This window comes from Phyllostomus discolor, chromosome 2 (assembly GCF_004126475.2).
Source record: "Phyllostomus discolor isolate MPI-MPIP mPhyDis1 chromosome 2, mPhyDis1.pri.v3, whole genome shotgun sequence".
Lineage (NCBI taxonomy): Eukaryota > Metazoa > Chordata > Mammalia > Chiroptera > Phyllostomidae > Phyllostomus > Phyllostomus discolor.
This window is the reverse complement of record NC_040904.2, coordinates 110,964,714-111,036,802: the sequence shown is the minus strand read 5'-3', so window position 1 is coordinate 111,036,802 and position 72,089 is coordinate 110,964,714. Positions and strand designations below refer to the sequence as shown.

Genomic DNA, 72,089 nt, shown 5'->3' with positions numbered 1-72,089 from the left:
TGTCTTTGATCTGAGGTGACTGTGTGCTATCTTTGAAGTTAGTTCCCCAAGCCTGGGGCTGGGCTCCCCTTTCCTTTACATCACTGCAGGTAGCTCAGGGATCCTGCAAATGTAGAGATGTCTCCGTGAGGGACACCGAGCTCTAAGGGTCCCTCATTACCATATCTGTTATGATTGGGGTCAGTAATTGTACAGCACAAGAGGACAAGAGTGGCTCAAAAGCTACTTTCTGCCCCTTCTGTGTGTGTTTTCCAAGCCACTCCCACCACATGCAGTGACAAGGACATGGAGCTTGACCGAGTGCAGGCATCAAACCTCTTCTACAGCCTCATGGCCTTTAGTTGAGAATTCTCAGACACACTTCAGCTCTGGTGCTTGCTATGTGGTCGGCCTGGGAACAGGGCCTTCCCATGACCTTCTCAGAACCCACTGTGTAGACCGATGCAGAGGGGGGCAAAAGGAGCCATCAGGAGATGCTGAGGGAGCACCCCTGCACCCCAGGGAGCTTCAGGAAATCCAAAGGGACAGGGCAAGATGCAGGGGCATTGCAGCCCAGGAGGCTTCACAGACCGGACTGCACTGGGCACCCTGCTGGCTTCTGTGAGGAGACAGGAGGATGGCTGGGGGTCCAGCATGGAAAGGAGCAGCTGTGGGACTCCAAGCCCTGTGAGGATGAGCAGGCATTTCCAGAGCCTGGGCCATGGCCACTGTAAACAGAGTGGAGGGAGGGGATAGTGAAGGAAGCATCTTCTTCCAGGTGGGGCTGTGAGAAGTGTTAGACACAGAGTTGACCAGAGACACCCTTCCCCTTTCTGCACCCCCCACCGCCCCCCATTAATTGGAGGGGAGCTGTGTAGTTTGAATACCATTGAGAGGGACCTAACTGGAACCAGTGTGCAGTCTGCACCCCTAAAGGCACCTCGAGGTCCCTTCCTTCGGGGCCTGATTCCTGAGCTTCCTGAGGCAAGGAGAATTTGTCATTATAAACAAAGCCTGCTTCCTCCCTTTTATGACATAGTTGACAGTATTAGTTTCCTCTGTGATTTCTTTTATTACCCTCAAATTTTATTAATCCTGTGGCTGCCAGGGATAACAATAAAATAATAACGGAGTGAACTACTGCTGGAAGGCCCGAGTGGATGAGTTAGATGGCGTCTCTCTGCTCCCTGGAGTAAGGGGGCTGCTGAGCACAAGTGCCGGTCTCATCAACACGTCAGCATGGCCTTGGAGATTGACAGTGATGGTCCATATCCTGTGGCAGGCAGGCCTAGCGCTGCAGGGCAGCAGGAGTCCAGAGCAGGCCCCTCCATGACCCACAGACTTCACGGTATAAGGGCTGCAATGCAGATGCAGCTGGGGGGGGGGGGACCTGCATCCCCTGAGAGGTCGTAGGTCCCCTGTCCTCGGAGAGGATCTGGACACATTCACCTGAGAAGGGGGCACGGCGCCTCACTGCAAGGTTCTTCCTGAGAGCCCACCTGAACCTGTCACCCTCCTCATATGGGTACAGAATGGTCTTGTCTTTAAATCCTCCCTCTCCCCACTGGCCACATTGTTGCCTGCCTGTGAGCCACCCTGTGTGGCCCTTCCAAGGGAAGATAGCAAGCAGCACATCCAGGAGACAGGCAGTTCTTCCTAGCAGTTGCAGCCCAAGAAGAGTCTATTGGTCTAGAGCTAGCTGCTGGGAACAGGGAAAGTGGCTGGCCCTCAGCTAGGGGTCCCAAAGTGGCCTTAGCTTTCTCTGTTTTTGTCCATTGCCTGCTCAGCTGATGGGTTTGAATAGGATACAGGACTCACACACCAGAAACATGTTACCGTGGCTCTAAATTTTGGCTTTACCTGTGGGCAGCTGTCACTGGACATCAGAAGGATACCCCTGTGGGATGCCATACAGCCTGGTTGCTTTTCAGAATGCTGAATTTTAACGTGGCCAGGTGGGGCTCCCCCTGTGCGATGGGCTGGCGCTTGGGGCACTGACAAGTTGGCGGAGCTCAGCTCTCACCTGTGAAGCATGTCCGTGTTTCCTTCTCTCTTCCTTGCACCGCTCTCTTCCTCCGACCCTCAGCTATCACCGGATGTTTGTAAAAAGAGGTACCCTTCCCACTAGAAACTTGATCCTTTTTCATTAGCAGAGAGTGAGGAGGTCCTCTGTGGAACTTGGCACAGGGTGGGAGCCCTGAACTATCACACTGCACATAGGGAACAGGCTGATTTTACAGAGGTGCTGGAGAGGAAGAGTCAGCCGGACCAGTGTGATGGAAATTGCTCTCCTTGTGGCCTGGGAGGGTGAGGGAGGTCAGAGAAAGAGATGGAGGTTCAGAGGAATGCCCAGGAGTGATCTGGCCCAGTAACACTGACGCCTCCTTCTTTCTCCAGGCCCCCAACACCCTCCCCACAGCACTGCATCCCAGCTGCCCCCCACGCACACTGTTTCTGCAGCCAGCCACATCTGTGGCTCACTTGGTGCGAGCAGTGCGAGTTTTAAGGGCCATCCCACTGCATTTCAGTAGCATGTCAGTCCTTTCTCTGCCAGCTTTTATACTCACTTTCATTAAAAGTCAATACTAGAGGCTGCAGATCTGCTTGGCAGTGCAGCAGTTGCCACAGAGTACGTTTTGAATTCTAACGACAAGAGTTGCGAGCTGGAGCAGCAGGCACCTGGGGCGCAGCCTTGCCACCTCGTTAGGATGACCAGCGGGGGCTAAGACAGAGTACACACTGCAGCCCTCCTCAGGGCTGAGCAGCGAACTGCCCGCAGACGCACAAATTCGAGCAGCTTCTAAGAGCTTATTACCTGTTAAGTCTAAAGAAGTCGATGTTTCCCGAATTCTTCATCCAGGAGTTTCAGAGAATGATATTATGAAAATCATCAAACTGAAACGAGACGGGCAGGTAAAAGCTGCAGATACTGCCATCAAGAGGAATGTCAAAAAGAGCTACAAACGACTGAGTAAGCAGAAACCAGAGGAAGAACTCAAGGATAAGAACCAGCTCTTAGAGGCCATCAACAAGCAGTTGCACCAGAAATTGACTGAAACTCAGGGAGAACTGAAGGACCTGACCCAAAAGGTAGAGCTGCTGGAGAAGTTTCAGGACAACTGTTTGGCAATTTTGGAGAGAAAGGGCCTTAATCCAGACAGTGAAACTGCCGAATCACAGGAAGAATCCAGCATGGACCACGCGGACTCCATGTTGCTGTTAGAAACTTTGCAAGGTGAACTGAAGCTTTTTAATGAAACAGCCAAAAAGCAGATGGAGGACTTACAGGCCTTAAAAGTAAAGTTGAAGATGAAAGAAGAAGAGAGGGCCCAGTTCCTGGAACAGCAGATCTTATGTAACAGTCAAGTAAATGATTTTACAACAGCCCTTGAGGAAATGGAGCACCTATTAGAAATGTGATAAAAAGCAAGTGGCCAGTTGGCTCTCTCTTGGGGATTAACTCTAAGAAGAAGCCACTGAGGACACCTGCTTCTTGGCCATGATCTTCCAGGACTCACCATCCCCAGAATGAAAACAGTTTCTGCAGTAGGAGTAACGACAGTTTATGCTGGAATGTCAGTCTCCTCTTTAAGCAAGTGTTCTAAGCTCAGATTGGTCAGCTCCCCGAAGCTGTCATATACATAGTTAAAGGTCTACAAGAGGGGTGCCTGGATGCTTGGATCAACTCCTAGACAACAAGGCAACAGACACACTGTTAGAATTAGGAGACTAAACCTGCCACAGCCAGAGAATCCAAAAGGTCCCATTCAGATGCACGGGAAGAAACGCTTAATTGTGCACTGGAACACAGGTGCTCCACAGGAGGTATCACTGATGAGCCATGCACTCCCCTTCTAATTTGGAGCATACTCGGTCCCCTCCTGGTTGGGCTCTGTACCTCATTGTAAAGTTACTAACTTAAAGTTACTTGAAAAGGCTTATTAGTAAATGGGATGAAGGTATTAGATCACAATAACACCTACCTGTAACAATACATGTTGGAGCTTTTAATCTAAAAAAAAAAAGTCAATACTATACAATACTATACATTCCCTTCTCACACTCACGGCTTACCTAACTCAGAGGGAAGAAGAACTTTACAGGTCCCCCGGCCCGGCCTCTGAGTCTGGACCAGTCTCCATCCCCCTGTGCACCGACAGAGATATGGACACGCATCTACTGAGAGCACGTGCACGTGTACTTTACTCACAGTGGCCCACGCCGTGAACAGCCCTCAGGTCCATCAACAATACAGTGGGTAAGTTGATGGTGATACCGTCAGCAGTGAAACACAATTCAGCAATGAGAATGAATGAACGACAACTAGGAGCCCCCGTGTGGTGAACCACGCATGCATCGTGTTGAACTGGGAAGGTAGACACAAAAGAGAGCTTGTGGTATGATTCACTTTACATAAAATTCAAAAACAGGCAAAACTCCTCTGTGGTATTTGAAATCAGGATGGTGTTACCCTTGGGCCCTGGAGGAGGCAGGTCATGTTCTGTTTTTTTCATCTGAGCACAGGCTACAGGCAGGCTCACCTGGTGGGCGTTCAACCAGTTGGTTTGTGTGCTTTTCTGTAGGTATGTCATATTTCAAGAAACGGTTTTCTGGAAATCACCAAGTTCACCCTGGATTTCGTGCCATTTTGGAAATTATTTCAACCAGGCCTGTTCTCTGAATGGCCTATGTCTTCAACTGTTCCCAAGGGCTGTTCTGTGACATGCACACAACTGCTGATGGCTTCCGTATCTCTGTTGTTATTTTACACAGTGTTTTGCCTGCTAAGTCTATTCCAAAGTGCTGTGCAGCAATATCGGCACCCTTAACAAGAAAGGCACTGATTTTCTCTTCTTCCTATCGCTTAGAGCCAAGGGGCGGGCAATAGACTACAAGAGGCTCATCCGGACAGCAGGTCAGGCTCTGTCCTGCCCACAGTGCTGTCTCAGCCATCTGAACAAACTGAGGTCATGGCTTCGGCCATGGCACTCAGACAGGCTCTCAGTGACCCCCAGGCATACCTTAGTCACTGTCCATCACACCACATTTGTAAAGTGGGGACTTCTCCAGGGAGACAGGGTTTCCAAGATGTCATGACTCACCACATAGTTTTCATGGGTGTGGGTGTGACCCCAGCAGTATGGCCTCTAAGGAAGACAAGAAGATAAAGGAACAAGAAAGAGGAGGAAAGAGATGGGGAAAATGGGCCATCAGTAGGAGGAAGTCCATGAGGAAAGGACAGACAGGTCCTACCCAAGGAAGCCTAGAGAGACCCCTCCCCTAGCCTTCCACTCCCTTGGGCTCTCTGCTGCCCCCTGCTGCCACCACTTTCCAAGCCGGTGATGAGTGCTCCAGGAGCTGGTCACCCTGAGCTGGGACCAACAGCCGCCTCCCTCTCTTGAGGCTCTCACTGCCTCCACCTGTCCTGAGCACGCGGGATGGGGCTTCAAGACAGCTGCATGGCTTTACTTTCTTTGGCTTCTCACTCTTGGCATATTCTTCTGAAAAACCAAACTCTAAACGGTTGATTTCCTCTAAAAATGTGAGTCTTTCATCACCTGCCTCCCCAGCTGATGTGCAGTTCGCACTGGCGCATGGCTTTTCCTCTTTTCCCGGGAGGTATGATTGGGGTTGTGCGTGAGGTGCTGACGAGTTGGCGGAACTCAGCTCTCAGCCATCACCCCTTCATTTTCAAGCTGGACTTTCCTTTCCACATCATGGAGCTACCCAGCCTGACCTTAGCCCTGTCCTTCTCCAGGGTCAGAGGTCATGAGTTGAACCACATCTGTGTTTGGCGACTACTCCTGCCCACCGTTGGAGAACCGAGGCCAGGAGGAGCAGGCCCTTTGGGGACAGGTGGAGGCTCCAGTGGCTGAACGGAGAGCAGGTCTCCTGGTTTTCCCTTTCCTGCAGGTTTGCGCTGGAGCAAAGGATGAGGCAACGGAAGTGGAGGAATGGGACGAGAGACCCAGGTGAAGCCACGTTTCTGCACCTGCCTCACAAGGGGCGCTCGCTGGTTATGCATTAACAGGGACCCAGCCGCGTGGCCGGCCCAGGGCTGCAATCGAAAACCGAAAGGGCCTGTTTATAGCCAGCAGCCTCCCAATAAATTACCTTTCCTGCCAAAAATGTGCCTTTCCCCCCTTTTCTTGTCAGCCTTGTCACAAAGCTGAAATGACAGGTGAGCAAACAGTGGGCAAAGAGCTAGGAAAGGCTTGCAGCTCTCCAAGTCCACAAAGCTCCCCTCCACCTGACCTGAGTGCATTATCTGCTGGGAACAGTCTCTGCAGATTATGAAGCCTCGGAGCATGGCTGGGTGGGAGCTGTGAGCCCCAGAGGCCCAGGAGGGGGAGACAGAAGAGGGTACAGGGGTGGGGACAGTGGGAAGGAGAAATACACTTTATCTCCACAGGATGGGGCTTTTTGAGCTTATTGCACTTGATGTTGAGAAGCAATGGGGGAGCACCTGTCTCTAAAGGCCTCAGCAGGAGCCAGGTTGACAAGGGGAGTTGGAAGTCTGACTCTCTGCAGCTGCTGGGCATTTGCCATGAACACTGACCACCGGGGGCAGCTGAGAACCCACACTGCTCACAGCAGGGACTGGGCAAGGGCTCAGAAATGCCAAGGGCAGGGGAGGACCTGGAATACCCCCCTGGCCCACTGCAGCTTTCAAAATTCTGGTAGTGAGATGAAGGAAGAACATGTCAAATCCTAAGATAAAACCTCAGGAGTCCCTGGCAAGTTCAGAAACTCCAGAAGAACCCCTTTGGTTCTCAGGCCACGTATAGAGGGGGTCTGGCACAAATAATACCCCCTTTTTATTACAAAATCTTTTATTACAAAACTATAAGCATGTAACTTTGTAATATAACAATATTCCACTCAAGTACACCATATGACATTTTAGGTGAAGTGTTCAAATTAAAACTATAAATTACTATACCCATATTATTACCCTACCAACTACACCCAAACAGGCATTCCTTCTGCCGGACCCTGGATGTGCAAAAACCAGAGATTGAAATATGTCCATGTTTATCCCCAGAAAAAGCTTCTTTATTGCCTCTCCATGCACCCACTCTGCCCATCCCTCCATTCCTTTCCCTCTCCCTCCTTTCTGCCTTCCCTCTCTCCTCCTTCCCACGAGTATTTGTTAAGTGCTAACTGTATGAAGGAACAGTTGGAAAAACAGAGAAAAGCAAGTGTGCTCCCTGCTCTGGGCAGCTCCCCACGTGGTTGGGAGGAAGACAGACACGTGGGGCCACCCCGGCCTCGCAGGTGCCCGTGGGAGGTGGGGAAGGCACCCTCTGGGCAGGCACAGCCCGCGGGCAGCTGGGGAACCGATGACACCTTTGTACACACTAGAAAGGTGTCTTCCCTCTGGGCAGAAGCTACCCTGATCAGGCCACTGAGGTGGGCGAGCCAACCGTGTGCCGGTGGCTATGCAGCGAGGCCAGGGCACCCCCTCGGGACACAGAGAGAGCTGCTCCCCTGATGGTGGACCCTGACATGTCTGAAGGTGTCAACACCCAACATCCAAACATTCTTCTAAATTGTGACAAAATACCCATAACATAAAATGTACCATCTTAGTCACTTTTAAGTGTACTGTTGAGTAGCATTCACATTATTGTGAAAGCAATCTCCAGAAAACTCTTTTCATCTTGCAAAACTGAAAGTCTCTCCCCACTAACCAATACCTCTAATCACCCCTTCTCCCCCCATTCCTGGCAACCACCAGTCTACTCTCTGTTTCTATGAATTTGATTACTCTAGGCACCTCACATAAATGGAATCACACACAATTAGTCCCTCTGTGGCTGACTTATTTCACTTAGCACGATGTCCTTGAGGTTCATCTACATTGTAGCATGTCCGAATTTCCTTCCTTATTAAAGGCTGAATAACATCTAATTGTATGTATATACTGCATTTTGTTTATCCATTTACCCATGAATGAACATTTGGGCTGCTTCTTCCTTTTGGCCATTGTGAATAATGCTGCTGTAAACACGGGTGTACAGATACCCAACCTCCAAACTCTTAAACCATTTGGAAGCCCACAACATCTGCTGGGGTGATGGGTTCCCACGTGGTGTAGAAGGAAGGCGGGGGTGCCACACGGGCAGGAAGGTGGGCCCCAGACAGGAACGTCTGCTAGAAGATGGGAGACAGCGCGGAGGCGAAGGGTGGTCTGCCTGTGGCTGTCCTCAGCCCATCTGCACAGAGGAACGTGCCCTAACTTCATGGCGGTTGTTTTCACCTTGTCCTTAACCTGGGATCTGGGGTCATAGTTACCTCTAACTAGGGTGTCTCTGTCTTCCAGAAATGCCAACCTTCAAGGCAAAAACAGGCATCATATGGAATGTTTTGTACACATGAAAAAAAGCATGAAAATTACAAGCTATTTATTCCGAGCACTGAGAAGCAAAAATGCTGGCTACGTCCCAAAATAATACAGATGACAGCTAACAAACGTTGAGTGTTTCCAAATGCATCGCCTCATCTTCTCCTCACAGCAATCTAGTGAGGACCTTGGTTTTATCGTCTTAATATACAGATGAGAAAAGGGAGGCACAAAAAGGGTGCTCAAATCGGATGTGTAGTAAGTAAGCATGAGAGCTGGGCATGGAGCCTGGGCAGTCGACAGAGCGCCTGTGCTCTTGACCACTGCACTTCCCTACCTCTTGACTTGCAGAAAATGCTGGGGCAGCCTCCTGTGCAAGGGGAACCTGTGTGCCCATCCTACAGGGAGTTCCTCCTCATCGCTGTCTCCTGCACAGTCCTCCCTGAGAGGCTCAGATCCTCCTCTCCACAAGGCTGTGGCTTAGGCACCAGAGACCTGAGTCCTGGAGAGAGCCGTGGATGGGAGACAACACACCGTGATGGAGTTTCTGGGAAGACCCCTACAGCTGAATTCTCCATAAAAATCCAGCACTGGTCCCTTGGTCTAGACACATTTTGGGATATGCTGCATATGAACCTAAATAACATGGTTTATTCACTAAAGGGGTCCTCTGTCTTATAGGATGATGGGTTCAATTCTGCCTGTCTCATAGGGTTTTGGCTAAACCACTATTGATGAGTGCTGATGATCAGCACTCTGGGGCTTAGTATCCATTTACCGCTGAGCCCCGTCTCCACTTCTTCCACCAGCCTAGGCATCCTCATCTCCAGTGATTGGAACCCTGATGCCCACCAGAGCCCATGTGCCCATGGATCCCACCTGCTGAGTGTTGCTCTGGGCAACACTAACCAGGCACCACAGACGTGCAGAAGCTGATCCCAGGGGTGAGAGTGCCTCCAGATGCCCACCCTTTGGCCCTGGACGACTATGATTATCAGCTCCATGGTGCTCGGCACTGGGGCAGGTGCTTCCAAGGTTAGTCAAGGTGGCCTCCACCCTCCTGCACACAGAATATGGAAGGGAGACCACTGAGTGGACGCACAGAATGCCCACGGCTCAGGGGCCCACGTGTAAGGATGTGTGACGATTTCTTGTATGTTAAGCACTGAGATGAGTATGGACAATGAAGAGGGATGAGCTGAGCTTCCCAAGAGTTGTGCCCTGAGGAGGCCCATAAAGGGAAAAGCTCTCCCAGCTTGGGAACCTGGGAGAGGGAATCTTCTGGGCAGGGGGGTTGCTCAGCTTGGGGCTCTTCCATCAGCAGGTCCCCCTGAGGGTCCTCCTCCTCAGGTAATTGGTTTCTTTAATTGGGACAAAAGAGATGAAAGAGCTGGACATCCCCCCCCCCCCACCCAATTAACTCAATTATCCTTTGGCTCTGTAGCCTTTTATCTTCTTGAATACAAGGCACTAGGTGAAGACTTTCCTGAGGAATGTAAATTTGCTCCTGTTTCCCCTTCACTCCAGCGTGCTGTTCCTCTTCCCTGCAGTGCCTGTACATCACTCCTTCTGTCTCCCATTCACCTGTGGGTCACCCAGCATGCCTTCCTCTGCAGTCTGAGAGCAGGCATCTCTGCCTTGAGGCATGTTAGTGTTCCTCTGGAGACTTCCAGGCACACTGGAGGCTGGCTTTATTTCTTGATCCTTTGCCGATCTCCGGTTTAAGCAACTCAGCTCCTCTGACGCTTGCCCAGGACAGTCAACGAAGGAAATTCCTGGAGAGTGGGTCGATGGCTAGGACTTTTGTCTGCTGCTAAACTCAGAGGGCTCTAGCAATTTCCCCAGAAAATTAAACAGAAGTTAAAATAAACATTTCCAAAGTTAATAGTTTATGATGTGCTACTAAATTGCTACCCCTTCTTCTCTTTTCTCAACTCAATTATGGAGTAGTAGTTTACTTTGTGGCATCAAATGACTCACTATTTCTCCCAGATTGAATTTTTATTGTAACTCCGGTCTGCCCTTTGTCTTGCTGGGCCCTCTGTACCCATATCTGTGGAGAATTTCAGGAAGGGAAGAGGGGGAGATGGTTTCTGAATGTGGGCAACACTCCAAACAAGTTCTGCTAATCTCAGGGTCTGGTGAAACTCTTTGCTCAGAAACTTTATAGCCAGTGGGAATGGATGCTTTGTGTTTGCTCTTCAAATAAAGGAACCTTGGAGGCAGAGAAGGGCATTTTCCCTGGAGCTGCTGACTTTTGAAATCTTGAGCCCTCTTCCTTATCAGGCCAGTTTATTACTGGCTTCATAAATGTTTTATGAGGGAATGGTGAGGCCCTGCTGACTAGGGGTGGTGGCAGCTGTCTCCAACTTTCCACATTGTTGACCAGATCAAAGGACAGATTTACCACCTGATAAGATCGGGTGGATAAGATGGGGCAAGGAATCTGGAACCGACTTCTTGCCTCCAGCCCGAGGCAAACGTCAGGGCTTGCACCAGCGACTCGTTCTGCCCTTGCCTGGCCCCTTCCATTTCTTGCATCATTGGAAGAACCAGCTGAACCTCTCAAGAAATTCCTGTCCCTGAAAGCCAACTACTATTTCTCCTGAACAATTTCAGAATTGAAAAAGTGTGTCTCTCAATGGTTTAAATTACCTGAGCATGTCAGTACCCACTCTGTTCACACAAGTGACACTGACTGTACAGTCTGTACAGTGGAAACTAGAACAGATATGTGCGTGAAAGTAACTTATGGCCAAGGAAATCATCTCTAGAATGCTGACATTTTCAGGTAGAGAAAGCCCATTGACAGCATTCCCAGCTGTGGTTGACATTTTACTAAGTTGCCTCAACAATCTTTGAGAATATTTTTAAATGCGTCTTATTATTGTTGAAAATGGGAAACTTCTTTCTATCACTAGAAAAGTCTTTTCTTTTTAAAAGAAAGAGAAAAGAATTCTTTCGTGTGTCAAAAGGAGTTGACTTCTTTTTGACTTCACTGATTTTCCAGAAATATCCCTGCTACTCGTCTGCTCTGTAGCTCACCTGGCCCTCCGATCCTGGCTGCCCTGCAGATGTTGAGCCAGACAGGTAGTCCCTGAGGCCCCTGCCTACTTTGGGGAGGACTCTGAGGACATCAGGAGTGTTCTGGCAACTGTAAGCACACATCCAGGTGATTCATTACAGCTGCTGGAATCCGTTCTCAGCAAAATGTCAAGGGGCTGCCTTGCAGTCTGCGTAGTTCTAGAGGGTGTGGGGCACATCCCGAGAAATCTGGTGAAGACAACTCTGCTCACCTTGATTTCGTGTTTCTGCCACTCTCAGCTCCCTTCTCCCCTGAGCTTCCCCCTGAGCTCACTGATTTTTCTCTGCTGAGGTGGTCTTCCTCCCCCAGACCCCCTCCCCAGGCCTGTCAAGGGGAGCCAGGCAGGCTCATTTCTTCCTGCATTTCTCTTTCAAATGCACCGCCTGTGCATCCTGAGGCCTTTTGGAGAGCAAGCTGATGAACTACTCCCCATTAAGGTAAGATGCCAGACAGCTCTCTCATGTACTACATCTCCTCCCTTCCCTCGAATTTGCACATTTTCTGACCATTGCATGGCAGTGGTGGGATTTTCCTAGTCTGGGACCTCTCTGTGTGCCGCTAGCCCTGCATATTGATCCAGACCACTGTTCTAGGAAACTCAGTTGTCATCCAAGCCACCTCTTTGGCCTCACGTTCTAGCTCCTGGATCCAGGCATAGGCCACATAAACAGCGACAGCATAGGCTAGAAACACATCCGTTTCTCAGCTCTGGGCATGGCTGGGGCCAGGGCTCTGTTTTCCGAGTTGCACAGGGAGGACAAAAGCACACCGTGTTCCTCCGGGGCCATGTGAGATTGACACAGGGACTGAGGGACTAGCCTTGGGTTGGACCAGTCCTGGGAAGAGGGAGAAAAGAACACCTGAAAAGAATTTTGGAAAAATTAAAAAGGAGACTAGGTTTTAAAATACTTGTGTGAATGTTCAGAAGCAGCTGTTTGCCTGGATTAATAATGAATATTAATTCACTGTCATAGGGCAGCTTCTTCACCAGTTCCTCATTTAAAATTAATCCCCAAAATACGGAGCCCAGCCCTGCTGCCCCCAGTCTGTGGAGCAAAGGGAAGCCTCCAAGGACAGCTCTGGGGGTGAGGGGGTGGGGCAGCATGTCAGACACATGTATCTGTTGAAAGTGCAGATTCCCCGGGGGGCAGCAAGATAAGGTGAGCTTGTAATCTGTACCTGAGCCCCAGCCCCCCGATGCTTCTGATGCAGGATGTGGCCTGCACCTTGCAAAGGCTGACCTGCTGTGATGAAGAAGCCATGAGCCCGAAGGTAGGGGAGACATCTTCTAGTCTCTCACCTGCAATGCGACCTTGAACAAGTCATTTGGCCTTGCTGGGTTATAAGATCCTCCAGCCTCCACAGCCTCATACCCCCAACACCAGTTTCAAAATCCAGGGAATCTGGGTTACTAGGTACTTACTTGCTTGGTTCAGGTCTCGGGAACACCAAGCTCTGAAGAGTACTGTATCTTTCTACTTTGACTGGGAAGGCCGTGTTGGCCAAGAATGGCTCTGATCCTCCCAGATGGCTTCATACGCCGGGTGGATCCTTGGTTCCTGCAACGCCCAAGGCCAGTTAGCCACGCTGACTGAATTTCTGTTTTCCAAGCTGCCAGCCCCTCACCCCCCACCCCACACCTTCATGGACAGCTCTGTGTGGTTAACGACATGGCCAGCTCTGTCATTTATTAGCCATGTGACCTTGAGCAAGTCCCTTAGCTTCTCCTAGTCTGAGTTTTTCCGTCACTACAATGGAGACAATAATCATAGTACCTCTCTTGTAGGAACTGAGGATGTTTTTATAAGAATGCACGTATATGAAATGTTTAGCCCAATGAGTGGCACACAATGAGTAATTGTTAGGTGTACTTATAATTATTGTGGTTGTTACAGCATGTAACATTTCCCAAAGAGCTTTCATATGTAGGGTCTGGCACAAATAACGCCCCTTCTTTTATTGCAAAATCATAAGCATGTAATTCTGTAACATAATAATATCACACTGAAGCACATCATATAACATTTTAGGTGAAATATTCAAATTAAAACTATAAATTATTACACCCATATTCTTACCCTACCAACCACACTCAAGCAGGTGTTACCTCTGCCAGGCCTAGTATACGTGTTTGTGTTATTTTCAAAATTCCATTGTGCAAATCAAAAAAGTGCAACTCAGAGGAGTGGCGACCATCACAGTGCGAATTTCTTTGGGTTCCAAGCCCGGGGCTGTGTCTGATTCACAAAACTAACATTTCATTTGTGCTGGTAAAGTATCCCATTCTGCAAGGATCATGTTCATGGTTGTAAAAGTGTTTTGCACCCACAGGGGCTCTCCAGAGCATTTATAGGAGAGTGGATGTAGTGACAGTAGGTGCTGGCGTCCTGTGTCTCCAAGTGAGGGGCTGCCTTCAGCAGGCTGGAGGGCAGAATTGCTACGTGCTGGGAGTATGTGGGGTCATCTCCTTCTGTCCCCTATCACTTTAGCCCTGGGTCCTAGGCCACCATTCCCTATTGGGGTCATGATATCGACAGAACCGTAGAACCAGGAATCCAGTGGCCGGGGAAAATGGGGGTCTGGAGTACAAATTCCAAGCCAGACTTTCTACACCGAGAAAGTCAAGGTCCAGAGCCTGGGGCCAGTGTTTTCACAGGGGCTGAGCTGCAGCCTGGGTCTGGTGATCAAAGTGTGCACGGGGCCTGGGATGAGATCGCCTGGAGAAAGTGGTGCCTTCCTCTAATGAGACAGAAGCAATGTGTTTGAGGCAGTGCAGGCTGGGCCATTCCCAGGGAGCCTCTGAGTGACACGGGGTCCTAGGTGGGTCCTACAGGCTGAGAGGTGGGCACAGGCCATCTCCCCTTTCCATCCAAGCAAGCCAGTCAGGAAGCACAAAAGATTTGATGCCCTGCTCTAGACAGAGAAAACCTAAACTGACCACACTCAAAGGTCATCAGGGAAGACTGATAGGCAGGGTAGCAGAAGGGAGTGGATTAGAAAGAAATGGAGCTACTGCGGTTAAGGCAACAGTTCCTTTTTGGGGTGTTGAGCTCCAAAGCACAGTATGGGCCCTAGATCCCTTCAATGTGGCCACATAGTTGGCTAGAGATGTTTCAGGAGGCAGTTCCACTCCTTCCTCCCATTCCCTGAAAAGTGTAGAGTGCAGATTCTTGCAAAGGCTTCTGAGAAATAGCCTCTTTGCAAGAGGCATGTGCACGTGACAAGAAGCGTGTGAGCTGAGCAGCACAGGATGTGGACAGGGCAGGCCTGGCTGCCAGAGTGGCTGCCAGAGGCCTCCCAGACCTGCTGTGCAGGCAGGGAGGGAGCTGTGGCTGCTGCCAGGCTGAGTGGGCTCCACCTGGGACCCTGTGGTCCCCGCTTTTTATGGTCAAGTTTGTGGAGGAGGCAGGGCTCAGGGTTGCAGCTGGGATCCGGGTGCTGAAGATGAAGAGACAACTTTTATTATCTGTGAAATTGTTTCCAAAACATTATCAACTCAGATTATTGGCCACACATTTTCACCTGAAATTAGAGAGTAATAGGCTTTTACGGGGCAGTAAAAAGCGTATTAGCTGGTTCTGGGGTTGTTTTGCCTCCCATTTACTCCACCTTTTTATCAATATTGCCATAATTTGACACTTGCGAATAGAGGAAGATTGTAAAGTGTTCACAGATCCCGTACACCGAACTAAATAAAGATTAGTATTACTACTAAGTTTAAGCCCTAGTAAAAGATAATTAAACTGATGGATGTGGCTGTAAATCTCCCTTTTATCAAGTGCTCGCTCTCATACGGGCGGTCTCAGCCTTATTATTTTACAGCATCATTAATGCTCTGGCAGAATCAGCCCTAGTGGATGCTGCTGCCTGCTGAGTGAGGAGAGAGAAGAGGCACCAAAAACACCCTGCCTGGGCTCTCCCCCTGCCCTTCTCGGCACAGCGCCCAGCTGTGACTCTGGTCCCCACACCTGGGCCACCTGCTGCAGGTCCAAGTAAACCAGGGGCGCCCTCCAGCCCACTGCCAGCCTGCTCCTCCGGCTCTTCAGCGGTGGGCCCTGGGGTCCTTTCTGGTCATTTCTGGTGCTTTTGAGTGCAAGACTTTTCTAGAATCTCCTTTGGGGCCTATGCTTCCTGCTGAGACAGAGTCACAGGTGGCCACACAATGCTGCTTCTGGGGAAAATAAAACTGCCATATCATGACTCAGCGGAGGTAGCTGAAACACAAGCACGTTGTTAATCGGGACCGTGCTGACAGGGGGGACCCCTGGATGGAGCCTGGATTGAAGTGGCTCAGTCCTCCAAGGAGATTCCCTTCCCAGATAGGTCATGGAAGGTTTTTCTGCCTTTGACAGGTGGGGGTGGCACGAAGGGTAAGCAGAGCAGTTGGCATGGGACGCTGGAGCCTCAGGGGCCGCCCCTCTCTAAGGATGTGCCTCTGGAGCCGCCGCACTAAGGAGTGACTGGTCGGGCCCCTCCATTCCCGCCTCTCCCTGCCCACACGTCCACCAGCTGATCCGAGCCTCGGCCAACAGCAAAACCAAAGCACCGAGGCCGGGTGGAGCCTGTGGGCATGGGGTCCTCTCTGGTCAGGGGCACAGCTCCCAAACACTGAGTGCATGTGTCTGCCAAAAGCTGCCTCATCTTCCATCTGGTCTTTACTCTCCAGGGCCACCGAGAAGAAGGGACTTCTTTCCACCAATCCATTTCCCTTCCATGGCAGAGCTGCCTCCCAGATTTCAGACCATTCTCAGGTAGGGTAGGGAGCAGGAGGGGTGGGCCCTGTGTCTCCGGCCTTACACTGGCCTGACTCTGGTCTGGCTGCCACCTCAGGGCTCCAGGTACCACCTGAGTCAGGTGGTGGCTTCTTTACGTGTTAGTCCTCCTGGATCTTCCAGGGGCCCCATCTGGCCTAGAGAAGGGATTCACTTAGATATTTTCAGTGCCTTTTGAATCCCAGTTAACCAGCTCCCCATTATTTATGGAACAGAGGGTCCGGGGACCCATGTTCTTCTCGTTACCTGCTCCTGACCTTGGCAGTGACCCTGAGTCACTGCATGTGGATCACTGGGATCAGGGCCTTCCGAATGGCCTGTTTGATGAGGCCAAGTCCTTAAGCTGCCAGGTGAGCCTTGCTCTTTGGCTGGCCTTGACTGCGAAAACTGGAACCCGGAGAACAAGGAAATAGGCCTACAGAGGAGTCATCTGGGAGAGACTGGATTTGTCCACAGCAGATAAACACATTTTTTTCCCCTTTTTATTGCCTAAAGCTAAGTGATATGTACCTTGGTTGGAATTAGCAGGCTGAAAGTTCAAGAGATAAGCAGCCTCTCCTGGAATGAGTGCTCAGCAGGCCCAGCAGTGAGGGCTTGTTTGGGAGGCCCCGTCACCTTTTGAACTTGGGGCCTGACCCCCCTGTGCTGTTTCACAACCTGCAGCAGAAGGGCGTCTGAGCAGAGTGGGCAGAGAGGAGCAGACCCGGGCCGCCCACCGGGCTGCACCTCAGCCAGCACGCGCTGGTGGTGTGAGCTGTCTTCCCGACGCCGAGGTGGGCGGAGCCCTCGAGAGGACGGCCGCAAGCATTCAGGGTCCAGTTGTGTGCCAGACCTCCAGGCTCCAGTGGTCCCCCCACGGGGGGGGGGCTCAGAGCCCAGGGGAGCTGACGGCAAACCCGTCAGCCCTGCCTCTGTGTAGGGTGCTGCCCGAGAAAAGTGGTCTCAGAATGAAGTCAGTCCAAACCCTTGAAACTTCATAGTGTGCTTGTTAAAAGTGCTGCTTCCTGGGGCCCCTCCTCAGGGCTGCTGTGCAGGGACATTTATACAAAGTTGGGGAACTCTTGGCCTAGGTCTTGATATCCAACCCTGGCTTCAGAGGTGAAAACATCACACTTACTATTTACTGAAAGGCTGATGAAAGCAAAAGAGCTTTATTTCTATAAACCAGCAAATGACTGTAGTTACAAAGGCATGGTCAGGGCCCAATGAGTGAACTGCCCAGCTATTCTCCCTGCTTTGGACATATGAGTGTTTGCTCTGACGTAAGCACACGGCAAAGAAAACAGTTCTTAGAAACAGACACGCAGTTGTGAGGTGTGTACCGCTTCACAGAGATCCTCGATGAGGAAGATGTCCAGGCACAGCTGACGTGGGAACCACGCTGAGGCCCAACGATGAAAGAACTAGTACAAGTAGCACAAAAAGAGTCTGTTCCCAAAATGTTATTATAAGAATTCTTTGTCTAGCTTTGAGTCTATCTTTTTACCACTTCCTTCTATCAGTGCTTGTGGAGTGCTCCTGTGCCCAGCCAGCGTTCTCCCGGCTCCCGGAACATATGGGACCCAGCGCTTGACCTCTCGGAGCCCCAGGGGAGTTGAAGAGGCCGGCAGGTGTGCACGGGTGCTGAACGTGGTGACTCAGAAAGCTCGGGGCCCTCGGCCGCCTTGTTTCTTCCAGTTCTGCTGTGGAGTGTATGCACGTGTGTGCATGTGTGTGTGTGTGTGCACATGCGTAGACAGCACTGACGCACATGCCCGTCAGACCTGCTCTCCAACCTGGTCAGGCCTCTGAACTCCCAGGCTCCTGGCCTGAAAGTTCTCACTTTAGGAAATTACAACCTTTAAGAGTTTAGCATCTAACAAACATTTTTTTTTCTCTCACAGGATATTTTTCAGTTAAATGAATATATGCCACGTTTGACATATATGTTCCTTACAAGTTTCGCTTTCGATCCAGGTGGGGGAAGGTGAGAAAGAAAAACAAAAAAGTAGAAAGAAAACAACAATAACAAACAAACCTTGGGTACTGTCACTCAGGTAAAACTCTGAGAAGATGCTGGCTGAGGTTGACTGTAATGCGCTTTCAGTGCCTGAGCTAATAAACCCAACTATCTTGAAGAGTAAACACCATATTGTTTTGCCAACTATTAGATTTTTACTACCTTCCAATAAAGCGAGCACGTTCTTCATTTCAAATAATATTCCACTCACCGTTTCCTAAAGATTAGCAATTGAAAGAGATGTCAACAAATTTCACTCGTCCAATTCAGTATAATAGCTTTTATAGCGCAGTATAAAGATACCAGAGGCAAAGGCTGCCACCACAATAGCCCGTTGCTCTTTATCTGTCAGTCCAGCCCCAATTTGACACTCGTCGGTGGAGGCTTGTAAAGAGCCCGCAGACCCCATAAAAGCTGGGGATACTGGCCTTGTTGCACAGCTCACTTCAGGCACAGTAAAGTGGTAATTTAATTAACTAATGGGCTGTAAGCATAAAGGGTTATCTCATTAGTCCTCTTCTCCTTCGCCTCCCGGCAATCCCAGGGCTGGTGTTTACTTACTAGCAATAGCCTGAGCTTGGACACGCGAAGAGCCTTTGGGGCAGGTGTCCCCTGGCCTCCAAGTAGCTCCTGCTTGGGGTGTTTCTGTCAAAGTGTGACATGACAGTTGTTCCTAGGAAAAACTACAACAGGTTATCATAACTAGTTTTTGAATAGATTCACAGAGGCTGCAACCAATTTCTTCTCAGGTATTTACTATACAAGGTCTAATCCAGAAAAAGTCCAGCCACTGTTAATACAAGAATGGTTTGCATGACACTGATGTAACCTGGCAGCCAAAGGGAATGGACTGGAGTGCACATGCATGAACAATGATGACTTCACTGCACAAGTCAGTGAGGGTGGTAGATGTTGAGTGAGCATGAGTACTGTGTGGCTGTCACATCCAAAATGACTGAGTGAGTAGAGCAACAAGTATGAATCAAATTTTGTGTTAAGCTTAAACATTCCTCCACAAAAACTATTTGGATGATTCAGAAGTTCGTAACTATAGGCAACTGCTAATTGGCAGCTTCATCATGACAACACACCCACTCATGCATCATGTCTTGTGTAGAGTTTTTTGATGAAACATCAAATCCCTGGGGTGACTCTGCCCCCCTATAGCCCAGATTTGGTGCCCTATGACTTCTGGCTTTTCCCCAAACCAAAGTCAATCACTTTTGAAAGGGAAGAGATTTCAGACCATAGATGAGATTCAGGAAAATGTGACGGGGTAGCTGTTAGCGACTAGGAGAACTGTGTGAGGTCCCAAGGTGTCTACTTTGAAGGGGACTGAGGCATCATTGTCCTGTGTACAATGTTTCTTGTATCTTCTTCAATAAATGTCTCTAATTTTCATATTATTTGGCTGGGTACCTTCTGGACAGACCTCATATGCTTATGTATGTACATGTGAAGGTGTGTGTATGTGTGTGTTCCTGTGTGCATGTGTCCATGATAGTGGATCCAGGAGGGACTTTTAACTCTCATATCAGCTTCACCTCTGACCTGGCTCATGTAGTGAAGGACAGGCCAGGGGGCCTGGCAGAGACCACTGTGGGTGGTGGGAGGCATTGGGGTCCCTCCCCCAGCTCCCACCATAGTCTTTTCAGAGTCCCATAGTCCCCATCACCCCTGAATTATTAGACATTTCTTTGAGCCTGTCCACTCATTTTACCATCCTGCAGGCCGCACCTGCCATTCTGAGGCCAAGCCCACCTGTTATCAGAGGGGAAGCTTAGGGAAAGGCAAGGATTCCTCACATAGCTCTTCATTCCTTGGATCCTTGCTCTGCGGTAATTGCAATCACAGCAGAGAAATGTCAACTTAACCCCAAGGCTAACCTCCCTTCCTTGGGGCCCCAGGAGGCCATGAGCCTGGAGGGTCAGCCTCTGGTTCTGGGTCTCAGAGACCACAGAGGGGCTCTCCTGAGCAGGCATCCTGTTCCCCTGCTGCACAAGCCAGTCAGCCCACCCTGCTGGAAGGATGGAGGCTCTCAATGGACACGCATGCCCTCTGGCTGCCGAGCCCACCCTCCCACAGCACACCCACCCCTGGAAGATGACTGCAGGTTCCTATCCAGGTAGGACTCGCAGTAGTGAATATGGGACCAAACAGATGGGCGCATGTCCAGATTTCAGTCCCAGCGGAACCTTCCACAACATTTTAACCCAAAGCCACTACCCAGGTTTGCGTTTTGGAGACTTCAGTACTCGTTTCGAGCAGCTCCAGGCCTCCTGAATCCGCCGCTCAGCACCAGGAGACCAGAGGAGTTGGAGACGGAGTGGGTCTGCAGAGGGCCGGAAGGGGTCGCTCTGAGCTGGGCCTGCTGAGTCTCTCCGCTGCCTTCCCTTCTCTGCCTCATTCTGGCAGTGGCCAGCCACGTGAGGACTTTTCAATGCTCAGTCCGCATCAGAATCCCAGGGAGCTTTTGTAAGATCCTGATGCCTGGACTCGTCCCCAGACATTTGGATTGCTGTTCTGCTAATTTTTTAAAAAGTGTTGTTGAAAATTTGTAAAAGTAAGCTTTAAAAAACATGGTAAAATACACATAACATAAACTTAACGTTTTAACCATTTTTAAGTGTATCATTCAATGGTATTAAGTACATTCGCAAAGTTGTGCAACCATCACAACCATCTCTTGAATTCTTCTCACCTAGCAGAGCGGAAACTCCATTCCTCTGTGCCTCTATGAATTGGACTACTCTGGGGACCTCATGTAAGTGGAATCAAGCAACATTTGTCCTTTACTGTCTGGCTAATACTTCATGTAGTATGATATCTTTGAGGTTCACCCACATTATAGCACCTGTCGGAATTTCTTCCCTCTTTAAGCCCAAATAATATTCCATTATATGTACATGTCACATTTGTTTATCTATTTATCTGTCATAGACATTGGGCTGTTTCCACTTTTCTGGCTATTGTGAATAATGCTGCTATGAAAAATGGGTGTGCAAATAGGAGGGGAAACCCTCCAAAACTAAAATTTCTTGATAGAAAATTGTGTATTTATTTTAACATGTTTAAACTTCAATCACCTTCAAAGTACTCTCCATTTGATGCAATACCCCATTGAGATGGTTTTCCCACTGCTCAAAACAGTTTTTGAACTCATCGATTTTGATGCCTTTTAGTGCTTTTGCCATTTTTTTCACTTTTTCCATATCAGCAAAACATTCTCCTTTGAGGACTTTTTTCATCCAGGGAAACAACAACAACAACAAAAAAGTTGCTTGGGATGAGATTGGGTGAATAGGGAGGGTGAATAGGGAGGGTGGGGCATGAGGCTCATGCTGTTTTTGGTCACAAACTGCTGAACACTCAGCGTGGTGTGGGCAGGTGCACTTGTAAATCACCTACCATGAAATGGGAAAACACATTGAAAGAGTCTTCAGAAAAAAATCACTGAAGCCAAATGCAGCCTCTCACAGCAACACCAGCTGGCACACAGATACAGATGGGTTCCTAGAACACTTACCTAGTGGGAAAGCCTGTACTACAAGGGGCCTACCCTCCAGAAGATAATTCTGGGGTTTTTTGTGGGTCCCCTGTATCTCTTTGAATGTCTGCTTTTGACTTTTGTGTACATGTATCTAAGAAGTGGAACTGCTAGATCATATGGTGATTCTGTTTAATTTAGAAAGAGTTGTTCTACGCTTTTCCATCCTGGCTGTACCATTTTACATTCCCATCAGCAATGTACACGGATTCCAATTTCTCCACATTTCTTGCCATCACGTATTTTCTGTTTGTTTGTTTGATAGTAACTATCCTAATGGGTGTGAGGTGATATCTCATTATGGGTTCAACTTCCATGGGGAACGGATAATGTAAAAAATTTCCCAGGAGGTGCAAGTGAGCACCAGAGTTGAGAACCGTGGCATGGATGGCTGTCACGTATCGTGCATGCTTTGTTCCCTAGATAGTCCTAAGTACTCATGTACCCCTCACAGGAACTCATTGAGGTGGAAACCGCTCTAGTTCCTGCAGACGAGAAAATCAAGCACACAAAAGTGAAGATCACACAGCTGGCAGGTGGTGGGGCCAGAATTCGAGTCCAAACCTGTGGGCAGCAGGTGCCAGCCTTTAGGGAACTTTGCTGTTTTGCCTTGGATGAATGAGCTCATTTAGGGACCCTTCCACTTCAGGGAGAAAAGGTGTGAAGGGACACTACAGTGGCTCTAATTTGCATGGGCTCAATACAAGGTCAGAATTAAGTTTTACTTTCATTCTTGAAAGGAATATTTTATTCACACCACATTTTTAGTAAGGAATTTCAATAAAGAAGTTGTTTAATTTTAAATGATCATAGCTCTATCCATTTAAATAACAGTTTAATAGTTATTTTATGTTCATTAATTCAAATAAAACTCGAGTCTCTGTGTTTTAAGAGGGAAAGGAAACTAGAATGCATTTCGTTTATACCTCTGTACCTACTGAGTGAGCACAGCAGGGCCGTGAGTTAGAAGGTGAGTGTGACAATACTGCCATCTTGTGGGAAATTAAAGTGTGGCTGTTCACAACTCGAGCAATATAATCCTAAAGCTAGGGTTCTGCAGATTCTGTGCGCAGGATTGTCTAGATCTACTTTTGATTGAAGGGAGAAAAAAAAATCATGCTCCATCAAAGTAATTCATACTACTGGGGGCCAGAGTCAGAATCCTGCCCCTGGGTGACAGAGACAATGGCAGATGGGGTCCCATGCTACTCCCGGACACTGCTGCCCAGAGGGGAAGCAGAGGCGGGAGCCCCTGGGGCGTCGGCAGAGGGGCTAATCACCCCGACAGCCGCGCTCCCACCCCACCCACAAAGACAAGGAGGGACACTCGGAGCCTAGGGTGCATACTCTAATTGTCTTTAGTCTTAGAAGGTCCAGAAGAGGCCGGAATCTTTCTTCCTCCCTCCCTCCACTCCTCCTCCTCTTTCTTCATAACTGCATTATTGAGATACAATTCGTATACCATACAATCAATATATTTAAAGTGTACAATCCAATGTTTAGTATATTCAGAGTTGTGCAACCATCGCCACAATTTTAGAACCCTCTTATCACTCCCAAAAGAAACCTCAATCCTCTCATCTCCCCAACGCCCTACTAACCACTAATCTACTTTCTTTCTCTATGAATTTATTTGTTCTAGACATATCATATAAACAGAATTGTATGATGACATGGTCTTTTGTCAATAATTTTCTTCACTTATATTTTCAAAGTTTGTCCACGTTTTAACATATATTAATACTCCATTCCTTTTTATTGATGAATAGTAGTTCATGTTATGCATACACCACATTTAATTTACCCATTCATTAGTGAATACCCATTAGGGTTTTCTTCCTTCACTTTCTGGCTATTTTGAATAATGCAGCTGTGAACGCTCTTGTAAAAGTTTTTGTGCGAACGTGTTTCCATTTCTCTGGCTTTGGAGCGAGGTTGCTGGCCAAACAGTGACACTGCTCGCCACTTCAAGAGGCGTCAGGCTGTTTCTGAAGGGGCCGTACCACGTGGCATTCCCTCCTACAGTGCGAGGGGGTGTCCGTTTCCCACATCATCATGAGCATTTGTTAATGTCCTTTTTTTATTCTAGCCATCCTAGTAGGCATCTCCCTGTTGCTTTTCCCCCCAAATACTTCATTCATTTATTTTTATAGAGTGGGGAAGGGAGGGAGGAAGAGAGGCAGAGAAATATCGATGTGAGAGAGAAACATTGATCAGTTGCCTCTTGTATGTGTCCCAGCTGGGGACCAAACCTGCCACCCAGGCATGTGCCCTGACCAGGAATAGAACCAGTGACACCTCGCTTCACAGGATGATGCCCAAACAATTGAGCCACACCAGCCAGGGCTCTTTGTGGTTTTGATTCCCATTTCCTTAATAGCTAAGAATGTTGAGCATGTTTTCATGTGCTTACTGGGCTTTTGTGTATTTTCTTTGGAGTCCTTTGCCCGTATTAAAATTGGGTTATTTGTATTCTTATAGAGTTCTAAGAGTTTCTTATATATTTTAGGTACTGTTTTCTTATCAGATACATGATTTGCAAACTTTTCCCCATTCAGTGGGTTGTCTTTTCACTTTCTTAATGGTGCTCCATGAAGTGCAAAAGTGTTTAATTTTGGTGAAGTCCAACTTACTAGGTCTCATGTCTAAGAAAACTTTGCCAAATCCAAAGTCATAAAGGTTTACTCCTATTTTTTGAGTTTATACTTTTATCTCTCTTAAAAACTTGATGTATTTACATACTGCAGTACGATTACTACCATAGTATTAGCTAACACCTTTGTCATGTCACATAATTGTCATTCTTTTTGTGGTGAAAATAAAATCTAGTCTCCCAGCAACTTTGCAGTGTATGATACAGTGTTACTGACGGCAGTCACACTGCTGTGTGTTAGATCTCCACAACTCACTCATTTTCTCACTGCAAGTATGTACCCTGTGGCCAATATCACCCAAATCCTCACCCCAGCCCCTGGTAGCCACCATTCTGCTCTCTGTCTCTGGGTACTGCTTTTTAAGATTAAGATTGCACATGCAAGTGATATTTTACAGCATTTGTCTTTCTCTCTCTGACATCTCACTTAGCATAATGCCCTCAAGGTCCACCCATGGCAGAATTTCCTTCTTTCGTACAGCTGAATAATATTTAATATAATATAATATAATATACAATCTTCCATTGTATGATATATAATATTATATATTATAATATGTGATATATAATACAATGTAGTAGAATATAATATTCCATTATGTACAGCACATCTTTTTTTATCCATCCATCTGTTGATGGACACTTGGTATTATTTCCATATCTCAGCTATTGTAAATAATGCTGCAATAAGTGAGGGAATGAAGATATCTCTTCAGATCCTGTTTTTTAAAATTCTCACCTGAGGACATGTTTCCATTGATTTTTAGAGAGAGAGGAATAGAGGAAAGAAGGGTTGGGGGGAAGAGAGGGAGAGTGAGAAAGAGAGAGGGAAACTGATTGGCTGCTTTCCACATAGGCCCCGACTGGGGGTAGAAGCCATAGCCTAGGTAGGTACCCTGACCAGGAATTGAATCCACAACCCAGGTATGTGCCTTGACTGGGAATTGAACTAATGAACTGTTGATGGACAGAACAACACTCCAAATGAGCCAAGTGGCCAAGGCCAGATCCTGTTTTGATTTCTTTTGAATATATACCCAGAAGTGGGATTGCTGGATCATTAATATTTTTGTGAGTAGTGTAGATTAGGGGTCCAATTTCATTGTTCTGCAAATAGTTTGTCTGGTTTTTCCAACACCATTTATTAAGGAGACAAGTTTTCCCCATTGAGTACTCTTGGTTCCCTTTCAAAATATTATATGATTCATATATATATATATATATATATATATGAGTTTATTTCTGAGCTCTCTATTCAGTTCCATTGATCATTGGAACTATTTTAAAATAGACCATATATGTGTTTATTTTTATGCCAGTACCATACTGTTTTGATTACTATAGCTTTGTTGTATAGTTTGAAGTGAGGAAGTGTGATGTCTCCAGCTTTGTTCTTCTTTCTAAAGATTGCTTTCAGACTTCTGGTCAAGATGGAGGTGTAGGTAGACATGCTTCACCTCCCCACACAACCACAGAGAGAATTACAACTGTATCACAAAACAAATAACAATAGGAACTGTCAGAAAATCAAGTTGTACGGAAGTCTGACAACCAAGGATTTAAAGAAGCCATAATCATCCAGACAGGAAGGAGGGATGGAGTCACAGAGATAGGCAGAGGGGCACAGATACTTGGTGATGGTGGCAGAATGGGAAGTCCCACACCTGCATGAGGTGGGTAAAAATTGGGATGAATACCTTGGGAGTGAGCTATCCTAGCCCCAGACCAGACTGCACAGTGCAGGGTTCCAGTGCCTGGAAGATAAATTCCCATAACTTCTGTCTGTAAAAACCAGTGGGGGGTGGTGCAGTGGAAGAAACTGCCAGACTTTTAGGAGAGTCCATTTAAAGGGCCCACATGGACTTAGAAAGTGCACAAACCCACCCACTCAGTATTGACCACAAGGACAACAGTTGGAAGGGCACTAGTTGCATATGGGGAGTGGGTAAAGGGACTGGAAATGGGGCAAGTGCTGGGCATTGCCCCCTCTCTGAGCCCTCCCCACACACAGAGTCAGAAAGCAGTGAAGAGATTGCCCTGCCTTGGTGATTACCCACACCTCTGCCACACACAATTTACAGGTGCCTTTTCTAATACACAGAGACAAAGCAGCTCTACCTAATACACAGAAACAAACACAGGGAGGCTGTGATTGAGGAGGCAAAGAAATATGGCCCAAATGAAAGAACAGAACAAAACCCTGGAAAAAAAACTAAATGAAACAGAGATTACCAACCTACTGGATGCAGAGTTCAAAAGGCTGCTGATCAGGATGCTCAAAGAGCTCATTGAATATGGCAAAAACATAAGGGAAAAAATGAAGGTTACACTAAGTGAAATAAAGAAAAATCTACAGAGAACCAATAGTGGAGAAGATGAAGCCAAGAATCAAATCAATGATTTGGAACACAAGGAAGAAAAAAACATTCAATCAGAACAGCAGGAAGAAAAAATAACTCAAAATAAAAAAAGAGAGAGAGAGAGAGAAAGAATAGGATTAGGAACTTCTGGGACAACTTTAAACATACCAACACCTGAATTATAGGGGTGCCAAAAGGAGAAGAGGAAAAGCAAGAAATCAAAAACTTATTTGAAGAAATAATGAAAGAAAACTTCCCTAATTTGGTGAAGGAAATAGGCACACAAGTCCAGGAAGCATAGATAGTCCCAAACAAGTTGGATCAAAGAGGACCACACCCAGACACATCATAATTAAAATGCCAAAGTTTCAAAGTAAAGAGACAATCTTGAAAGCAGCAAAAGAAAAGCAGTGTTGCCTACAAAAGAGTGACCATAGGACTATCAACTGATTTCTCAAAAGACACTTTGCAGGCAAGAAGGTACTGGCAAAAAGTATTCAATGTGATAAAAAGCAGTGACCTACATTGCTCTATCCTAGATTACTCTATCCAGCAAAGCTATCATTTAGAATGGAGGAGCAGATAAAGTGCTTCCCAGACAACGCAAAGCTAAAGAAGTTCATCATCACCAAGCCATTATTACATGAAATGTTAAAGGGACTTCATTAAGAAAAAGAAGATCAAAACTATGAACAATAAAAGGGCAATAAATTTACAACTATCAATAACTGAATCTAAATAACAAATTAAGCAAACAACCAGAACAGGAACAGAATCATAGATATGGAGATCATTTGGAGGGTTATCAGTTGCGAGGGGGAAGGGGAAGAAATGGGGGGAGGTGTAGGGATTAAGAAACACAAATTGGTAGGTACAGAATAGAACAGTATAGGAAATGGAGAAGCCAAAAAACTTACATGCATGACACATGGACATGAACTAAGGTAGGGGGTATTGCTGGAGAGAATGGTTGTACTGGGTGGAAAGGGGAATAGGGGAAAAATTGGGACAACTGTAATAGCATAATCAACAAAATATGTTTAGAAGTGAGATCATCTCACACCTGTCAGAACAGCTATTATCAATAAATCAACAAACAAGGAGTGCTGTAGAGGATGTGGTAAAAGGAGAGCACTTTTGCACTGTAGGTGGGAAGGCAGAATGGTGCAGCCTCTGTGGAAAGCAGCATGGAGATACCTCAAAAAATTAAAAATGGATCTGCCTTTTGACCCAGCAGTCCCACTTCTGGGAATATATCCTAAGGAACCCAAAACATGAATTTGAAAGAACATAAGCACCCCTATGTTCATTACAGCATTGTTTACAATCACAAAGATATGGAAGCAGCCCGAGTGTTCATCAAAAGATGAGTAGATAAAACAACTGTGGGGCATTTACACAAGGGAATACTACTGGACTGTGAAAAAGAAGAAAATCTTACCCTTTGTGACAGTATAGATAGGCCTGGAGAACATTATTCTAAGTGAAATAAGCCAGCCAGAGAAAGACGAATACCATATGATTTCACTCATACGTACAAACTGAACGAAGAAGGAAAATGGGGACAGACTCATAGATGGAGAGCAGGGTGACAGCAGGGGGTGGTGAAGTGAGGGGTGGAGGGATTGAGCACAAAGGAAAAGGGACTGATGGTAATGGACAGCAGTGTGGTGACTGCTGGCAGTATGGGGATATAAGGGGACTATATGGTAGTGGAAAAATATAATGAAGATTAAATTTTTTAAAAAAGATCTTATAACAGTCCCTTTTCTGCTGGTAGCAACTTAACATTCATCACATACAAAAACTCTACCCTTTTATCCCCCTCTTTTATGTTTGTGATGTCACAATTTACTTCTTTTTATATGGTGCATTTGTTAACAAAAATAGTAGCTATAGTTATTTTTTTCAACAAATTATAGTAGCCAGTTTTTCATACTCTTTTTCTTTAACCTTTATACTGTAGTTAAGTTGTTAGCATACCATCATAAAATAGAATTAGAGTTTTCTAAATCTGACTATATATTTACCTTTACCAGTGTGCTGTATTTTTTCATGTGTTTTCATGTTACTAATTGGCACCTTTTCACTTGAACTTAAAGATCTCCTTTCAACATTTCTTGTAAGGCACATCTAGTAATATGGAAGCTCCTTAGCTTTTGTTTGTATGGGAAGGTCTTTATTTCCCATTTATATATGAAAAAAAACTTTGCCAGATACAGTCTCTCAGTACTTTGAATATATAGTTCCATTCTCTTCTGGCCTATGAAGTTTTTGTTAAGAAGTCTGCTCACGATCTAATGTAGTTTCCTTTCTAGGCTACAGTCAATTTTTTTCTATTTTTAATTCTGTCTTTGTGTTTTATTTTTGACTATTTATAATATGACTTAGAGAAGATAATTTCCATTTAAAATAATAGTTTTATGAACTTGGATGTCCAATTCTTTCCCCAGGTTTGGAAATTTCTCAACTACTATTTCTTTAAATAAACTTTGTCTCCTTTTCTCTCTCTCTTTTCCTTTTGGAACTCAAATGATTCTAATATTGTTTATTTTAATGGTTTCTCATAGAGCACACAGGCTTTCTTTACTCTTTTTCATCTTACGGCTTTGTTCTCCTCTGACTGAGGTCTTTCAAATTTCTTATCCTTGAATTCACTCATTCTATCTTCTGTTTCATCTATTCTAAGGTTGATGCTCTTTTTTGCTTTTTCATGTTGTTCATTGAAATTTTCAGCTCCAACTTCCAGCCAAGATGGAGGCTTAGGTAGATACACTTTGTCTCCTTGCACAACCAAAAAAGGACAACAACAAATTTAAAAGCAAAAAATTACCAGAACTGCCGGAAAACTGAGCTATACGGAAGTCCTATAACCAAGGAGTTAAAGAAGAAACATTCACCCGAACTGGTAGGAGGGGTGGAGATGAGCAGCCAGGGTGGAGAGGACTCGCAGCAAGGGAGTGGCTAAAGGACTGGGTAGGCAAGGTTGTGGCTGGTGGATCAGGCAGTCCCACATTTGCATATGGATAAACTGAGAGGAACAACTGGGGAGTGAGACAGACCACACAACTCAGGGTTCCAGTGGAAACCCTGGGAAAATAAAGCCTTAAAACCTCTGACTGAAAAAAAACTGTAGGGATTGTGTCAGTGGCAGGAGACACTCCCAGACTTACAAGAGAGTTCATTGGGGAAACCCACAGGGTTCTAGAACATACACAAACCCACCCACCCAGGAATCAGCACCAGAAGGACCCAATTTGCTTGTGGGTAGAGGAGGAAATGACTGAAAGCTGGCAGAGAGCTGAGCAAGCGACATTGTTCTCTCTCAGAACCCCCTCTCACATACAGCACTACATTGCAGTGACCTTGCTTGTTCTACCCTGGCACATACCTAAGGCTCCGCTCCTTACTATGTAACAGGTACACTGAGACAAAAAAGTGTGGCCCAAATGAAAGAACAGATCAAAGCTCCAAAAATAGAACTAAGTGATGAAGAGAGAGCCAACCTATCAGATGCAGAGTTCAAAACAATGGTAATCAGGATGCTCACAGAAATGGTTGAGTATGGTCACAAAATAGAGGAAGAAGTAAAAGCTATGCAAAGTGAAATGAAAATATACAGATAATCAAAAGTGACAGGAAGGAAACTGGGACTCAGATCAACTATTTGGACCATAAGGAAGAAATAAATATTTAACCAGAACAGAAAGAAGAAACAAGAATTGAAAAAAATGAGAAGCGTAGACACCTTCGGGACAACTTTAAACATTCCAATGTCCGAATCATAGGGCTGCCAGGAGAAGAGGAACAGCAAGAAATTGAAAACTTATCTGAAAAAACAATGAAGGAGAACTTCCCCAATTTGGCAAAAAGAAAAAAAAAATTAAATTTCCCAGGAGCCTAGAAAGATCAGAGAGTCCCAAAGAAGTTGGACCCAAGAAAGCATACACCAAGGTACATCATAATTACATTAGCCAAGATTAAAGATAAGGAGAGAATATTAAAAGTAGCGAGAGACAAGGAGACAGTTACCAAGAAAGGAGTTTCCATAACACTGTCAGCTGATTTCTCAAAAGAGATCTTGCAGGCAAGAAGGAGCTGGAAAGAAGTATTCCAAATCATAAAAGACAAGGATCTACATCCAAGATTACTCTATCCACTAAAGCTATCATTTAGAATGGAAGGGCAGATAAAGTGCTTCCCAGACAAGGTAAAGTTAAAGGAGTTCATCATCATCAAGCCATTATTATATGAAATGTTAAAGGGACTTATCTAAGAAAAAGAAGATAAAGAATATGAACAGTAAAATGACAACAAAATCACAACTATCAACAGCTCAATGTATAAAAACAGAAACAACCTAAGCAAACAACTAGAACAGGAACAGAATCACAGAATGGAGATCACATAGAGGGTTATCAGTGGGGAGGGGGAGGGGGAGGGGGAGAATGGGGGAAAGGTAAGGAGAATAAGAATCATAAGTGGTAGGTACAAAATAGGCAGGGGGAGGTTAAGAATAGTATAGGAAATGGAGAAGCCAAAGATCTTGTGTGTATGACTCATGGACATGAACTAAGGGGGGCAGTGCTGGTGGGAGGGGGGGTGCAGGGCAAGGGGAATAAAGGGGAGAAAATAATGGGACAACTGTAATAGTATAATCAATAAAATATATTTTTTTAAAAAGAAATTTTCAGCTCCAGAATTTCTGTAGTTATGTTTTTATGATTTCTATCTGCTAAATTTCTCATTTTGTTTGGTATTGTTTTCTTAATTTTGTTGCATTGTCTTTCAGTGTTTTTTGTAGCTCATTGAGTTTCCACAAAGTAGGCTGAGCTCCAGGTCTTGGGGTTTGTTTACTGGAGGATTATTGTGATCTCTTGGTGATGTCATGTTTCCTTGATTCTTTATGTTTCTTGGAATTTTGCATTTGAAGTACCAGTCTCCTCCTCCAATCTTTACTCAATGACTTCAGGTAGGAGATAAATTTTGTTGGTCTTGCTTATACCTGGCTCTTTCTTTGACCTTGGATACATCTACTCCATGCTTCTCACTCACTCCCTCTTGTGGCGGAATTCTTAAGCTGGGATGTCTTCTCTCAGTCTTTCAACACACCAGGCTGGCTGCTGAAACCCTCTCCTTTCTTTCCCAGAAGGTGGCGCTACAGCTCAAAGTTGTGGTTTTTCCTTGGTTCCCAGACTCTGGCGTGTTTCCTGTGTGCATTCCCTCTCTCCTCCAACTCACTCTCACTGCTGTCTTCCAGGGACAAAGAGCTGACTGCACAGTGTGGGGAGCTGTAGGTTTGCCCTGGGGGCATTGGGGTGCCCACAGGTCAAGTGGGGCAATCCCTGGGTGAGGTTGTTGCGTGGGTCACTGGCCAGCAGTGACCAGGGAATGCTGCAGATGGCTCGATGAAAAACACGCGAGAAAAGACATGCACAGAGACAAACTAGTTTCTGTGGAGAAGTAGAGACGAAATGGCCACCCCTTCTAGTGAGGAGCGCGCCGATTTACCATCCATACCTGCTTTTATTGGGCTCATTTTGCATAATAATTCAGGTAAAGTACAGTACTCATTAGGGGGAAGTAAGGAACCATAGAAAACAGGGAACTCTGCCAGTCTATTTTGAGTCGGGGTCAAAGAGCTGTAAGACTTTGAGGAACAAACTAACTTCCTCCTTGGACCCTTCTCATTCAACTGAGAGCATTCTAAACAAAGAAGGTTTCACAGTAATTTACATATTCTTTCTTAGGCCTGATCACCTGGGGAATCCGCCCTTTTCAGAAAAGCACAGAGCTGCACCACCCTGTCATTGTTTCAGGCTTAGGTGGAGCAAGGGAACTAAGGCAAGAGATAAGGAGATTTTCTCCCAGACGATGAGAACTCAGGCTATGTCAAAGCCGAGGAGCGAGGGTCCATCACCCCCTTTTGCTGCAGCCCCCCAAGTCCTCCCTTTGGGGAGCCTCCCAAAGTGATCATGCCTGTCTTAGGTCGTTCCCCCCTTGGGGAATCTTACCTGTCTTTGGCTAACTGACCAAGCTTTTTGGGGTTCAGTTATGAATAAAGCAGCAGAAGCAGCATTCCTGCCAGGGAGATAAGCTTTTGTCTCCTTGCTGGCTTACGGTTCCAAGGGCGTTCCCTTAGCCTTAGCCTAGGCAGGGGTTTCAGCTTCTGATACCAGTCAGGGTGGTTCCCAACATGAGGTTTTCACAGCAGTTTGTGGGCAGGCTTGGAGCTGGCGTCCAGAATGCAGTCAGCAGGAATGGTGTTGCTTGAATGCTGATATTCTTATCTGCTTCTCTCCTGCTCTCCCTCCTGCCCCAGTGATGGGGCTTTCACTTCAGTCCTCTGGAAGAGAGAGGCATTTCTGTAGCAGCGCCCTGCACAGCTGGAGAGACGGGCACTTACTGCTTTCCCAGCAGGAGAGATCCCTGGTGCCCCACACCTCTCTGCTGTGCTGCCGTGGGGGTGTGGGGACACAGATGAAGTTCTCCTTGGACACTCCATTGTCTCCAAACTGGTTTAATTGCTTTGTTGGTTTTGTTTTGTTTTACTCCAACAGATTGCTGGAATGTCTTCTCTGTAAAACCTGGACTTCTGTAAAAACTGTTTGTAGGCGTCTGCCCAAGTGAATGTTCTTCTGTTGCTCCCAGGCTGTGGCCAAGAGGGGCTGAAGTCAGTTTACAGGCTCCAGACTGTCCACAGCCCATGCCAAGGTCTGTTTGCCCTTCTCCTGATGGACAGGGCCTGTGGTGTATCCCACATCCCATGGAAGCACCTTTGTGTACAGGTGGATGCCGTTTTAGTTTTTAGTGGGAGGCAGAAAGGAGGGAACTCTGTGATGCTGTGATGCTGGCGTCACTCACTTTACATTTAGGTCTTCGATCCCTTTTGAGTTTGTGTGTGTGTGTGTTTAGTATGGCGTAGGAGTTCAAATTCATTCTTTTGCATATGGATATCCAGTTGTCCCAGCACAATTTGTTAAAAGGATTATTTTCTCCCATTGAATTGTTTTGCACCCTTGATCTAAATCAATACACTCTCACAGAAAAGTAGTCCGTGGGACTGTTACAGGGTGCAGCCAAGAGGGGGGGCCCAGATAGGCATTTGAAATGGGGTCCAGGACTTAAGGTGTCCAGGAGATTTTGGGATGTCTCCATCCCCCCCCCCACCCAGGGTGTGGGTTGGGGGAAGGGACAGGTGGAGCAGGGCCATTGAGAGCTGTTTAGCATAGCAATAGCCTTGCAGCTAAGCTCTGGCGTGGTCGTGGTCGTTTGGCATATCTATAACCTTTGACTGGTTGCATAGATATGTTAAGTAGCTGTGATCAGCTCTAAGCCAGGGGAATGGAAGTAACTTCCCCACCCAGAGGTAAGGGGGGGGGCAGGTCCCCTGAGTTACAGCGCCTGCGTGGGAGCTCAGAGAGGATTGGCTCCAGGACATGGGGCCACACCTGCCCAGACTCATGATGGCAGCCCTGAGGAGGAGAACCATGTGCAGCCCTGAGAGAGGGAGAACCACGCGGCAGCCCTGAGGGAGAGAACCACGCAGCAGCTTTGGAGAAGAGAACCACGCGGCCTGGCAGAGTGGGGACCCCCACAGCTTTAGAAGGGGGAACCACCACCTGGTTTTAGCAGAGATCCCGGCGACTCAGCCGAGGGTGCCGGGAATCCAGGGAGGTCTCCCAGTCGAGATGGAATACTAACTGGGAAGAACCAGAAGACTACCTAAGTCATGGACTTCTATTTCCTTTCCTGAGACACAGTACTCTGGACTGGGCAAAGGGGGAAGGAAGGAAGGACTGTGTGTTTGTGGGTGTTTTTAGGGACTTTGGGATTTTGGTGAAGATGTTAGGTCACTACTTTAAGTTAGTATAGCATTAAATAAACATTTCCTTTCCTTTTCACGAATCTGTGGCATTGAGAGACGTCTTTCCTCTGGCAGCAGACATAACGGACCCGGGGCCTTCTTTCAATAATAGTATATCATCCCAGGCCCCCCTTGTTGTATTCTGTAACAGGACCGGTCCATGAAAGTTGGGTTCTGAAGGGCCGGTACACTGGGATCATCCGGCCACGTGGCCAGTGTTTTCTCCCTGAGAAAATTAAGAAGAGGATTTTCCCTTTATCACTGCCTGTTTCCTAGCCTACGAAGCTGAGCTGAACAACTAGAGGAAATGTATTTTTTTTCCTCTTTTTCTTCCTTTAAAGACCATATAGCAAAAGACCCCCAAGCTCCTTGCTTTTTGGTCCCACTGTTCTGGGCCTCCCTCTGGCACCTTTCAGATTCCTAGGAGCCTTCCCAGCAGATGACACGCCAAACCAAAGACGCACAGAGCATGCTGGGAGAAGTGGGCGCCAGGGCGCAACACTCTCAAAGCACCTGATGTCTTAAACCTAGCCTCTTTGCCCCCGTCATCTTGGCCAAGACACCCTTCTTTGTTTCACCATTATGAAACAGTATAATCTCCTTTTACTGAAGGTCTCACCCTAAAATGGTGACATCTGGGCATCCAGGCACATGGTTTGCTCTGACGCCATCTAAAGTGGTAGCAGAGGAAGTGGGTGTTGGCAGAGGAATGAGAGATGTAGGCGGGGCCTGGGAGAGTGTGGTATCAACAAAGAAGAGTTTGAGGTTGTAGGAAGAATCTACAGTACCAAATGCAGAGAGGAGCCAAGAAAAATGAGGACCAAAAGGTGGGATTTGGGGATCTATGACCTTTTGTTTATGAAAACAGTTCCAATTCTCATGGAGCTCGAAGTGGAATAAAGGTAGTAGTATGTTAAGGAGTGAATAGGAACTGAGGAAATGGAGAAAATTCTTATGTATTTTATAAGGTAGTGGAGTGCAAGGCCATTTGATGAGAATGGAATGTGGAACTCTGAAGTTCAATTCTCGAACATTCCCTTAGACTCATTTTCAACTCAAGGCTCAGCAGCTGAACAGAGAACAGTTACCACATGTCACCACTAGAGGGCACCCAAAAGCGACTTCTTAAAGTAGCCCCTACCCAGTGGGGAGCAGGACAGAGGTTTCTAGGCCTTTGTTTTAGAAAACTATATGTAACCTTCCACCCTAACCCAATTAGCACATCCTAAAAGTTTGCAACTATGTTTTTTCATTTTCATTTCTTAATTATTAATATTCTTGCTATACTCTCCTTTCCATGAGAAGACTGGCAGGTGGGTTAAGACAGTTCTCAATGACCGATGACTACTGACACGTGTCCAGCACCTGGACAAGCACTTTGTATTCGTCACCTCTGGTTCGAACGGCACTACTGTTAGGGGCGTCTGCTATGTTCTTCTTGCTGTGTTATTCCTAAACTAATTTCATTTTATTGTGAAAAGTAAATGTACAGAGAAATGCCGAGTCTAATGACCATATCACCATCACCTAGATTCAACAGTTGTTCACATTTTTCCACATTTGCTTTATCTCTTTGTTTTTGGCTGAAGTATTTGGAAGTATGGTCATTACTCAGCCCTAACTACTTCAGTAGGTATCTCTAAAAAAATAGGGACATTTCCCATGTAATCTCATCATTATTATAACAAATGAAATTAACCATAATTCTCTAATATCAGCCCATACTTGATTCCTATTCCTATTTTAAAGTGGTTTTTTATGCTTGTTTTTTCTGACCAAGATGCGAACAAGACCACTCTTTCCTGTATCTCTTAGGCCTCTTATAGTCAACAACAATTCTTCTCATACTTCTCCTCCTTTCCCCTCTTAAAAATGACATGAACAGTTTGAAGAAACTCTGTCAGCTTCACATTATGTGTGAATTCGGCTGCTCTTGTCAGTACCCGCCCCCTTGGTTCTGGCACCTTTCTGAGACTGAGCTTCAATTCTGAGAAGTATCTGATACCTTCTCAATGCATTCCTAACCAGAGTGGGTTCTGCTGTCTGCAACGGTGAAACATGACTAATAATACAGTGACTGAGCCGTGGGGGACTGAAGGGGCCAGGCGGCTGCCCCATTCCTTGCCTCAGTGGAAAGATGACTGTGTTCCAGACACAAACTCAGAATGATTCAGATTCCTGCCTGGGAATGTACGAGAGAATGCTGAATGTGGCCCAGTATACTCACTAAATTGTGTGCAATTTTCCTGGAAGAGTAAAATAATAATTTAGGTCTTTTAATAGGCTTGTAAAGACTCACTAAGGAGAGAACAAGGAGAAACAAATTAGGGAGAGCACAATGCACAGGACACACTTGACAGAGATGGAGACTGGACCTGCGCCTTGGCCTGGCTTGACTGCCTGGTGGGCTGTGAACTGCAAGCCTCAGCCATGGCCTCAGCAGCCATGGGGGAGGGGATGGAGACCCCTCCCCAGCAGGGCTCCCCCTCCTGGGAGCCTCCTCTGCGTCTTCTCTCCGTGCCTGTGAGGAGATCAGTGTTCTGGGGCAGCCAAGCTCTGGCAGGTCCTTCAGCCAGGGCCCTGGATTGGCTGTTGACCCTGATGTGGCCCTCAGCGGCACTGCACCAGCCTGGTGACCCTGTGAGGAGTGCTAAACTCAGTCTCTTTCCAGGAGGATCAAGGACAGTAGGAGCCTGTAATGTACCCCTCTATGCCTCTATCCTGCCGCTCCATCCTGGCCAGAGTTCTAGGAGGGCAGGGCCAAGTCCTCACATGTCTTTGTATTCTGGGCACACAGGAGAATTCAGTAAGTGTTCCTTGGCAGTGATGGGCTTGGCTCTTTGCTGGCTCTTACTCCCGTATCACCAAGTTACCAGGCAGGTGGATTTAGGTGGGAAAGTGCATGTGAAGTCAGAATGTCGCTTTCAATCTGAAGCTCTGGGTTGAGATGAGAGGGAGAGGAGGACTTTGCATGTGGGTGGGCAAGTCTCACCCTTTTTCATTTTAGAGGCCCAATTCTTGACTCTCACCCTGCTATTCATATCAGTTGCTGTCCACTTGATGATCTGTGTGTTGATGATAGACTTGGAGGGTTCTGGTATAAACTGTCATCCAAGGGTAGGGTCTCTTTGCCCCATGTGCTCCAGATTGCTATTTGGAGCACAAATGAGCTCAAACAGCTGCACTGTTGAGAAGTCCCCCCCCAGGGCTTCTTGTCTCCCTGGAGCTCTTCACCACGGCTTCTCGTAAAAGCCTGTGCAGGCCGCCCTTTCATACTTCTCTGCTGCCATTTCTCGCCTCTCACCTCCTTGCCCGCGACTTTCCAGCCACACTGGCCTCCTCCCTACCCTTTGAACACTTCAGACCTCAGGACCTTTGCACTGGCTGTTCTTTTTGCCGGAAACACCATCCTCAGGCCATCTCACATGTTGTTGCTTCTCTTTGTCCCTCAGGTCTCCACTCAAATGTCACTTTGCGTCTGAGTTAGTCAGCCTTCTCTCTAGTCACAGCTTATCCTTTTGCTCAGTTTAATTTTATTTCAATACTTATACTTTCCTAGAATTATTTTATTTATTTATTTTCTTGTGTACTTAGAACCATGCCTTGTGCATAGCTGTTGCTTGGTAAGGTTTTGTTGAATGAATGAATGAAGGGAAGAAATGGTAGGAAATATCTGTAATGTGGATAAGCATATTTTAAGAAAATAATGTGTCTTGGATTCTACTTCTAAAATTTATGTTAGTTTACTATAATACTATAATTGAAATTTCCTCTAGAATAAGAATGCTTAGTGTATGACAAATTGAGTAATCCATTGTTTAAAACAAATGAACAGCTTCATTATTGAATGAATGAATGAATGAATGAATGAAAGTTGATGTTCCAGGGAAATGAACCATTTTACCCTGTGGCATCTGCTGCTTCTGGCCTGCTGGGTACACAGATCCCAGGAACACACAGTCCCGTGGGCTTGAGGGGAACACGCTGCTCTGTTGGTTTCTCTCCTCCTTATGGAGCAGAAGAATTTGCCAAGTCACAGATTACTCTCCAAAGTCCAAAGAGGCAAGACTTTCAGATGGTTTTCTTCTTGGGATTTTACACCTCTCTGTGAGTTCGGAGAGCTGAGAACTGGGGCCACAACCGTGATCATTACTGGCCCAGACTTCCCACAGGACAGAGGCCACCGTTTCTTCCGCCCCTGAAAGAGCACGGCATGGCTGGCCCCGCCCTCCCTCCCTCCCTGGGTCAGCAGGTCTGAAGGGGGTCCGTTAACAGTCTCCACCCAGTGGTTTTCTAGTCAGCTCTTCCTCCTCCACACTGAATGAGTCACTTTTTAAATCACTTTTAAGAAAAGTACACCTCTCGGGCTGATTCCCCCCTTCACCCAACCTCCTTTGGGTGGTCCCTCCTCTCCTGGATGTGGGCTCAAGAAATCCCTCCATCCAGGTTGCTGGCGCAGTGTTCAACACAATCAGACAGAGAACATTCTGGGATGAAATCATAGCTCGTGTCCTCAGTCAACTGGAAATGTCCCCGAGTCTTTTAGTTAAGTGCAGTCTTTTTCAACTTATGACTTCTGGCTTATAGATTTTTATAACTTCTTGGGAGGCGATTGTCCACGGGTCCCTTACATTTCTGCATATGTTGTGAGCAGAGGCAATGATAGTCTTTGTTCTGGGTGAGTTTTCAAGGATGTTCATACAGCAAACCTTGATGGGTAGAAAAAGTGTTTCCCTCTGGGACACCAGGCAGAATCGCTTCCTGACCAGTACCATCATGTCCTTATTCAGGGCAAGGGTAGGGCAGGTTTCCCAGCAGCCCCTCTATAGCATTGGGGGTTTCCTAAAGTGCAGGGCTCCTAAGCTGTGACAAAGGCCTGCTGCATGCTCACCACCCGCCCGGGATGCTCCCGTCAGCCCTGAACCTGGGAGTCTGGGGAGCTGCTGTGAGCAGGAAGCCCAGGAGCTGGGGGATATCAAGTCCTTTGTCTGTATGCCAGCAGTCTCGTGTCCTCTGCCTACACCCATGAAACTGTGACAGCTGACTTGTTATCTGGCAAGTGGGGTAGAATTGCAAAGCCTTCTTGACACTCCTGATCCATACCCTGCACCTTGACTGTAAGTATGTATCACTGGTATACATTGTACAGTCCACTGTGCTGAATTTCAAGTAAATGAGTTTTGTCTCTACAAGAGCAGGCAGATTGCACTCTCCTAGTTATCTGATAAACACGTGGCACATGGCAGGCACCCTGTAACTCCTTGGAAAGCCTGCAGCCGGGGGTGTGCCCCCCTCTGTCCACAAGATCCGCCCCTGAACGCTGGCTCCACAGTGGTGATAGTGGGTCTCCTCATTGTTAGGGGTCTCCAAATTCAACCTTAGGCCATTTCTTCCACTATTTGGTACCATTTCCTACCACCCGGTGAGCCAGGTGGTGCCAACAAGAATGGCAAAAAAGGTTGAGGGCTCCATCCCTGTCAGGCACATACCTAGGTTGTGGGTTCCATCCCTGTTCAGGGCCGCATATGGGAGGCAGCTGATAGATCTCTCTCTCTCTCTCCTTCTCTCTCTCCCTTCTTCTTTCTCCAAAATCAATAAACACCCTTGGATAAGGATTAACATTTTTTTTTTAGCCCTAGCCGGATGTCTCTGTGGATTGGCAGGCCGTCCCATACACCGAGAGAATGGAGGCAGGAGCTGTCCGTTGGAGCAGCCCCTGATGAACTGATGGGGGGCTGGGGGGCTGAGGTGTGAGTCAGTGAGCCCGGCGCTCAGACATGATGTGCCGCAGAGAAAACATCCAACCTGGCCCCAGACTCATTGCTAAGTGTTCAGGTGTCTGGGAGTCCGCTCTGCTAAGGGAACAGAAGCTCCTTGATCTGGGCATTGAGAATAAGAGACCTGGTACCCAGGCCGAGTCTGGATCAATTTGAGGCTGACTCTCAGCAGGAGACACAGGGCTGCAGTGACAGTGCAAAGAACCAACACAGGAAACCAGCAAACCCATTCTGAGTTGAGATCTGGCAGCTTCTCATTCCCCTGCTCATTGTGTTCTACTCCATGAATGATGCTACAGATAGAAGAGGCAATAATCATGATTTTATTGAAATAACCAGCCCCCCGCCCCCTACAAAGAAACTGCTCCAGAGTGTAACTCCCAAATGAAACGAAGAAAGCCAGACTGGCGGAGGACTGGGCCTGGGTCTGGAACCGAAGTGGCACCTCGTGGGTATCGGCTCTGCCACCTGTGAGCAGAGGTGGCCCATTTGCTCACCTGTAGAAAGGGGATCCCTACAATGACACTGGCCACTGTGTATGTCGGAACACTCAAACTATTGGGGTGTGTAAGTGGGCACACTGCTGGGAGCTCAGGGGAAGTGGAGGGAGAGGACATTACCCCTCAGGGGGCAGCCACGAGACACGAATGAGGTCCCCTCCTGAAAACCCTCCCCCCGACAACGACAGCCAGGCTTGCTGGCTCTGAGTCATCATAACATTGACAGTGAGAGCTGCGACTCAACGGCATGAACCACAAGCCAGATGCTGCACACCTGTATGAGTTATTTCTAATCTCAGGTCATTCTGACATTAATAATATTTACCATTCTGACTTATTCTCATATTTCAAATGAAGAAACCAGTTCTGAAGAAACTTGCAATGCAGGGCCAGGGTCCCTCAGTGAGCTTAGTGCTGGGGTCACCCCAGGGATGCCTGCTGGGACGGGATGGCTGCCGGAGGAGGACAGCCTCCATGGCAGTTTGCAGGTCCTCTCCTCGGCAGGTTCACACCTAATGCTGGCACCACAGTCCATCAGAACAAAAAGTCTTTTTCCATATATTTCTGTTGAATCCCTACAACTGTCCTGCGAGGTTGTTTTATTGTTTGCATGTCCCAGTAGAAGGCAGCGTGGCTTACGGAGTGCAGCAGCAGCGCCAGAGTCTGCAGGCAGATGAGGAGGACGCTGAGCCCCTCCACCCCATGGCGCTCCTGCTGCACGCAGGTGGGGCTGTGGATGCTGGTGGGGTGACCAGTGCCCTGGGAAAGACAGGCCCTGACCCTGGGGCCATAACAATGGCATTGTTTTACCTTACGTATCCTGTGGGCCAGGCCTGGTCTGGCCCTGCCTCCCTCTGCAGAGGGAGCTTGGACTGGCCAGGGGAGCATGGTGGCCCGTTGCTTGGGCCCCTCCGCACAGCGCTCTTGGTCACTGCACCCTGCTCAGCGCCCAGAAAGCTCCGAGGCCACGTTGTGTTTCCATGTGTTCCAGGAGCAGCCTGGGTGGAAAAGCCGACCGGCTTCCAGACGACAACGGAGACACAGGTGGAGCTGCCCCGGGTCTGGCAGATGGGGACCTTCTCTGCCAGCCGCCGTCTCGCTCCCTTCCTCTTTAAAAAGACATTTTCGACTCTTCTGCTAGGAGGCAACTTGAAACAAAGGGTTTGGGAGATATATTTTTGCTCCAAGTGGTGCTTCTGTTTTGCAGCAGAAAATTGAACAGCAGACATGGAAAAACACAAATTCTGAATGTCAAATCCTTCCTTAGTAGTGCCTGGGTGTCCTCAAGTGAGTTGGCCGGTTCCTGGGCACTGTCGGGGTCTCAGTTCTTCTCCTCCCCCCATGCAAAGTGGGAGCAGGTCACTCACTGGCCACCGGTCACCTCACAGGCCCTCACAATAGGACACAGGCCCTCTGCAGAGAGGTAGCCTTGTGGGTACAGTTGTAGTATCTCAGCCTTCAGACAGGGCACAGTAGATTCATTTCATGGGGCAGGTCTAAATGATTGGCAGTGTCTGGCTGGAGCACTGAGGTCACAAGGTCACCCCAGGTGGGGATTCCTCAGTCCTGTGTGCACGGGCACAAAAGGAGGTTGGGGCACAGGGCTGCTCACTGGGCTGCTGTCTGCACTGGCTAAGCGGCTGGTCTGGCTGTGTGTGACACAGACCCTGAGCACAGTGGCTTAAACAGGGAGACATGAATGACTTTCTCTGAGCTGGGGTGGTGGCAGCTCTGCAGAGCCTTCGGGGCCCAGTTGCCATGATTTATGGGGCCACTCATACTGCAGGCTTTGCTGTCCACTTCGGTTCACCACCAGGTCCACTCCGCCTGGGCTCGTGCCAGGGACGCTGTGCAAAACTTTGTGATGCCTTTGAGGGGAGAAGCTGTTGGTGGCAGAACAAGGCTCTGATGTAAAAATCTAAGGGAAGATGATAAGCTGACATTAATAGTTCCAGAAGGGCTTTGTTTAATCAGAACCCCACCCAGATGAAGGGTTCGATACAGGAATCGGAACCTTTTCTGGTGCCTCAGAAAGCAAACAGTAAAAGGCAGAATAGCAGCTGTAAATAAAATGTGTTTTAATTTACTTTATATTCACCCAGCTGGGTCTGGAGACTGAGTGGAGGAGAAACATCCCATCCATATCAAGGACTCCAATGTGTAACTGCGGAGTTCAGTCAGCCAGAACCCGGTCTCTGCTCTGCTCATCAGAGAGGCTGACACGCAGAGGCCAGGTGACGTCTCCCAGGCCTGGTTCCAGTTCTGGATGTTCACGTGGCTCCCTGCCTGGGCAAGGGCAGCACTTGCTCTGTTTATCTTCTGTTCGCTGCAGATGTGTGGGAGAATTTGATGAAATGCAAGTACCTGGTCCCATTTGGTATGAAGTAAGGGTTCAACTAACCGCCACTGCTGTTCCAAAAGAGAAGGCCCCTGGGCTCGGTCTTTCCTCCCCTTGGCATCCGAGCCGCCTGAGGTGCAGTCCTGGGCTTCTAGAAAGAGAGCCAAAAGCCCATGGGAAATACTCTGTGACTCTAAGAAGAATTTACTCAAGCTCAGTAATTTGGCAACACATATTTTATGTTCATCATTTAAAAAGTTTAAGATTCACAAATGAACATATGCAAGGATATCCAAATTCATTCACCATTAAGGAAATGTGAATTCAAATCACAAGGAGATATCAATCAGCACACACCTATCAGGGTGCCAAAATGAACAATAGTGGTAACTCCAGGTGCTGACAGAGACGCAGAAAACAGAATCACTCCTTCAGGGTCCAGCAGAAGTAATAAATGCCTGGGAGGAAAGTTGCCTTGGTTGGGAGGGCAATAATATGGGTGTAATAATATATAGTTTTAATTTTAACACTTCACTTACAATGTCATATGGTGATCTTGAGTGTGATATTGTTATGGTACAGAATTACATGCTTATGATTTTGTAATAGAAGATTTGTAATAAAAGGGGCGTTATTTGTGCCACATCCCTGTATGTTGCCTGTAGGAATGGAAAATAGCAGAGTCTCCTAGAAAACAGTTTAGCAGTTTGTCTTAAAACTTAAAATGGACTCACATTGTGACCCAACAGCTGTACCCTTGGGCATTTATCTAAGAGACATGAAAACTTATGTAACAGATAACACACATTCAAACGTTTGTAGCAGGTTTCTTCCTAAGAGCCAAAAGCTGGAAACTACCTAGATGCCTTTCAACAGGGAATGATTAAAGTAGCCTCGGTCCAGCCACATCGTGGAATACTATGCAGCAATGAAAATCGGTGTGCTATTGATACACACAACAGCCTGGGTGCATCTCAAGGCAATCATGCTGAGTGAAAACAGCCAACCTCAAATGTTGTGTGTATATTGTATGATTCCACTTGCATAACACTCTTGGAATAACCAAACTGCACGGGTGGAGAACAGGTTACTGGTTGCCAGGGGTTAGAGATGGAAGGAGAAGGGAACAGCTACACAGGGCCACACAGGAGCCTCGCAGTGGTCGGTAGTCCTTTATCTTGACAGTGGCGGTGGTTACATTAAGCGACACGTGTGTTAAAATTACAGAGACTCACATATACCCACACACAACTGGTTAAATCTAAATAAACTCTGGATTGTACCACTGTCAACTTCTTGGTTTTTATCTTGGGCTATAGGTGTGTGAGATGTTCAAGTTTGGGGAAGGCTGGGGGAATGGACATAGGATTTCCCTACACATTTGTTTGCAATTTCCTGTGAATCTATGAATAGGTCAGAAATCAAGGAAGTGCTAAAAAAGTGTATATACTTTGATGGCAGTCTGTCAAAGGGACACAGAAGCCAACAAGAAGAGCCTTCAATGTCCTGAGCTGGAACAATTTAGGCAATAAAATAGTGTTGGATTATGACCCAATGCATAAAATAAATATCCACGAGATAGTGTTAACATAAATAAATGAATGAAAAAATACATAACTGGGGGAGAAGAGACAAATATTCCTTGAAGTCCACACTGTTAATCAGAGGTGGTACCCATTATTCTGATATATGAAGCCAAAATATCAAAGAGTAGTGTTTGTGGAAATTTGCCAACCCTGATGAAAGCTAAAAAAATCATTATGTGATAATACTTTTAAGTTGCTCACAACTTGTGTGTTAGCTTCACTTATATTTACTAAAATTTTTGTTTTCCTTTACTGCTGTTTCCTCCTCCTTCTGTGGGTTCTTACAGCTCAAGATCGAGGAGCTACGTGGCGCCACATGACCCACACAGAGGGCCACACTCTTCCATCTCTGAGTGAGGACACGTTCCACACAGAGGGGCCTGGCCAGGTCTGTGGGGCCATAACGCCTCTCCCTCATGTTGTTCCTAAAGATGTCACCCCTGTTCTGCCGCAGTCCTCTGTGTTCCTGTTGAACAAAAAAGGACAGCCATTCCCCTCCTTTTGCCAAACACACACACACACTCACACGGCTTCTGGGGCAGAACAGTCCTACAAATTCTCTTGACAACCTGGGAGGAAGAAGCTGGTGGGCAGATCAGTGGCCCCACATTCCTCTACGTTGTTCTGTGGGAAAATTTGATCTGCCTGGAACTGAACAGGTTTCACTGACAGACTGACACCTTCCACAGGTATTAAGCTCAGCTTTTAATGTTGTAAGGAAGGGAGTGTCTCAGATCACCTTGGTGCTGGGGGCTCAGTGAAAAGTCCCAGGGCCCTGAGCAGCAGAGGACACCAGCCAAGAGATGGTTTTAGAAGAGAACACTGATTTAACGAGCAGATATGTGCTATTATTTGGATTTTATTTCTGGATACAGAAGTGAAAATAATCAGATTAGCATTTGATAGTGTGGGCACAAATAACTCATTTTTATCCCATGGAAACACATACCTTGCATGTAAAATTAAGGCAGTTTCTAGCCCTGGCTGGTGTAGCTCAGTGGATTGAGCATGGGCTGCGAACCAAAGTGTCGCAGGTTCAATTCCCAGCCAGGGTACATGCCTGGGTTGCAGGCCATAACCCCCAGCAACTGCACATTGATGTTTCTCTCTCTCTCTCTCTCTCTCCCCCCCTCCCTTCCCTCTCTAAAAATAAATACATAAAATCTTAAAAAAAAGATACCCACAAATAAAAAAAATAATTGTTTTAAAAAAGACAGTTTCTGATTCATTTTGCTGCCATTACTCGTGAGAGAGCTCTTGCTGGGCCACACCGCAGCAGTCAGGGACCCTACTTTCACACCGTGACAGAATCACAGCTGCAGGTCATCAGAAGCCCAAAGGATGGCTGCAACACATTGTTTTGCTTGCTCAGCTGTGGTCTGTAGTGGTTCCCGCTGCCACTGCCTCCTGCTGGTGCGTTTGCATTCCTCTGGTCAGCTCTTTGCCAGGGTCTTTGGTGCAATGTCCCAAGGACATTCACAGGGGCACCCACCTTTCGGTCTTCCTCACTCTCTGCTGGCCTAAGCAGGCAGTGCCACATTTCCTGATAGGCGTCTCTGTCCACAGCCCTCACCACGGTCCAGCACACGGGAGACCGAAGCAGCTACCTCCAAGTCAGGGGCCTTGGCAGAGAAGGGAAAGGCCAGGAAGAGAGCCGAGAGCACACAGATTTCAGGAGCATTTGTCTCTTCCTGCCAGTTCTTTCCCTTCTGCACTGTGCCTGCAGCGGGCCAGCACAGAAGCACAGTGTGTAAAGTTCAGATTTGTTTCTGCACCTTCAGCTCAAGCCTGAGAAGCCAGCAGATGAAAGAAAACGCTCTCTGGCGATCCCAGACCAGGCTGAGGCGGAGAGGCGGGATCACAGCATCACTAGGCTTGGGTCCTTGGGCCGGAAGCCAAGCAGCGAGGCTTGTCTTCAGACAATAAGTGACTCTGACCTCACTGCCTGCTGTGTGCATTGTGCCCTGCCTGGGAGCACGCTCTGAAATACAGACTGCTCTACAGAATGGCAGGCCAGTGCCTCTGGGCTCTGGGTGGTGGAAAATGATGTTGAACATTTCTGAGTCTCAGGCAGGAGAGGGGAGAGCTGGCCTCTAAGAAGAACTGGTCCAAGACCTGCTCTTGGAAAAGTGGGCCAAGGGTTCGAGTCAGTGCCCCAGGTGACTGACTGCAGCAAGGGCCCACTCTGGCCACAGAGCCCTGGCAGACCCTTGGGAGCACCTCCCTCCCACCTGGTCGGCAGGCTCCAGAAGCCCTTACACACGTTCACCGGACAGCAGCCGGTTTTGTGCCACGTTAGGATGGGCCGGAGGAGACTGCCCAGATGGGTGCCATCACACATGACCACACTGAGAGGCCTCTCAGACATGTAATTTTCTCCTGCACCAGCCAGCCAATGGACTTTGCACACGAAATTAAATACCTTTATTATCCGATGAGGTCACTCTCTGTGTTCAGTGATTATGTTCAAGACACAGAGGACAATTCTCGGCTGCTGGTGCAACAGCCTCAGAGATTTTTTGGAAGCTGTTTCTTTCTTGTGCACCAACCCAGGGCCCCAAACTGTGTTAAAATGTCTCCAGCTGAGCCATCATCTCCCCCCTAAATGTGGAGGCCCATCCTCCGTTACGGTCACGTGTCTGTGGGTATGAGACTGGACTGGTTCTCTCTCAGTTTTAATAAAATTACTTTGGCATGGTTTAGGAGGAGGAAGTACACAGGTAGTAAATATGATCTTTCATTACAGATAATGAATAATGGGTGTTAGTCAGTGTGAAAATGATGGCAATTCTTCACCTATCAGATGAAAAGGGCACAGAAAAAAGGGATTTAAAAATAGCAGCTGTGCTCAGTGTGGGGGGGACAACTGGCAGCCCGAGAGCCATTGTCCGGCAGGGAGGAGACAGCAGGCCACCTCCGAGAGGTTCGGGAGCTCCTTGGCCAGGGGCGTTCTGGCTTAGGATTGAAGGACTAGGTGAGGCTTTTCCTGGGGACCATGACCTTGGGACAAGGTCTTACTGCCTGACTTCTTTTTGGAAACTCAGCTTGCAGCCCATCTCCACTCATCCCAACTCCAAAGAAAGACACAGAGAGGGCTTCCCCGCACAAAATCATGGAAGTCTCTGGATTTCAGCTCTCCTTGAGCTCATTCGGAGACCATCTGTGATGTGAAGGGGCTGGAGGTCGGTGCGAGCAGGCAGCCCAATGAAAAGAACACAGGCTTCGGAGTCAGATGACTCTGAGCTGACAACCGTACCAATGACTTCCTGCACAGGCCCTGTGGTGACCCTGGCCGGCAGAACCTCGTCTTCTCCGTGGTTGCTTGGAGGATACAACTGCTTCCCTATTAGGGCTTCAATGAGATATTCTGCACAAGCCACCTCTTTGAGGGGCTCACTAAGTACTTCTTCCCCTTCCGGCTTCACCACCCAGGATGTAGCAATAGCTTCTGCGAACACTCCTCCAGGGTCTGTTTCCATCTCTACCGTCTCTCTGCCTTAGACAGAGCCAGCCCGAGAGGGCAGTGGCTGTTTCTCTTGTTCACCACTGCTACTCAGTGACTGGAATGGTACCCAGTGCCTAGCAACTTCTCAGTATTTATTGAGTAATGTGGTCCTTCCCAAATAACTACTGGTTTTGTGAAAACAAAGGCGCAAATTTTAAAAAACAAAGTGGATTCAACCAATGCTTAGGTTGGCAGCTTTCAGGTTGGACATAATCAAAATGGCTACTTTTGTAGAATTTCATAGCTATTGCCCTTTTACTAATGATCCTGTTTTCCACCTGTGATTGACACTTTCCTACCCAACCCCTGCCAAATTCAGGGGTCTGGCCTTTCTCACAGACCAGTATTCCCTCCTTTGAAACTGCCATTGAGCTACATGGGGAGAACTGAGGTGGTTGAGAGAAAGCTGGACCCCAAATTGCTGACCCTGAAACCTGTATGACTGGCCTTCCCTTTCTTCCCAGATCCTGTTTTCAAAGAGGAAAAAAGAGTAACCATCCTGAGTCACAGAAATCACTATATCAACAACATATCTGTTTGTTGTGATGGATTAGAACATTTAACAGTCCTTGAGAGGATGCTCGTGGCTAGATCCCAAATGCTCAGCTCAGATTGAGACCCTGAGCAGAACCACGAGTGTTTATCAAAGAGGCCCCGACCCTGGTCCCTGAGGGGCTCTGCTTCCTTCTATCTAAAGACAGTGGACCCGGACCACCAGCACTTCTTGAATTGCCTGCCTCAGAGTGTTTTTCCAGGCTTCCAAAGAGCAGCCCAGTGGGTGGTCAGTGGAGGGTTCTCTCCAGCAGGAAGCATCGCCACCAGGGCTGCCTGGCTCAGGGATGGACAGAACAAAGGATTTCTGGTGCCAAGCCCAGTCTAAGAACTGCAATGTGGTTTCCTTCGGGGAGGGCACAGCGAGGGGAGCAGAGGTTTGTGACTGGGAGTGGACATCACCAAGTCCAAGACAAAAATCAACACCTTCTGCAGTCCCAGTAACTGCAACTTCTGCCAAGTAAGCCAAATTGGCACCTCCTGTAGCTCAGTCTTGTGTTATTAAGGCGCAGGGAAGAACAGATGCCCTGTCCCTCAGCTGCGTGCAGCCACTACCACCCCGCCCCGAGGCTCACCCGAGCCCAGGGGTGGACGTACTCACGCTCTTACTCTCCACTGGTGTTTTCCGCCTCTCTTAGCAGACCGCCCATTTATGTTCAGGGACAGTGAGTTTTCAGAGAAAGCAGTTCCCTCCTTGAAGCTACAAATGTGACCCCGTAACAGGCTATATCTGGAGAGAAAAAGTAAAGCAGACAGCCACATTTCTGTCTTCAACACTGTCCCTCCAGGGTGCCAACAATTCTCTCTTATGCATCACTGAGGACAGCCAGAGCAGGCCCATTATAAAGTGGCTTTCTGTAGCAATTAACACCATGCAGGCACAGAAGGAAACTAAAAACAAAAAATCAAAAATCACCCAAAACTGATGATGATGAAAAAGCTGAAGATTTTCAAGTGTTTTTTCTAAATTTCTTTTAAAAATTGAGGCACAATCTGCTTGCTTCACCCAGCAATGCCTTTGTGGATTTCTCATTGTTGCCACTAGGATTTAGATGAAAGAGAAAGTGTCAATTGGAGCTCTGTGTCCTTCCTTGAGGAAACTGGTGAGTGATGGTAATGGGCAGATATGTTAAATGAATCTGTCAGAGCAGGGATGCTGAGGCATAACATTGTTAAAATGGCCATATTCTCCAAAATGATCTACAGATTCAAAGCCCCAGCTAGATTTTCTTGCAGAAATGGACAAACTGATGCTAAGATTCATATGGGACTCCGAAGACCTGAAACAATTATGAAAGAAAGAGCAAAGTTGGAGGACTTATACTTCCTGATTTCAAAACTTACTCTAAAGCTGTAGTCATCAAGATAGTGTTGTCCTGGCATAGGACTAGACATATTAATGAACTAGAATTAAGAGTTCAGAAATAAGTTCTTACATTTATGGCCCATTTATGTTTGACAAAGATGTCAGGACAATTTATTGGGAGAAAGAATAGTTTTTTCCACAAATGATGCTAGAACAACTAGATATTCACATGCAAAAGAATGAAGTTGGACCCTTATCTCATATCATATACAAAAATTAACTCAAAACAAGTAATAAGTCTAAATGTAAGAGCAAAAACTATAAAACTTTTAGAAGATAGCACATGACTGAGTCTTAATAACCCTGAGCTAGGCAATGGTTTATTAAATATGTCGGCAAAAGTACAAGCAACCTAAGAAGAGGTCAATAAATTGGACTTCATCAAAATTAAAAACATTTACACTTCAAACTCTACCATCAAAAATGTAAGACAACTGATAGATTAGGAGGAAATATTTGAAAGTCACCTATCTCTAAGGGACTCGTATCCAGGATATGTCGTTACTCAACAACAAGAAGATGAATTTGTGTCTTTAAAATTACATGCCACTTTAAAAATAGGCAGAGGATATAAACAGACATTCCTCCAAAGAAGATATGTGAAGAAGGCCAGTATACACATGGAAAGATGAAGAATGTCATTAATCATTAAGGAAACCAATTACCACAATGAGTTACCACATCACACCCACTAGGGTGGCTAGAATCGCAAAAAGACAGTAACAAGGATGTGAAGAGATTGGAATTGTCATAAATTGCTGGTGACGATGCAAAATGGTACATTTTGGAATATAGCAGTTCCTCAAAAAGGTAAATATAGAGTTATCCTGTGATGCCATTATGAGAATTTCTCATCTGTTCATCTAGTGAATTATATTTAAATCATATTTTAGTAAGAATAAAACCTAGGTCCATTTATTATGCATTTCCAGAAACCACCTATTTTATTTTATTTTATTTTATTTTATTTCATTTCATTTCATTTCATTTCATTTCATTTTAATCCTCACTCGAGGACATTTTTTCCTTGCTCCCAGAGAGAGTGAGGCAAAGGAGTGAAGGAAGGGAGAGAGAGAAACACTGATGCAAGAGAGAAGCATGTGATGGGGGATCATATGTGCCTGGACCAGGGTGGAACCTGCAGCCTAAGCATGTGCCCAACCAGGAATTGAACCTTCAAACTTTCAGTTATTGGACAGTGATCCAACCAGCTGAGCCACACCAGCCAGGGCCAGAAACCATCTTTTAAGCATGTTATTTTAGTGTATTGCACATCATCAAAAAGTAATCAGTGGTTGGCAGACTGAGATAGTAATTTCCTATCATTCCATTAATTAATTTAGTAGGCTCAGATCATGTGACAAAAGTTGACAAAGATCGACTGTTAACAAAGATTGTACTTTCTAACGCACTTCCTTTCAAGAGGCTAAAATATGAATCTTAAGTTTGAAAGATTTCTATTAAATACTTGATTTCCTGTTTAAATTGAAATTTTTCTCTATTTTATGCAACGTGGTTGTTCATTCTCAATGGCTTTCCTCAACTGCTGCTGCCATTTCAACGATCTGGACAACACGGGCCCGTAATACCTTGGAATGCTGCTCATTAAACTTCACTATTACACCAAGGTCATCCTGTAGGTTAGCCATCAGCAACATAAACGTGCTTTCAGCACTTATTTATGTGAAGTCTCAGAGCTCTGGATGTCTCTCCAGGATGTGTGAAGTTTCCTGTGCTCTGGTTGCAATTCTCTGATTTCTGGCTGTGCCTTGGCCAGTATCTTGAGTCTTTATTTGGTTCCTGATTTTTTCCCTAATACTGCTTCATTTCTTCCGTTCCCCTTGGGAGCCATGGCTTGTTCATAAAGAGATTGTGCTGCTTTGTCATGGTCTCTTGATCTTTCAACAAGAGAATTAGCATCAACAAGGGTCTTCTCCCTCCTGTGCTCACTTTCCTGTCTCCATTCTTTGCAGCTGAGGTGACTGGTTGGAGGCTGCATTATTGCCTTACCCTCTGATGAGACAGGAACAGGCAGCGAGCCCTTTCCATGAAGGAAAAAGAAGGTGCCTGAGAGACCATTTCCCAGGCTTTCCCCAGGGTGGCTACCCAACCTCCTCCCCTGAATCCCATAACATCATTCTATTTTCCCTCCCTTTAGCTCAATACGCCTGTGCTCAGGACCAGGCATGCGTGCACTCTCTTCCAACACCCAGGGTTAAATGACTCCCCAGAGAAACAACAGTGAAATGAAATGTTAATCCCCGCTAAAAATAGAACACTGGGAGTATGATTCTTCCCTGTAGTAGGTCTGTCACTGCTTTTACTTTGGCATAGGCCTGCTTTTCTATCAACCACATAGAATATGGACAGATGCCCACCACCTCACAGTCAGCTTGAATACCTTGGCTGTGAAGAGGGAGAAATGCTGGAGCACCCCAAATTATGCAATGTCCTCCAAGCAGAGCTTCTCGGCCACCCTCCATCTTTGGAGCTTCCCTCTCAGGCAACGAGTGCCCCAGGTGAGGATAAGTCTGGATGCCAGCTACCCCAATGCTCCCCAGTCTCAGGTGGAAAGTTCTGGAAAACTTTCAGCAATTTTTACAGTGCTTCTGATACGGTGCTGCCTTGAGCTGTGGAGTATAAAATAGTTCTTGACAGGCTTAAGCCATGCATATGTCAGTCTTGTAATGTGTGAGGAAATACCCAGTGGGATATCCTCTGTGCTCACTTTGACACACACTTAGACTACAGCACAAAGAATTGATTTTTCCTCACTCTGGCTTCCATTAAATTGGAAATACTGTCACACCAGAGGCTGATAAGTAGATTAGAGTACTCTTAAGAAAACCATATACATTAAGCCTTTATTCCCAGTCCTTAAATGAGCATTTCTCAATGTGGAGCCACAGATCATCTTTGTCACATAACAACCTGGGCAGTTCATTAGTTTGTTAGACACACTTTCTTCAGGGCCCACACCAGACTCACTATCTGTAGGCATGGAGGTGGGGTATGTGCATCTCAAATGAACTGATTTTGTACAAGAGCCTAAGACCAGTAAGTCAGTGCTGGGCTGAAGTCTGATTTCACAATTCTAACCCCCGGGGAATGCAAGTGGCCCCCAGTTTTGAAGGTTATGTGACAACGAAAGAATGACTGATGAATGTATTCTTGACATACTAAATAAGTAAATTAGGTGCTGTTCAATTTAATACCACTGGGTGGCTTTAAGGTATCTGTGGGCCATTTTAATAGGATTTAGTTTATAAAATCTGAAGAAGCCACAGATGGCATCATTTAAGGTGTTCCTTCCTTGCACAGCCACCATCCAGCCTTGTCTTCCTCTCACACTGTCTGTGGCTCCGAATTACCGTCCTCCTCTAAACCAGCAGTTCTCAAACTTGGCTGCACATCAGAACAACCAAGGTGCTTTTAAAATACCAATGCACAAGTGAGAACCCAGGCAATCGTATCTGAATTTCTAGGGGTGGGACCCACGTGCCAATATTTTTAAAGCCGTTCAGGAAATTCCAATGTGCAACTAAAGTTGAAGCCACTGTACTGAGGAAACACGTAACCCACTGACAGCTCCAGCCCATTCACATTTGGAGGTGGGAATGCACTGCCCCAGATTCCCTCCATCCCTGGGCTCCATCACCCTGAGGAAAAACAGGCATTGTCCCACTGCAGCCCAGCAGACCCCCCACCACCTGGAAAGTGCCATTTGGCCCTTTGCTGGGTCAGCCAGTTCTGTTCCCCCCCGCCTGCATAGTCAAGCTGCCCTGTTGCTGCCTTGGGGCCGCCTTCCCTCCTTCACTCATCTCCCCCATCAGAGTCACACTTTGAAGTCCACCACACGCAGAACATGTTCTCACGTCCATTAGCCATTTCAGTCAGTTACATGATGGAAAAAAGTGAGATGAGTTGGTGACTAAGCTGACACTCTATACCAAAAATGAAGATGTCTGTGTGCATTCTAGCTAGATCCTCTGAAAGACGGTGATTCTCAAGGGCCCAGACAAATAAGCGAGTAGTCTTAGCTCCCTGGGGAGGTGAAGCTGGCAAGAGCCTGGCTAAGGATAAGGAATTCATCCAAGTTGGCAAAGAAATGGTGCCAAGCAAATTCACTCACTCAGGAAACATTCATATTGAGCACCTACTGCATGCAAAGCCCGGAGGAGCAAAAGCAGGTTAAGTTCCTGTCCTCAGAGCCTCACTTTGGGTAGGGAAAGCAGTCACTGAAGCAGTCAGATACAAATGAGTGTGCTAATGGAAGAACTTAGCATAATAGGGCTTGATAGAGAGACTGGGGAAGGTTGATAGAGAGATACAGCTAGCTAGGTGGATGGCTGGAGCAGCAGGTGGGCTGGAGAGTTCCAGGCAGGGAGACAGCTGTGCAAGGACTGTAGGGGAGGAGGTTAGCACATTGAGGTCTAGGGCTGAACGGCAGCCAGCATTTCTGAGGGAAGACAGCACGAGGGAGCATCCATGAGGGGAGGTCCCACCAGGCAAGACCAGGCAGAGCCTCATAACCACATTCCCAGAGCAAGGGCAAGTTGCACGCACTCCCAGCAGATATGCACTCTATTTATTCTAAAATTTAGTTTTCAAGTATACTTAACATACAATATTATATTAGTTTCAGGTATACAATATAGTAATAATTACTTATATACTTAACGAAGTGACCACCACGATAAGTCTAGTAACCATCTGACACATACATAATTATTATAATATTGTTGACTCTGTCCCTATGTTGTGCATTCCATCCCTGTGACTTATTTTCTAACTGGGTATTTGTGCCTCTTAATCCCCTTCCCCTTTTTTGCCCATCTCCCCCTCCTTTCTGGCCACCATGAGTTTGTTCTCTGTTAGCAGACCTATACTTTGAATGATACCTCAGGCTCATGCTGAGGAACATGGGAAGGATGCTGAGTGGGTAAGGTAGACCAATTGGCTGGTCTTCATAGTGATGGTGGCACCAGCTTTGGTTGGAAAGGTTTTGGTTGCTCAATAGTCCTCATAGCCTGGACTAGGGTGGAGCAGTGTGGACAAGCAGAAGAGAGAGGATTCCAGAAATCTTAAGGAGATGAGACAGTGATGGTTTCCCCTCCCCTTGTACCTTCCTGCTGGGGCTCAGCAGAGAGCAATCCCCTTGCAAAGGTAGATGCTTATTGAGTTCAAACCATATGAGAAGGGAATCCTGTGTGATGTGACTCCAAAGGGGTACAGAGAGTGATAAAGACATTTTTAGTATAAAGACATGTGGGAGTAACATGGGAAGTCTCCCTTGGACTTCTCCAGATGTGCTTGTCCCATGCAAACTGAATGCGAAGGCCAGAGCAGTGTGGGATGGTTTTGTTCCCTCCTCAGCTGGGACGGTCCTAAAGCTCCCAAACTCTGCCTGTGGAGAACAAAGAAGTGAGTGAGCAAACCTGGCTGAGGCCAGAAGCTGCAGCAGGACCCTAAGAGTGACCTGGGGACATGTGGGAGGACAGTGAACTAGCCAGGCAGTCATAGGGCAGGGGACATGATCAGGGTCATGCGGAGTGAGAAGAGGAACCACATGGTTTCTGCGTGGGTTACATGCTAAACAAGTAAATTTACTAACTGAATAAGAGAGTCCAGGACCTGCATGACCCTGATCTTGGGGACTAAACTCCTCAGTGTTTGCAGGTGAGCAAAGCCAGATGGCAGAGCTGGACACTGGGGTGAGGTTCAGGCCAACTTGGGGGGTCCTTGGTGCTCCCCTACTTAACTTTGTAGCTAAAAGTGCAGTTGCCACATTTCAAAAACACACCCATGACAGAAATGCATCTGGGTCATTTCGGTCAGGTAATCAGCTGGCCCAGGCAGCTGCTACATAAAGACAAATACTGCCTAGTTGTACAATAGCATTTGTACCTATAGCATTTTGTGTGTGTGTGTGTGTGTGCATGTAAGAGAGAGAGAGGAGGAAAAAGAAGGGAAGAGGAGAGAAGAGAAGAGGAGAGGAGGGGAGGGGAGGGGAGGGGAGGGGAGGGGAGGGGAGGGGAGGGAGGAAGGGAAGGGAAGGAAGGGAAGGGAAGCCTCTCCCTCCGCTCTCAACAATCCCCGGCCTCTCCTCCCTCTCCTCTCACGCCTCTCGCTCCTCGCCTCTCCGAAGAGAAGAGAGAGAAAATAAATAAAATTGAAAAGTTGTAACCTGGGTTCCAAGCCATTTGGTCTCAGAGGCTAAGGATGTCTGGTCTTCTGGTTCCTTCTTTGGAGAAACACCAGATTTTAGCCCTACAAACCACAATATTTGGGTGTGAAGCTTCTGTGGGATTAGATCCATTCATCCAGCAGACCACTCTTGGGCAGAGTGTAGTTAGAATGTGGGACTGGGATGCCCGGTCTGGAGACGGGCTTCTTCCTGAGACAGTACAGCTGAAATACCAGGTCAGCTGACTCATGCCAAAGTACCTGTTTTATTTTCATTTTTCATGTTTGATCATAATTAAAATGTTCACATTGTTATGAAAGCAATGAAATCTTGATATTGGTGTCTCAATTTACAAAGCTGCTTTCTTGTGCTTCCATGTAGTTTTATTTCATGTACTTCTGTCAGTTAAAAATAAATCACTTTTGGAAGCTATCAATACATTACCCATCCTACCTCTCCACTGCAAGCCACCCTCAGGGCTGCATTCTGGGCAGTAGGCTCTCCCCTGACATCAGTCCTGCTTTCCCTGTACCCTGTGCCTTAGGGAAATTCTACGTGTTGACACAGCCAACACTGGTTCATCATAGAAATGGAAGCTTTTGAATTTAAAACTTCTCCATATCAATGAAATCTGGCTTTCAAGACTACTGTTTCTTAATGGACTGAAGAATCACTAGTTGGAGACTCAAAATGCATAATGATTTCTTTCTTCAAGGTGGTATTCACCATCCTCTCCCCCACTGCCAATACCTCTCACTTCGCCTATTGAGGATGATACATCTCACCCTCAATAGATGAAGAGACACAAAAAAACAATCGATCTGTGTGACATAAAAATACACCAGTTTAATATGGTAAGAACACACCCACATATTCTTCCTATCACACGAACAGCTTAGAAACAGATTGTTTCACAGCTGAAACAGGAGTACCACAGTCTCTATGTCCTCAACCCAAGATGGCAGGCAAAGGCCACTTAGGTAACAGCCGAGGACCCCATTCTCCTTTGCGACAAGCTGAAGAGGAACTGCTGCTACTGCCTCCGCCACGTACGGGTCATTGCCATTGTCAGGAGAGGACGGGAGACACAGTGGGAGAGGTGGTGCTCTCCCTGGTGGCAAGTGAGAGGAGCCAGGGGAGAAGGGCAGATGTAACCAGTGCTTGTCCTAGAGGGATGTTGCTTCAGCCAAACGATTTTCTGAAAGACAAGGATGGAACATTTATACAAGATGCTGGCAAAGATAGAAATGCTGGGGCAGGGACCCAGAATGAGGATGGGGCTGGAAATGGGTTTAGCAGGTCAGTAGAGCCAAACTTTCTCTGCTTTGCTCTCCAACCTTTGCTTTCACCTGAAGGTTGAGCTTCCTGTGATGCATGGGGGCTAGACTGTGGATACAAGGGCCTGAGATGTGCCAGATCAGGCAGGTGGCCCACACCAGAGAGACACAGCCAGGTGAGAATACCCGGGACTGGTCTGAGGAGGCAGGGGAACGAGTCCTCTAACCACTTTCATCACGGGCTGGCTTGTATTCCTGTGTCTGTCATCGTGGTCTTGCTGTCACACCGACGTAGGCCTTAACAGCATGAGGGCCACAGCAACACAGCGATGGGCTGCACTGTGTGGTGTCCGAAGGGAGTCACACCTTTTCTTGTTGGTATCCTCCTCGGGGGTGGTAGGGCCGGTACCTCTAAGTCGATTGTAGAGGTGACAGAATTGCCATTGGAGGGGTTAAGGTATCCCCACACCCAGGGAGTGGGAGTGGAAGAATCAGGACCTGGGGGAGCACACTCGGGCACACTGCTGCTGCTGGCCTAGGACCCTGGGGTTTGAATGAGGGCTCACATCCAGGCTCTGAGCAAAACCCAGTGCCCTCCTCTGCCCAGCACCCACTGTGTCGGCCTGGCCTGCCACTATTGCTCTCATCTACCCTTTCTATGGCCATTTGTAGCATCAGATTGTGCCTGTGTGGCCCAGGACTGGAGGGCTCACTTTAGGAGTCCAGCCAGTGCTCACGGGCAGGAAGCTTCCTTGTCCTGGACACACTCTTACTCTCCTCTCAATACCACTGATTCAGCCACTGGGGTCGGGGAGCCAGGCACATAGCTGGGTATTTGGTCAATCCTGTGAATACACTGGAGACAGGGATCACGTCTTATTGATTTGATTGCCATGTCCCTTTCACAGGGAATGATCATTCTTGGATAAAGATGTGGCTTGGGCCTCTAAGAAGGGCTGAGTAAAAGGAACCAAACAACAAATATCTCAACAGATACCCCAGATAAGTGGAGAGAGAGCCCAAGAGCACCAGGCTGATTGTCCCAGTGACACCCCACACAGAGGGGCATTAGATAATGATCTGAGACAGGACCCCACGTAGTTTATGGCAAGAAGAGGCAGGATCTCCCAGTTCTCATGCTCCCCAAAAAGAGAGGTGAGAAGCAGGGATCTGAAGAAGAGGCTTGGAGCTGTGCCGTGGGTGTGGGCCTTCAGGCTGGACCTCCAAGACCGTGTGGGCTCAGCTGCCCCTGAGCAGGCCAGAGCTCTGGGAACTGGGCAGTTGCGACTCGGAACTGGGACTGAGTGCCTGATGAAAAGGAAGAGATGGTTCTGAGCCAGAAATGACTAAGAGAGTGTTCAAGGGCAAGTTGAACGTCTCCCTCTCTACCCTATTCCCACTAGGGATATGGGTCTGGAGCAAGATGAGGCCGGTGACAATTCTGATCACAATAACGACAAAAGCTAACAGTTTCTGCACACTGACCACTGACCTGAAGCCACTGCCTGGGGCCACCCCCCGAGCAGTTCTGCTTCACCACACACCTTCCCTTCCCCCCACTGGGGAGCCCCCAGGTTGTCCACCTGAAGTTCAGGCACCTTCCTGGCTAGAAGGGGCAGGGGGCATGGCCTGGAAACTTGACCGCAGTTGAGAAGGACAAGTGGTGAGGAGCACATGGGCGGGGCATAGAGGGACGTGTAGGGGCAGTAGGGCCCCTCGTCTACCCCTTTACAGCTTCAGCCAGGCTGCCTTGGGGCACTTTCTGGGCGTCAGCTGGCTTATCTAAAAGTGAGGGTGGGCAGCTCCAAGCCCAGCTCACCATGGAGCCTTCCAGACCTAACTTCCCCCAAAGCTGCTCCTCCTGGGTTCCCTGAGGCCTAGGCTGTGACGCTCCACCTCAGCGTGTTCCCTCTGGCCCCAGCTCGTATTCCGAGGAGCCCCATCTTGACTCCTTGCCACACTCACTCACTCACTGTGGGCCCCGCCGGTGTTGCTTCCTGCACTTTACAGGCTGGGAACAGAGGTCAGCTACCCAGGAAGTGACCAAGTCACTTCCACAGGCTGCAAAGCCAGGACCTGCCTGGCCCCCAGGCCTACGCTCTAGCTGCTCCCTTCCATAATTAACAAGTCCTGTTCGTGAGCCCCTGGTATCTTGTCCCTTCCTCATGGGCACTGCCCATCTTCACTCGGGTTCTCCCTGCTTATTCCAGCCTGGCATGGTGCCTGGCCTGAGCTGGGCTCCTGTAGAATAAGACTCTTTGTAGAATAGGAGGGGTTCAGGGACTTTATTTTCTGAGATGGTGTCTAACTTTTAAGTATTGTTGGAACAGAAGGGGGCTGTGGAGGTCACCTCATCCACAGAAAAGTGGTCCCATCAGGTAAGGCAGAGGTCTTCACCCTTGCAGGTGAGAAGCCAGTTTCTTCTGGTGTCTCCTTCTCAAACCTGCTGAGCTTGAATTTCTTCTTTCCCATCATGGCTCATTTTAGGCAGAAGAATATGTTTCTGTCTTTCTGCCAAGATGATTTTTAAATGCATTTTTAAGAAACCCTAGTCTCCAGCTCAGCTGACCTATTTCTGCCACCTCAGCACTTCGTCTCAGGGCTCCTCCAGCAGAAAAGATGTGGTCTGTCTTCTGTCCTTTCTTTTTATCTTCCCTTCCCTCCTCTCCCCTCCCCTCCCCTCCCCTCCCCTCCCCTCCCCATCCCCTCCCCTCCCCTCCCCTCCCCTCCCCTCCCCTCCCCTCCCCTCCCCTCCCCTCCCCTCCCTTCCTTCCTTCCTTCCTTCCTTCCTTCCTTCCTTCCTTCCTTCCTTCCTTCCTTCCTTCCCTCCCAAAGTAGCACATGAATACCCTTAAAATAACTAAGCATACAGGAGGGCACAAACAAAATAAAATGTAAATATCTCTGTTCTTGAAATTTTATCTCTGGACTCATTCTTGGCAAGCTAAGTGTCTTTTTCTCTCTCTCTTCTTTTTTAAAGCTCTTATGGTGATTACTTATAACTTCATTTCTTATCTTTCTGAGCAGATTGCCCATAGCCTGAGAAGTGGTATCTGTGCACAATCTGCTCAGAGAGAGAGGATGGAGCCTTCTCTCTACTGCCCATAGCCTCCTTCTCATCCTTTCCTTCCCAAATGACTTTAAATAGTATGCAGAAACCCCAATTTCTTGACTCATTCACCTTAGATTGTATCTCTGGACTGCCAGCCTTAAAGATTAAGTGCATAAGTAAAAGTGTTATTGAATCTCTAGAGAAGGGAATAAAATTTTTCAACATCAGGATCTTGCCTCTGAAAGGAGAATCGTACCAGATTCGCACTAGAATGGTTTTGTTTTAGCCATATCTGACTCAGTGACTATTGCTCATTTCCCCTACCCTTCTTTAGTGTCTTTTCACGTTTTACTGGTGTGCAACCAGGAATAATTTTCTTTGTATAAAGTTTGTGAAATACATACTTTTTCATAACTTGCATGACCCCAATCTTTGCTAGTTTATTGTTTATGTTATTACAGTCATCCCACTTTTCCCCCTTCACCCCTTTACCCAGCCCGCCCCCCTTCCGTAGTCAGTCCCCACACCAAATATCTTTCTTTTTCTCCCATTTGTTTGACAATTTCTTTTTTCCTTTTTAAAAATAATTACTGAGGCATAATTTGCATGAAACATGATATATTTTTACATGTAACTGCCACCTATGTTGAGATACACAATGTTTCCATCATCCAGAAAGTTCCCTCTGGGTCAGAGCTACTGCCTCAGCAACCCAGGCAACTGCTGTGGTTCCGTCACCACAGAGCAGTTTTGCCTGTTCTAGAAAGTCATGTAAATCGAGTCATTTAGTTTCTACTCCATATTTGCCTTCTTCTATTCAGCATGTTAACAATGAAATTATTCTCTGCTATTGTGTGTACAAGTAGTTTGTGCTTTTAAAATCATTGTGAAGTAAGGAGCTTATCCATTCTCTTGTTGATAGACATTTGGGTTGTTTCCAAGTTTTGGCTATTACAAATGAGTCTGCTATGAACATTCTTATAAATGGCTTTCAGTGAACATCTTTTGGACACATAGTAGACAAGGTCAGCTTTGCAAAGTAGTTGGGCAATTCACACTCCTTGTGATTCATTTCATCAATGCTTGTTATTGTCAGTCCTTGCAATTTAGCCGTCCTGGCAAGTATCTCATTGTGGGTTTAATTTGCATTCCTCTGATAAGTAATAATGTTGAGTATCTATTCATATGTTTAGTGCCCATTCAGATATTTTCTGATTGATAATTTGACTGGAGATATAATTCCAGGTTGAAAATAACTTTCAGCACATTGAAGAAATTGCTTTGTCATCATTGATTAGATGACTTCGAACAATGTTATTCTTGTTTCAATGCAAGTCACTTGCTTTCATCCCTCTGAATGTTCCCAAATGATCCCTCTGTTGTTGTAATCCTGTCATTTTACCAGGATGAGGTCAGGTTTTTTCCCCCTTCATTAAAATTGGGGGCGTCTCCATGGGTCCTTTCAATGTGAAAACTCCTATATTTCAACTCCTCCAGCCAACCACAGCTCCTTTGACTGGGGTCTCTGCTTCCTCTTTCGCCGAGACTTCCTACAGCTAATGCCAGTCGTCGGCCTCCTCGTCCTTCGGGGGCATGGGTGACAGCAATGTGCGCTTTGGAGGGTGAGTTGCCTACTGCGTGCCCAGCATCCACAGAGGCTTGGGCAGCCATGGCATGTTGGTGTCACCTGCCCACTTTGTGTCCTTGTTCTCCTCTGGGGATTATGGCAGCGGCTATATGGGCACTGTGGTTGGGTCCAACGGGCTTCTGGTGGGCAACAAGGTTTACCATGCAGAACCTTAGTGACGGGCTGGCCTCCTACCTGGAGAAAGGTGCGTGCCCTGGAGGTGGCCAATGGTGACCTGGAGGTGAAGACCCGTGACTGGCACCAGAAGCAATGGCCCATCCCACCCATGACTACAGCCACTACTACCAGACCATCAGGGAACTTCGGGACAAGATTCCTGGTGCCACACTTGAGAACTCCAAGATTGTCCTGTAGATCGACAATGCCCATCTGGCTGTGATGACTTCTAAACCAAGCTGAGTCAGAGCAGGCCCTGTGCATGGGCGTGGAGGCTGACATCAATGGCCTGCGCAGGGTGCTGGATGAGCTGACCCTGGCCAGAGCCGACCAGAAGATGCAGACTGAAGGCCTGAAGGAAGAGTGGGCCCACCTGAAGAAGAACCATGAGGAGGAAATCCATGTCCTGAGGAGCCAAGTGGGTGGCCAAGTCAGTGTGGAGGTGAATTCTGCTCCTGGCATTGACCTAGCCAAGATCCTGAGTGACATGAGAAGCCAGTATGAGGTCATGGCTGAGAAGAACTGGAAGGATGCTGAAGCCCTGTTCATCATCCAGACTGAGGAGCTGAACCGGGAAGTTGCTGTCCACACGGAGCAACTGAGGACCAGCAAGATGGAGGTCACTGACCTGTGCCACACCCTCTAGGGTCTGGAGATGGAGCTGCAGTCTCAGCTCAGCCGCCCTGGAGGGCATGCTGGTGGAATCAGAGTCCCACTTTGGAGCCCAGCTGAATGATGTGCATGCTGATGTCGAGCAGCAGAATCTGGAGTACTAGCAGCTCATGGACACCAAGATGCAGCTGGAGTGGGAGATCGCCACCCACCACAGTCCGCTTGAGGGCCAGGATGCCTATTACAACAACCTGCCCATAGCCCAGACTGCCTGAGTCCAGCAGCCTCCCTGGCTTCCTGCTTCCAGCAAAGGGATGGATGCTCCTGGGTAGGCTAATGGGAGGGGCAGGGCCTTTACCTCTGGCTCCTCCTCTGACCTGTCAATAAAATTTTATAGGCCCTCTCCCCACAAAAAAATACCCCTACATTTCTTCAGCTTAGGAAATGTTCTCCTCTTAGTCATTTACTTCTCCCCTCACCTCCATTTTCTCTAGTGAAAGTGTCCATTATACAGATGTTGGATTACCTGGATTTATCCTCTACCTCTTAACTTTTCTCTCACTTTTTATCCCATGTTTTATCTTTTTACCCGAAGTCCTGGGGGACTTCCTTGACTTCCTGTGTGACAGGATCATTGAGCCAAATGAACTTTTATCTTCCAACAGACCCTCAGAGGATAAATCTGTAGTTCCCTGTGGGCCAAATAGCCGTGGAAATAAAAAGACTTATCACACCCTACTTCCTCTTTGTAGATGACAAAACAGTAAAGTCTCAGAAAAGGGTTAGGTCAGCCAGCTGTGATCAGCGAAGTCGGGGGTAGATAGCCCAGTTAATTTTCCATTACATCATGTGAAATGGCCCCAGAGGGGAGGCAACTTTAGCAGGGGCCTTTTGTGGTCCCACTAGCTCTGCCATCTTGTCGGGACCTCTTCCGTGCAGACTCCCTCCCTGTAGCTGGGCCTGCGCCACCCCCTCCTCCGGTGCCACCTGGAGCGTGGATCTGCCCTCTGTGCTTCAGCATCAACATGGATCAACAGGCACGGTGGCTTATTCTTGCACAGTTCTGCCTAGATGGTTCCCCTTCCCAGTGGAGGTCCTTGAAGGTAGGGACTGCCACATTCTTCCTCTGGCTTCCCCTTAGCACAGCACTGGATCACTGAGAAAGCACTGGATTTATTTGGGACTCTCTGAGCTCCTGCAGGTGGGATATCTTATTCGTCTCTGTAATACCAAATAGCCCAGCAGAATGCCTGGGGCATAGCAGGCACCCCGTGTACCTTCACTGAAGGAGAGAATTTCCCATCAAACCAGAAAATCATACACAGACTGGTTTCCTTTATTGGCTTTGGGAACAGGAAGATCCTCTAATTATCTCTGAATCTTCAAGCAATTTACATAATGGTGTGAGCCTCATATGAAGGAGGTTATTTCCGTGCGACCTGGGGTGAGGAGAGTGGTAGGGAGAGATTTCTACTGCGTACGGTTCTAGTGAGCATAAAATGAGATCAAGAAACAGAATGTCTGTCAATTGCAGGTCATAGCGGAAAAGGCCCAAGGGCATTCTCTTCCCCTTTCCTCATCCGTGGGCTCCGTTAGCTACTAGTCCAATTACCTTCTCCCTCAGCCCCTTGCATGTGGGTCATAAGAAAGGGCTTTGCAATCAAGTAAATGGAAATGTCTTAAGTGATCAATCTACAGAGTTTTGTTGAAGGAAAGGTTGTTAAAATTTAGAACCTTTCATTTTCTTCTTAATGAGCTACCCAGGACTGGAAGGAGCGATAAATATAGCCTTTCTCATACATTTGAATCAACCAGCTAAGAAGGATTTTTAGAAACTCACTCTAATTAAGCATTTACACAGGCTCTACTCAATATTCATTCAGGCCTTTCCTTTTCTAATAAGCTACACCTTTCATTTCTGCAGGGCAGAAGGCTTCCGGGCCCTGCATTCTATTTGGAAATGGAATCCAGTCTCTGCCCTACAGAGGACCCCGCGTGCACTCCCTGCCCCTGTCCTCTGTCCTGTCCTCTGGTGACTGGCCACCAACCGCCGACTCCTCCCTGGCAGGCACCCAGAATTGAAGGCCAGGGCTGCGAAACCACACTTTTTCTTTCTAAAGAGAACAGGAGCCCCGATGATTGAGGCTTCCGACGGAGGCTGGCCACAGGTGTGAGTGGGCTGGTAAGAGGGCCTTTTATTTTTAACTCTTTTCAGTTAAAAGGCAGGTAGGAGTTTCTAAAATGACACATGCAGATTCAACCATGAAAGATTTTTCTGAGCCCCACCCGAAATCCGTCACCTCACTCTCACATTCTCTGCAGTGACTGTTCCAAGCTTCCTCAGCTCTCCTCCTGCTCCCACCCTCCTTCCCCACCCTCAGCCCAGGTCTTCACCTCCTGGTTCATGGAAAAGACAGTGGGGGCTTAAAGCATTTATCTCCAAGTTGAGGCAGCCTCCTTCCCTTTCTCCTTCTGCAGAAGATGTGGATTCTCTCTTACAAAGGCTAGTTTCCTTTCTGGCTCCGGTTCCTGTCCTTTGGGCTTTCTCAGGGACCTGGGGTTTTTGCTTGGCCCCCACTCCCCCTTACCTCCCCCCCTTCCTCTCCACAGCTGCCCTTCTTCTGCCCGTCAGTACCACACAGTGCTGAGCAGGTGGAGTGCCCCTGCCCCTCCCCTGCCAGCCTAGCCCCAAGCCTGCCCTCCCCAGGCAAAGCTCTAGAAGGAAATACCCACAGGCCCTTCAGCCCCTGTGGGCACCGGCCAGGGAAATTAGCACTTTCCAAAGTGGGCTTCTGACTGCCTTCTGCCTGGTTGTAAAAGGTGACTTTACAGACAACTTGAATGACATACAGTAATCAAATTTCTAGCTAGTTGGCTCTAAGAATTTCAACAAAATAAGTTAAGTCCTTTAGTACCTGAAATTATGCACCATTTATACTATATTTATTTATGTATTTATTTTCTGTCTGTCTGTCTGTCTTCCCTTTACCCTGAACCTGAGCTCCACAAGAACAGGGGCTTTGTGTGGCCGTGTTGCAGATGCGCCCCGGGGCCTGCAGCAGTTCCTGGCACCTGTGGCTCTGTTCTCAGTAAACACTAATTTTCTGTTGTTTAAATTACAAATGAACACCAAAATTGCCAGTCTGTCCAGAAAGACATATATTAAAAAGCCAGTCTATCATAAAATATTAAAAATTGGTGATTTAGATAAAGGGTATCCCAATGTTCATCAAACAAATCTATTTATTTATTTCCTGTAGGCTTGAAAATTTTAAAGAGTGGGAAAAAACAAGCCACCTAAAATAGTATTTTCCAGTTTCAGAGCTATGTTTTTATGATTGAAATTAATCTACCATAAGAGAATCCCAATTTTTCCCTAATTAAAAAAAGACCTTCATCTTTTTTTCCCCATCACTTGAAAACTAAAAACTAAGCGACAAAACTAATTTTTCACATTTTTTTGCTATTGCAAGAACTCATTTCCTCTTCACAAAGTCAGGGAGCACATGGCACTGTACTTAGAACCACAAACAGGGCAAAGCCTCCCTGCCTGGTGCCTTGGTGGGTGGGCAGAGACCCCAGAAGCTAGAATTTCCAGAGTGTCTTAAGATGATTTTCATGAGAGGTGGCTGGTCAGCGTCTGATGGGCTGGGTTTCGTGTCTGCCAGGCCTCCTGTAGAATCATCGCTCTTCTCATTGGGCCCCAAACCAGCAAGTTTGTTTGTTCTTGATTTCTGTTAGTTTGACAGGCTTTGCTAAGCTCATGCCAATCCCCTTTTCGTCAACAGCAGAGAGCTGTGAACCTAGCGCATCTGTTTATCACAGCCCACGGGGTGAGATCCACGTTCCAGAGGGCGAGACCTGCCCTGCTACAGGGTCCAGGTTTCTCGTCGCTTTCTGAGACGGGGTTGTGTGAGAAGGTGGAATGACACTGGGACGCATTAACCCATGGCAAAGCATGGCAAATGAGCACAGCTAATGAACTCAGTCATTAACCACCCAGGGATTGAGAGGCCACTTTCATTTCCCACAGTCCAGACCAGGGCCTGTGAGCGAGTGGGGCTGTGCGTAGCCCCTTCGGGAGGAGCTGCCAGGTGGGTCACAGGCCCCGATCCCAGGCCCCGCCTCCGAGTTTGGGAAAACACATGTCAACTAGAGCCACGGCTGGGGAAGATCACTCCGAGAGAGTATGTGGAATAAGAAGTGAGGCACCAAAGTAAAACTTTATCAATGTTGGTATTTAAGAGATAAACAGACAGACAGAAATCCAGAAAAGGTTTCCAGAAAAATAGACAGAGAGGCAGCAGAAGAACTAGGAGGGAGAGGCGTCCCAGAAGCCAAGGGAAGGGATCATTCCCAGTGGCGGGATCTGTCATTAGTGAGTGTCATTAGTGAGGAATACACGGCGAGTGTCACAGGTCTGGTAAGGGAAGGAGAGGCAGTATGTGGCAGGTTTAGCAGAATGAAAGATGAAAACCAGTGGTAAACTTACGGGGAACAGTTTCAGGAGAAAGTGGGTTGCAGTGTTGAGAAGAGAATCATTCAAGAGCGAATGGTGGCTGGTGTACCGGAACATGAATGCCCTTTGGAAACAAAACAGTAGTCTTGGTGGTACACCGTTCCCTTTTTTCCCCAAGACAGAATTCTCTTACCAGCCCTGGCTCCCAGAAATGTATTTCTCAATTATTTCAAGCGTCCAAAGACAACGAATGCTTCAGTGCAGGAGCCTGGAATTCTCTTTTCATCACTTGTGTGAGAAAAGGTTAGAGGCCCCCAGGGACTCTCCTGGAACCGGACCCCATTTTTTTTTAAAAGCCCTTCATCAAAGTCAAATGCAGTAGAGTGTGTTTGAGGGAAGCGAAGGCGAATGGTGGGAGAAAGAAGAAAGGGTTTACCAGGGTTTGGGGCGGGCACATGGAAGGTCTCACCGGTCAGGCGCGGAGCTGGCGGTGAGGGGGCGTCTTCGGGACGCAGGAGCCCTCCCGGCCTGCGAGCTCCAGGCTGGAGTCAGAGGAGGCGGAGGGAACCATCCGGTCCTCCAAAGGCTGGCCTGCTTCACCTGTGCACAGCCAGTTTGCAGGCTGCTGTTTCCCCATCTCCGCGATGTAAGAGGACCAAAGAAATCCACTCAGTCAGAATTCTGAGCTGACAAGTGCCAAGCAAACATTCACTCCCATTTTTATCCTGGGTGGTAGGGAGCTTCGATTTCTGGGCAGAGAGCCGTCTTTTGAAGTCACGGGCCATCACGAGTCGCAGGAGCGCAGAGGGGCCCTCCCCGGGGGCAGGAGGGCTGGCTACGGGGGCAGGAGGGCTGGCTACGGATTCAGAAAGCCTGCGTGTGGCCAAGCTTAGCTGCCTGTGCCGGGGGAGTGAAAGGGGATAGAAATTCAGATGCAGAAGGGGTGTCGTTTGTCTCAGCTGAGCTCAGCTGTGTTTAGCAGAAGACGAATTCGTCCTCCAGGACCTCAGTCTGCACCCCCCTGCTGACTCCCCATGCTGCCCTCCCGCGGCATCTGCGTCTTTTCCTTCTGTTCACCCCGCAAAAGGGGGCCCCTTAAAACCCATCATTCTCTTTGATATGCGGAGGTGAGTCACTGAAAATAGTCACCTAACCTTTCCCCTGGGAGACTAAAGCTCTGACTGTATGTAGATGGAATCACTATGAGTCACACTTCAAAATGTTTCAAAGTCTAATTTCCTTAAGATAAAACAAAGGAAGAAAGTGCCTGTTGGGAAGAATCTGCAGGGCCACCCCATGTTCCCAGGAGCCAGGACGCCCGTCACTTGGTCTCCTAACCTCTGGCTACATCATGCTCAGGAGAAGAATTCCTTAGCTGCCCTGCCTTTGCCACAGAAGGTCGCTGTCTGCCTAGTGTAGTGACTGAGAGCTCTGGGCTGGAATGTGCTTGCCAGAGGGTCACCGATTCCTCAGGCTTAGAATTAGGTCATTGGGAGGAAACACAGTAATTTTTGTAAATGCACAGATGCAGAAATAATGTAAATTCATTAATATATGCAGAAATATGACAAAACACTTTTTTCCAAATTTCCTAAAAAATACTATCTTGTAAGCTTCACAATATGCCAGTTCATCAGTTTGGCAGATAAATTTAGATCTTAGCAAATACAGTGTACTAAATCCCTAGTATGCACTAGGTGTAATCACATACCTAATGTCATTTAATCTGCACAGAGACAGGTGTTGTCTTGGTTCTTCAGGTGATGTGCAGGAGGATGAGTGGCTGACCTGAGGCCAGGTGGAGGTGGGGGTCTGCGGGTTCCTGTCCCGTGCTCTCCCACCTGCATATATCTCAGCACAGATGCCTCCGTGAGCAGCAAAGGTGCCTCTCCAGTGGAGAGCTTCGTTGTGGCAGGAAAGTTTTGTCATATGATACCGTTCCAGAAGCCCAGTAGGTGAAACAGATGGAAGTGGACTCGTTGTTTGAGTTGGGTGGGGTGCAGCCTTCTCAATCTCTCCGCTGCCTCTTCAGCTGTCCCTGGGCCCCGTGGACACTGCTTAAAACCACTGCCCTACAGCATCCATTTAGTCGACTTGTTTGGGGTCTATTGGGAGGACTCCTCCAGAGTTCAAGCCCTCACTTTGGTCTTTTCTAGTGCAAAGCCCTGTGCCAAATCTGCCAACCTCCCACCAGGTGGATGATGACTCAAGTGGTTCTCAGAACTGCCTGTTCTGGGGTGCTGGGGGAAGGCATGATGTCAGACAAATGGTCCCAGGTTCCCCTGTAACTGTTTAAATGCAGCAGGCCCTTCTCCTCACCTCCCCGGGGGATAAGTCCTCAAATGGCACCCTTAAGAAGCACTGGAGACTTCTGAGGAGTGATAATGGTGTTGTGGTTGTTTCAGTAAAAGAGCTTGCCTCTCTTAGAGTACCTAAGAATGTAGTGATAAAATTATTACTTCAACATTATGCAGGGAAGGATTATAGGTGGTATGATAGTTGAAATATTGATTTTGTTGAAGTTGAGTAATGGGTACATAAGGGTTTGTTTTACCACTTTTCCCTGCTTAGGATGGGCTGAAAAGTTTCTAAAAGCTTAGGGTGTTCGATAGATAGATAGAGGCAAAAAAAATAAGTAAATAAACACAGCATCAGGCCCTTGCCCCAGGACCACCTTCTTTCCCTTGCTCAACTTACTGTCCCTCAAGACTCCATCCTGTGTCTTCCTGTCAGGTCTAGTCCTTTTGGGAGCCTTTGGACCTGCTTCTCTGACTTATTATCTAGCACTCCACCTTCACTCACAGTTTTGCCTGCACCTTTGACTTTGTCCCTCCCGCAGCTTCCAGTGCACTGTGTTTCTCCGCAAAGTTGTGTGGCAGGACCTTCATGCATTCAGTTCACCATGGGAGATGTGAACAATTACAATTTCTTTCCAGAGTTCAGATGCTTTTATCATCTCCCATGTTACAGATAAGAAAACAAAGGCAAAACTAAACCACCCAAAGCCACATAGCTAGAAAGGGGTAGAACCAGGCCTGTGAACTCTGGTTCTACACACACGTGCACACACACCTGGACAGAGAAGCTACATCCTAGTGTGTTAGTGTCACCAGCACATGCAGCCACTCAGGCTCATGGTGACAGCCTCTGAGCATTCAGCAGATGTTCTTTGAGGAAAAGAGGAACGGGAGAAAATGCAAGGCCAGAAGAGCCAATTTGTCTTCTTCACTTAAAATGTTGCCACTTAATTCAACAGCCGTCATTGCAAACAACTCCAGCTTCCGTCGTGAATTTCTTCTTAATCCTCTGTAACTGCCATCTCTCAGTCTGAGAAAAACATCTTTCAAGTTGCTAAGTTTTCATTATATCTTTTTCTCTTAAAAAACCCCACAGTTTTGTTCTAATTATAAATTTAATTAAGATATGCAAATTACAGAAAATCTGTGAAACACAAAGAAGTTTTTAAAAAGGAACACAAAAATCACTCTTTGATGTATTCCTTCTACTTCATTACTATATGTATGAAACAAAACCACTGTCACAGTACATGTATTCAGTTTCGGAGCCTGGTAGTTTGTCATTCAACTTCATACCGTGAGCATTCTCCCTGGTCATTAGATATTTTCAAAAAGTGGTTTTTAAAGTTTACATAAATTATAGAATTATAATATGTAAAATATAATTACAATTGCATAATATTTAGATAATATTACCTAAGTGAAAGGTTTTCTTAGGCTTTGCTGAGGAATAAATGCTAATCAGCCACAAAGTTAGGCAGTATAGAGCTTTATTGGGGTTTGCGCACCCGAGCGAAGTTCCCCGGTCCGCACGCACCATGGGGTGGGGAAGTCTCATTGAGCAGGGAATATGGCAGGGTTTTATTTTGGTTGGCTCTCTTCGTGGAGCTGGGGATTGGTCCTCTTTGAACAAAGCGGCAACACATCATTAGTGGTTCTCCCCACGCCCTGGTTTTCCGGGTTGTAGTTGAGCTGACATATTGTCCCGCCCCACCCATCCTGACACTAAGTACCTCACTATTTATTTTATGATTGTCTTAATGATGGCCGTCTAGGTTGTTTCTGAATTTTTACTGCTATGAGTAAGACTGCAAAAAACATCCTGATCTGTTTCTCTGTGGAAGTTCAATTCAAGTAGCAGCATAAGCAAATGTTTTCTTAAGGTCAAAGGCTTCACAGTGCAAACCTTACAGGACTGGGGGTCGGGAAGCCTGGGTTCTGTCCCCCTCAGTGACTGCGTGACCCCAGCAATTGGCGTTGTGTGTCTCTGAGCCTCATGTTCCTTGTGTAAACTGAGACATCTAAATGAATTCTCTTTCCAGGTCCTTTCGATGCTGGCATGCTACCCATCGGAACTAAAAGCACAACTCTTTCTTGATGAACACTCTGCTGCCTCACATTGCCATAGTATTTTATAGTTTCTATCATTTTTGCCTCCACACATGTCA

General features: G+C 47.2%; 1 protein-coding gene and 1 pseudogene across 1 annotated transcript; both read left to right on the top strand.

Moving 5' to 3' along the window:
• The first annotated feature begins 534 nt into the window (after positions 1-534).
• Positions 535-4,004, top strand: LOC114488952 (small kinetochore-associated protein-like). Its single transcript, XM_036016276.1, is given in 3 exon segments — positions 535-600; positions 2,559-2,696; positions 2,698-4,004. Coding segments are annotated over 3 exon segments (906 nt in total). The 3' UTR covers positions 3,400-4,004.
• Positions 4,005-31,190: 27,186 nt separating this feature from the next.
• On the top strand, positions 31,191-63,565 carry LOC118498368 (annotated as a pseudogene).
• Positions 63,566-72,089: the final 8,524 nt, after the last annotated feature.